This window comes from Oryctolagus cuniculus, chromosome 1 (assembly GCF_964237555.1).
Source record: "Oryctolagus cuniculus chromosome 1, mOryCun1.1, whole genome shotgun sequence".
Classification (NCBI taxonomy): domain Eukaryota; kingdom Metazoa; phylum Chordata; class Mammalia; order Lagomorpha; family Leporidae; genus Oryctolagus; species Oryctolagus cuniculus.
In genome coordinates this window covers 173630979-173703067 of record NC_091432.1, presented here as the reverse complement: position 1 = coordinate 173703067, position 72089 = coordinate 173630979, and the positions used below count along the sequence as shown (strand labels likewise).

The window sequence follows — 72089 nt, the reverse complement described above, 5'->3', positions numbered from 1 at the left end:
GTAACTCCCCACCACCAATTCCACACTTTTTTCTTTGTAAGGAAGTCATTATGCACACAACACACATGAGTAGATATGTGAGCAGAAATGTTCCCTTTCTTTAGGCAAATAATGTATATACATTATATAGAATTACTTTGTATGGAAAATGTATTTCTTCTCACCAAATCTATTAAGTTATTAAAAATTATTTAATCAATATGAAATCATGAGCACTTAATTTATCCTTTGCATTACTGATCCAATTCTACTTTGTTTTATTGCTCTATTTGCCCCAGCTATGTCAATGAGGAACTGTTTCCATTACTCATGTGCTCTTTGACATCCCTAATAATTGCATTCCTATTATTGCTTTTATTTTAACAATTTATTACTTTTTGGCACATCAAGAGTCTCTAGAATCCTATATTTCCACCTTGATGGGATTGAATTGGAATCCCCTGGTATGTTTCTAACTCTACCTTTTGAGGTAAATCAGCTTGAGCATGTCCCGAATTGCACATCACTTCCCTCTCTTATTCCCACTCTTATATTTAACAGCGATCACTTTTCAGTTAAGTTTCAGCACTTAAGAATAATTCTGTATTGATTACAGTATTCAACCAAAAGTATTAAGTGGAACAAACAAAAAAATACTAAGAGGGATAACATATTAAGTTGCTCATCAACAGTCAGCGTGAGGGCTGATCAAGTCACTGTTTCTCATAGTGTTCATTTCACTTTAACAGGTTTCCTTTTTGGTGCTCAGTTAGTTGTCACCTATCAGGGAGAACAAGTGGTATTTGTCCTTTTGGGATTGGCTTATTTCACTCAGCATAATGTTTTCCAGATTCCTAACAGGGCTCACTTTTCAGTTAAAATTTAAACACCTAAGAATAATTGTGTGTTAATTACAGAGTTCAACCAATGTTACTAGAACAAAAAAAATACTAAAATGGATAAAGTATTACATTGTACATAAACCGTCAGGACAAGAGCTGATCAATGCCATCTCACTAGTCCCAGTGATCAATTTCTGTTCACAATTGATCGTAATGATAGGACTCAGAACCAAAGGGATCACATAAACAAGACTAGGGTCTGCAAATACTAGCTGATAGAATCAAAAAGGGAGAGAATGATCCAACATGGGAAGTGAGATACACAGCAGACCCATAGAATGGCAGATGTCCTAAACAGCACTCTGGCCTCAGAATCAGCCCTTAAGGCATGCGGATCCGGCTGAAAAGCCCATGAGAGTATTTCAGGCATGGAAAGCCAAGACACTCTGGGGGAAAAAAAAAAAAAAAAAAAACCTAAATTAAAGATCTCTGTGAGTGAGATCCCAGTGGAAAGAATGGGTCATCAAAGAAGGAGGTACCTTTCTCTGAAGGGAGGAGAGAACTTCCACTTTGACCATGGCCTTGTCTAATTTTGATCATAGTCAGTGAACTCAGGGGGCTTCCATAGCCTTGGCAGCTCATGACAAGAGCCTAGGGTGATGACTGAGGCCATAAACAAGAGTGTCAATTTGTTAAGTCAACAACAGGAGTCACTGTGCACTTACTCCTCATGTAGGATCTTTGTCCTTAGTGTGCTGTTCATTGAGATTTAATGCTATAACTAGTATTCAAACAGTATTTTTCACTTAATGTTCTGTGTGGGAGCAAACTGTTGAAATCTTTACTTAATGTATGCTAAACTGATCGTCTGTATATAAAGAGAAACGAAAATGAATCTTGATGTGAATGGAAAGGGAGAGGGAGGGTTGCGGGTGGGAGGGACGTTATGGGGGGGAAGCCATTGTAATCCATAAGCTGTACTTTGGAAATTTATATTCATTAAATAAAAGTAAAAAAAAAAAAGAATCTTATGTTTCCTTTCCACTCTAAGAATTAGCTGTTATTCCCAGGAATCCTGGTTCCTTTTGTTGGACATTGATATTTGTACCTGAAATGTGGGTCCTGGGTGTGCACAATTTACCGATAAATATTTTCAAATCTAGGTATACTAGAAGTATTCAAAAATTCTTGAAATTTTGTATGGGTATTATGAAAAAACAGTTCATAAAAAGATTTTTGGTGATAACTTTATCTTTTAATTTCAGCTTTCAACAGTTTTTTAAAAGATTTGTTTATCTATTTGAAAGCCAGATTTGAGAGAGAGAGAGAGAGAGAGAGAGAGAGAGACAGAGATCGATTTTCCATATGTTGGATCACTCCTCAAATTCCCTCTCCAAATGGTTACAACTGCCACAGCTGGGAAGATCCAAAGCCAGGATCCAGGAGCTTCTTCCAGATCTCCCATGAGGGTACAGGGGCCCAAATAATTGGACCATCTTCCACTGCTTTGCAAGGCACATTAGCTGGGAGCTGGATCAGAAGTGGAGTAGCCAAGACTTCAATCAGCATCCATATGGGATCCCAGCATCACAGGTGGCAGCTTTACCTTCTATGCCACAGCACCAGCCCCTCAACAAATTTTTTGAGGTATGCTTATATATAGATTAACTTGAAAGTGAAAATTCAAACCATAGTTATATTAAATTACTAAATCTGGAAAAGTTTCCAGTCTACTTTATCAACTCCATTTCTATGTGATAAACTCTGAAATTCACCATTAACTTCTTCAGTTTGTTTCAATATATTTTTGTTCAAAGTAGCATTTTTAAAGTAAAGATATATCCAAGCATGGTAGTCTTTATTGGATATCTTGGTATAGCTGTTAATACTGAACACTAACTGCATACATATGAAGGTTAATTGATTCTTTGGAGCATTATTAGACAAGTGAACACTTGGGTTTTGCCCCTTATATTTTGTGCCTTGCTGATGAATTAACCTCCCCTATCTCAATTTTCTCTGCTATAAAGGTTTCTAGAATCTATATCATTGAAAGATATTGTGAAGATTAAACCAAATAGATATTCCAGTGCTATAATATCAAATAAATATTAACCAGTTCATATTCCTCAGTGATGGGTATTTTGACAGTGTTGATCACGAAAGATTCTTTGGATTTATAAAGGATTTTCCTAATCAAAACTATTGACTGTGATATCAAAAATATTTTTGGAATTTTCTAGAATCTAGAGTTATCCTTGAGAGTTAAAAGCAGGAGGAAGCAGATTAAAGAAAAAAAGGAAAAATTAGATTGAATGCTGATGTGCAGGCAAGTCAAGCCAGAGAAACTGAAAATTGACCAGTGAATGATTCACTCCTTCAAGGGACATCCACAGACAGTACAATGTGTGGTTCAGGCTATAATCTAAGCCCTGAGAAAGTGGTATTCCCTGAGGCTACAAATAGGGTTCTAGCTAGCCTACAAATGGTTTTTTTCTGTTAAGGTGAAGTTAGAATTTCACTGTTCTGTATTTTTTATCACAATTAATTCCAATACATGAACACATTTGTTATGCACTTAACATATGGAAGACGCTGTTTAAACTCCCTCTATTAGATAACCTAGCTCTCACAATAATTTCCGATGTAGGTGTCATTATCATCTCAATTTTCTCAGTAAGTGAACTGAATCACAGAGCAGGAATTCGACTTTCTTGAGGTCTCACAGCTAATAAATGAAACAGTCAAATTCAAATTCAGAAAGTTAACACTAGAATTCTTATCCACTGCCCTGTATCTAAGTTTAAGACAAATAAAAATGTTTTTTTACTAGCTTGCTGCTATCATCATTTTCCCCTAAGTCTTCACTGAGAATTGGCACTTTTCCAATACCTTTTTCTTGGCATAATGATTCTGTTCCAAATCCACAGGACATGAGTCATGCATGAAAGAAATCTGAACCAAAGTGGGCTGCATTTTTGTGCTTAGTTAGGTCATAGATAACTTTTTTCTTGATTATTGAATTTACAAATATCAATATATTAAAAGACATGTTTCTACTTAAATTATGTAGGATACGCCTTTATACACCCATGCCATATCACATCTAGTCTGCAAAGAACACATCACAGTTAATGTTGTGTACAAGTTTTATACCCAAGGTAATATTAGTAGGCTACTATAATAGTACTTGAGAGTGAAAATGTTCTGTAAGATAGAGAAAGAGCCAGAAAAATATGACCCAAAAAATACTTAATAAATCTATGAATTCATTTCATAAATCAATTTCAAATTTTTAGAAAGGAAAAATATTAGTCTAAAGCTTTTTACACAGGTTGTAAAATACATGTTTTGAGATACTCACTCATTTGATTCTTATTTAGTTTAGTGTCACAAAATGAAATCTTTGCTGGTTGATAGAATCACTCAGGTGAAAGTTGACTGAGAACATGCTTAAAATAGTAAGTCTAGGGCCGGCGCCGCAGCTCACTAGGTTAATCCTCCGCCTTGCGGCGCCTGCACACCGGGTTCTAGTCCCGGTCGGGGCGCCGGATTCTGTCCCGGTTGCCCCTCTTCCAGGCCAGCTCTCTGCTGTGGCTAGGGAAGTGCAGTGGAGGATGGCCCAAGTACTTGGGCTCTGCACCCCATGGGAGACCAGGATAAGTACCTGGATCCTGCTATCGGATCAGCGCGGTGCGGCCATTGGAGGGTGAACCAACGGCAAAAGGAAGACCTTTCAAGCCGGCGCCGTGGCTCAATAGGCTAATCCTCCAGCTTGCGGCGCCGGCACACCGGGTTCTAGTCCCGGTTGGGGCGCCGGATTCTGTCCCGGTTGCCCCTCTTCCAGGCCAGCTCTCTGCTATGGCCAGGGAGTGCAGTGGAGGATGGCCCAGGTGCTTGGGCCCTGCACCCCATGGGAGACCAGGAAAAGCACCTGGCTCCTGGCTCCTGCCAGGATCAGCGCGGTGCGCCGGCTGCAGCGGCGGCCATTGGAGGGTGAACCAACGGCAAAGGAAGACCTTTCTCTCTGTCTCTCTCTCTCACTGTCCACTCTGCCTGTCAAAAAAAAAAAAAAAAAAAAAAAAAAAAAAAAAAAGGAAGACCTTTCTCTCTGTCTCTCTCACTGTCCACTCTGCCTGTTAAAAAAAAAAAAAAAAAAAAAAGAAGTAAGTCTGGTCTCTAACTTCCTGTAAATATCATTAATCTACTTCACGTATGTACTCACATCAGATACTTTAGGCCAAAATGATCAGTATTTATTTGGTTATTTCCATTGATTTATAATCCAGAGCTTTACATTGTTTATATATAAACTTTAACTGAAATGAAAACTCATGCCAATATATAAGTATATATATTATCTGCTTTTATTTGTTTGTTTTGGTCTTGTTGATAATTCAAGTTTAATCACAATTAATTTATTGTATTACCCATGAGTCTTTTTGGCCTTCTTAGAAAATTATAGTAAAATGTTTTTGTAATCATTTAAATATATTAAAATATACCATTATGAGTTTTATGTATAAAATATAGAAATAAGTGATGTTTTCAAGCTTCATCTAAATGCAGGGAGCAGACATGAGAAATTATAGAGACATTTATAGAAATTAAATATAACAGAGTTTCTCATTTGGCATTTTTATTTCTAGTTCACATTTGTAATTACATTGCAGTACAAATGTAATTTTGAATCTTTCTTATTCTAGTCTCCTTTGCAGTACCATGATTTATCCAAGTACTGGTATTTTCAGTTTTAACGTGTTAAGTATAGGAAAGAATGTGAACTTGTTGATGCTCTTAAACTAAAAGAGGCAGTATGTTATAACTAAATACTAGCATAGAGAACTTCAGCAGAAGAGGAATCAAATTTCACCTCTGCTGTCTACTCATTGCATGATATTGAGTAAGGTACTTAACCCCTTTCAAACAAGGCTGCTCATCTGTAGAAGGGAGGTCAATTACACCTGTTTTATATGATGATTGTGAGGATGAAAGGCAATGAGATAATGGTTGATTTGACATAGTGTAGGTTGCTGCCTCTGCATGAAAACTGGGCTATAGTAAGCTACTCATCCCTTCAAAGGATATCATATATTCATAAGCAGATCTATAATTAAATAAATAAATACACGTCCTGGAAATGTAATGCCTTTAACAAGAATGTAACAAAAACCCTTTCCATATTCACAGAACATCAAGGCCATGGAAATTTGGAACTCAGTGAAATTTTAAGTCAAGCTAGCAGCATGTAGGAAAATCAGGCTTGAGCCCAGCTGTGTTTGTGTATATATATATAAATCACACATATGAGCATCTCTGCCTCTGTAGAACTTAATTAAGAGAGGAATGTGATTCACTTTGTCAGTTTCAGTTTCAAGGTGTTTTTTGCAGTTAGAAGTGTTAGATTCGTTTAAAAGTTGCATGTAGTCCTTGGAGGTGAAACAGAAAAGTAAAAATCTAGGTTAAGCCATTGTTACAGTTTGTATTATAGTTTGGGTGTTTTCCAAAGGCTCATGTGTTGGGGGCTTGGTCCCTAAAGTCTTATGTTACTGATTATTAGATTCATACTAATGATTAATGGATTATGGATGGATACTTGATCTGATTAGGGCATCTATTGGTGGGGCCACTGGGAGAGGTCTTTAGGTCCGAGAGCCCTTGGAAGGTAGTTTTTTCCAAGAGAGTTGATTATTTAAGCTTATTTCAGCCTAGTGCTTGCTTTACTTTAGGAAATTCACTTTGTTTCTCCACTCATGATCTCCCATTGGCACCCTCCATCAGATGCTGGACTAATGGGACTGCCCAGTCTCAACTGGGAGCCTCTAAATCATGAGCCAAAATAAGTCTTCTTCAGTCATAAGTAACTTGTCTCAGGTATTTACTTAAAGAAACAAAAAGCTATCAAATGCAGGCATTTTGAAAGAAATTTGTTACAGAATATAACATGCCTTTTCAACAACCACGTGGGAAAGGGGCCGAGATACTGAAATCTGAAATCAGATTCAGGGCAGTTTATTATTGGTTTAATCAGGAAATAATACTCATACTTAGTATGGAAAATATGAATGAAAGTGAAATTTAACTAACCAAAATAGTCTCATTTTATGTAGAATGTGTTTTATTGAAGGGGCAATGGGAACCAAAAGCTGACATGAGTCAGCAACACAATGCTTCACTTTCCTTTTCCATTCAGTAGCTCCTGTAGTATTTTTCCTTAATAGAGGTAGACTTTAAAATGGAAGCCCAAACCATATTCTAATATTTTCTCTGTATTTTTAACTTTGTTACTCAAACAATAATTAAATTAAAAAAGAGATAGCATTGGCTATCATCAACATTGTTTTATTTATTTATAGTTTATTTATTTTCCTTTGCTTTTCTAATGCAATTATTTTCTGAAAATAAAAATACTAAATGGGAAATTTAGTTAAGACCACAAGGATATGACACTAACAGAATATAATAAAACAACTGTAATAGTGGCACCAATATTCATTATTTTGAATGTCAGTGTGTTTTTTTTCAAATTGTTATCCTATGTTTTATTAATTTATTTATTTATCAGATAGGCAAACAGATTTGGAGAGGGGAAGTAAATTACTCATGGTCAGATCAGCAATGCACAAGTCAATTTCCATTTGTTGTCAGAATGTGAGCAATAGAAAAAAAATTAAGTTGCAGCCATACATAATTGTCATTAGCACTAGAGATTTTTAAACAGGGAAACAATGACCAAGGTGATGCTACTTGATACACTGAATGGCTTCTCTCCCTCTTGAAACAATTGTATTTGTTGTTTTGAAAGAAAGTTTTCTCAAAATGGGCTTCAAGAATTTGGGGAATGCCTTTAAGTTGGATGTAAAGCTACCTGTGTGTGAATATAAGAATATGTCTAGGATTTTGTGTGTGTGAATGCCTGTGTGTATGAACAGTTTGCCAGGTGCAGAAGGACCAATAACTATCATCTCATTTTCAAAAGCTCCCATGATACAAAGCAAGTTGAAGAGCTAGTGTTTGGAGGAGAGTAATGATTTATATCAGTAATCAAACATCTTTCTGCACATTATAACCCCTGGAAAGATTTCTAAAATGGCTGTCTATGGGCTCACCAATTTATTTTTATTTGGTCTTGGGTGTGGTCCGTGCATTGTCCTGCCTTGATCACTCTAGGTCATTCTAATGCATAATTAGTATGGAACTTTATTTAAATGAGGTCATATCCATTACTTCTATATTGATATATACAATAACGCACTCTTCCTTTCATTATTGTTAGAGAAGACAATATTAATTTTAGTTTCCAGTTAGTATCTTTTTAAAAACAGGTTTTCCATCTAAAATAAATTTAACTATAGTTCTCATGTCTGCATTTTATTTGTCTACAGTTACTGAGGAGTTCTAATGGCTTAACATTATTCTGAGATTATTGTTTTCAATATAAATAAGTTTTTGGAAATAGAAATTGGTATTATAATTTTATGGACTAAAACCTTCAGGGGGCAAAATATAAGCTACTTAAAGTAATTAGCATGACAATGCACTAAATGAGCAGCCTATCAAAAGAAGAAAATTGTACATATTAATTCAAATTCTGAGAAGAAATTAATATTAGCGTTGTTTTCCAGGGGAGGAGTCTTTTAGTGGAGAGATCTGTACCTAAAATCATCTCTGCAATGGCCTGGGAAAGCAATAGAAGATGGCCCAAATGTTTGGGCCCCTGCATCCACATGGGAGAGCTGGAAGAAGCTCCTGGCTCCTGGTTTCAGATCGGCCTAACTCCAGCCATTGCAGCCACCTGAGGAGTTGAACCAGCAGATGGAAAATCTTCCCCTCTGTGCCTCTGCCTCTGCCTCTCTGTAACTCTTCCTTTCAAATAAAGAAAAAAGAAAAAAAATAAGAGTAGGAATAGGAAAGGGAGGAGGAAGAGGGGTGGGAGTGTGGGTGGGAGGGAGCTTAGGGTTGCAAGCATCACTGTGTTCCTAAATCTGTATATATGAAATACATGAAATTTGTATAACTTAAAACCCAAGTAGAAATCTTGAAAAAATTCAGTCAATATTTAGAAGTATGTTCATAAATAAATATTTGTTAAAAAAAGAAAACCACAATGAACTGATAGGGAGCCTTGACTTTGCTGAGGTACTGAATAAATAAAAGGAATGAGGCCAGCGCTGTGGCTCACTTGGCTAATCCTCCGCCTGTGGCACTGGCACCCCGGATTCTAGTCCCGGTCAGGGCACCGGGTTATGTCCCGGTTGCTTGTGGCCCTGGAAGGCAGTGGAGGATGGCACAGGTTCTTGGGCCCTGCACCCGCATGGGAGACCAGGAGGAAGCACCTGGCTCCTTGCTTTGGATCAGCACAGCGCGCCGGCCGTGGCGGCCATTTGAGGGTTGAACCAACAGAAGAAAGACCTTTCTCTCTGTCTCTCTCTCTCTCACTGTCTAACTCTGCCTGCCAAAAAAATAAAATAAAATAAAATAAAAGGAATGAAAGCCTTAAATAAAATTCTTGCTAAATTTTTATAACTCCAATGTCCAAATAACCTTGATATCAAAAAATGAGAGAAATTTTAAGAGAAACTATTATTGAATCTTACTTAAAATCCTAGGCAAACTGTTGATAAAGTGTATTAAAATATATAAAAGAATCATATATAAAAAAAGACTAGCATTCTGCAGGATGAGTTTTGGGGCTTATAAATGGTTACAAGGAAAAGGGTGCTGATATGGTGCATTTGTAAGGAAAAGGATTGCAAGGAAAAGGGCACAGAACAGAGGAGACTGGATATAAACTCACAGTCCAAACAACGTATTTGCAGAGGTGGTTGACCGCCAGCATGCACACAGAACGAAGGTGGCTGGGCCGTCTATATCTTAGGGTGGGCTAAGAGGTGGGGGCGGGCACTGGATGGAGATGAGTTTCACCACACAGGTTTTTAAGTTTTTCTGAAGGCTTTCCAGTCTGGAAAGGAATGCAGGCGGTGGGGTGGGGAACAACACATGGTGTGAGACTGAACTGGTCTCTTGAAAGAAGGCCAGGATAAGGGGTAAAATGGCATTTTATTTACTTTCAGGCTAGAACCTAAAATGGTTGAGGTTTATGTGTAAGGCCACCACAAGACACACCAGAGGTGTATTGTCAGGTGGGGGAGGGAGAGGGCAAGAGAGAAAAACACCTGTGAGGGAAGCAGGTCCTGTTGTACTCTTGCAGGGAGTAGGGAAGTGGGAGCCGGGAATCATGTTAGGGTTGGGGTGGAGCTGACACTTGTGGTTGGGTCTTTTAGTCACCTGACACCCAGTGAGCCAGACTGGTCTTAGGACTGAAGCTTACTGTGCAAGATGAACAGGAGCCAGAGGCTACGATGGTGTCTGGGGCTTAGATGACGCCACAGATTAGACTGTGACATTTTAATAACATTATGTCCTTGTTCCATCAGAAATCACAGAAGAGCTGCAGGTCTCTTGATTCTGGTGCCATGTCTTGTCGCTAGATCAATGACAAAATATTCCTTCGCTGTTTCAGCCTTGTGGTCCTTGACATCCACAGGTGGTGAGAGTATATCTAGCCTGACCAGGTTCTCCCTCTCTGGGAAAAAAGTACAGAGATAAGGAACAATGCAGTGTACACCTTAGGACCTGGGGGGAGTGGAAGCTAGCAGAACAGCCTGAAGCTTCAGCTCCCTGGCTTTGCATTCAAGTAGTAAAAATTGTCTGCTTATGCTATTTTATAGCCAGTTACACCTACCTCCCCCTCCAATCCTAAATTTAATATTCTGACTCTATCTGTATTTTCACTAGACTAATTATGATTCCCAAACTCTGCCTTCTCAGAAAAAGCCTGTTGACTGCTATTTACTGTAAGTTTTAAAAGTACTTATATTTAGGATGAAAACTTGGTCTGATGGTTAAGACAATTGCCTCCCATTTCTCACTCTAGCTTCCTGCTAATGAAGACACTGGGAGGCAGTGGTGATGGCTTTAGAGTTTGAGCTGCTGACAACGCTGCAGGGGTTCAGTGCCAACCTGCATAGACCAGTGCATGGGTTCTCTCTCCCCATCCCTGCTCCCTGTCTCTTTCAAATAAATTTTTAAAACTCTATACAAAACTATACTATTAATTTACACAGTTATAAAACACAGAGAATGTCAAAGTGACGTGAACTTGTGTTGCCTTCATGGCATTCTTTGATGTCCAATTTAAGAACTGGGGTTTATATCAATATCCATAAAAGAATAGAACAAATAAAATAATAGAAGTCTGGATGAATTGGAGAAACAACTGAAACAACAGATTTGTTTTAAAAAAATGCATATTTGGGTTATATGCTTATACCAAATCTCTAAACTCTTCTTCCTTTGTTTCTATTTTGGTACAAGCAGATTCCCTACCCTTTCAACTCTCTTTTCCACTGCAGCCTCCCTGTGCTTAAATTCATCTTGTATATGTATGTACATCTCGAGTTATAGAAAGGGTACAATTAGAGTTCTTAAGATACCTTACATGGGACCCACAGAAGTCTTCCTGTATAATAACCAGAGTACTAAATGGCTTTCTTCCCAATGTGCAAGTGATATGGGACAAATCAGCGAGACAGATTAAGTTCATGAGCTAGAGACCCTGTCTCCATGTCATCTCACCTGCATCCACCCACATGTCAATCAGCCTACGTAACCACTCCCTCTTTTGGAAGTGAATAAGAGGTCTGAAGATCACAGGGCTGGAGTGTTCATGCTCTCCGGTTTGCTCCCTCTCTCTCCTGGTGGACCCCTGCAGACTGCTATGAAGATCCCCATGTGCTCTTTCTGGCCCATTCTCCCTTAATAAAGCCCTTATGTTCCTATCTATTCTTCTAAATAAAACTTAAATCTGACCATGTTACATGCTTGTTTGAGTCTGTGCTTAGAATTCTTCTTTAAGTAAAAGGCAAGAGCACAATATACTAATTTTTAGGCTAACCTAGCTCACAACACAAGGACTATAATGTTTGTCTCACTTGGAAGATAGTTTCTGCAAAACTTGTAAATGCATTTATTTATCTATTAGGTTCTGTTTATTGTTAGATTGGCCGTGTATTTTATACTCCTCATATATCAAATTTGTTACTTTTTAGAAGTCTTTTTTTTTGTGGGGTCAGATGTTTGTTATTTTAATGTGTTAATTTCCTTGGATATATCTATATAATTAATAGTTTCATCTTACATTTTACTTTCTAAGTAGTTTATTGTGTTTCAAATGTACAGCATGCTCATTATGTTAAGCATAAGCTTAAAATCTTTAAATGTATTTTCACTTTCCTTTTTTTAATTTTTAATTATATGGAGTCTAAACACAATTTATGACAATACAATTATACATACTTATGCTTTATTATAAATATGACAATAGTTCACAAATTTCATGAAATGCATATTATGAAAAAATGATGAATAGATTTCAAAATTTTTCCATCAAATAAATATATCTCCTAATTCCATTTTCCACAACCATTTTGAACTCCTTTATTTTGTGCAATTTTGCATATGAGTAAATATATAAAAAACTGCATAAATGCATTATATGTGTAAGTACACACATGAGGAGAAATGTAATCATAAAATGTGATCTTTTTCATTTCCCATTTGATACAGATTGATATATGGCATAGATATATAAATTTATGAACCTGTAATGTTCAAGAATAATAAAGAATTCACTCCTTTATAAAATTAGAACTCTTTTATTTGACTATAAGTAGTATTTTAGATAATATAATCAGTCTTCATTTTCTTATATCATGGTAACTATCATAACTAAACAAAAAATGTTTATACTTCCAGGTTTCCATGATCTGGTGCTGGGTTTAAATAAAAGTAATCCAAGAATGATTAACATCTATAAGGACAAATATTTGTTGCATCAGGTTTAATAGCAGTATTGATCTTCACATAGATCATTCTTGCCTCTGGGAGTCGCCAATTTAATGCTGACACATTGTACTATCTCTCAGTAATTCATGGGCGCAACGACATTTTGATTCATGGTCCTAGTCTTTGAATTTAAACATACTGTGATAAAAGCTGTCTGAATTCAAAACATAAATTAGTGAAGAATTAATCAGTTTGGCAAAGGTGTTAAACAGCACTCCAGTACCATGACACTTTCAAGACTTATCCAGCAGATGGTTTTGAGATGAAAGTTACTCCTGATGCAGGATTTGAGCATTGCTATCAGTATTTCAATTAATACAAACTCAAATGGGCAGGTTGATATTTCCACAACAAATGTGTTAGATCTCAGTGTAAGTGATAAGTCCATATTATAAAGCTTTACACACCTTTGGCCAACCTTGTATTTCTCAATGATTTGACTTTGCCCAAAACATGCTTTTCCTTCCTTTCCTGGGGCTTCTATCTGTCTGTGTACATAGGAACAGCCTGATAGCTTTCACTCTGGAGATTCCTGTTTAACTCTTCTCTCCATTGTGAAACAAACTTCACAGCAACAGTTGATTTGTGGAATACCCATCTAATTCTGTACAATGTCAAACCACCAGGTAAAATGTTCAGAAGTATAAGACACAAAGTGTTTTGAGTAGTGTAGTCTGATCACTTGGAAAATATTTGAAGTTTATTTCACAAGATTGGACTATAAACATGGAATTACCATCAGAAAGTAAACTCTTCTAAATTCAAAGCTCATTTAGTCCTTGATTGTATTTGATGAGCACTTGATTTGAAAACAGACCCACCAAAGCCTAAATATGATTAAATCATTGTTGATATATTTTGGGTGTAAGTTGGACAGTCAAATTTTCACCTATTAAATGTTCAGATTATTCATGATTAGAATTTAAAATTATGTAATTGCATCTCACCCTCCTAAACTGTACTTGAATGCAATGACATTGAAATCACTGACTGTATGAGTTATGGTTATGTTCAAGTTAGCAATTATTTTTAAAGTTACTGTCCTGTCTTTGTTGGTGTCACCTCAGGTCACCAATGTCATGTTCTTTGTTTCAATTTATTTGGATACAATTTCTGATTTAAGTTATGGTGCATTTGAGCTCCATTCCAACATAATAAAGACTGATGGTAAGAGTTATAGATCACAATTTAATTAACTATAAACTTAAAGATTGAGTTCATTACTAACAATTTAGGAATGTCTCCAATCTCTATCTTCCCAACCTACACATTCATTGTTTGTCCACAAATATACATATATTGTATAAATCACAGGAATACTAGAATTGATACTAATCTACTTGAAACTGTCTACTAACGCCCCTTTAATCTGTGATAAGATTCAATTACGGAAGGATAACTAGCCTATTTCTGATGCCTTACAAGTAGTGCGGTATATGAACAGGGATGTAGAAGGAAAACATCACCCATGTTCTTCCCATGTATGTGTTTTTTTAAGCTTGGTAGACAACGTTTATTTATCTTGACCAGGATAAGTCAGTAAACTAAAAGTGGACTCGTCACGGGACAACACGCAGGAAGACTTCGTCACCACGGGCTATGTCTGCCGGAGCAAAGAATGGGCGCAGAGGCCCTTGGGGAGAGATTTTGGTGAACGTGAAGGGAGAGGCTCCGTCGGCCACGTTACAAAAGGAAATTATCCCAATATCCAAGTCCACGAAAATCCCCACTCGGTTTAACCTGGGCTCCAGAAAGAGACGAGTCAAAGGCACGGTGCTGGCACAGAAGAGGTCATCGTCTCTCAAACTCAAGGTCCAGAAGCCGTGTTCTGAAGACAGCTCTACCGGCCCCTTGCGATTAGCTGACTCTCTACAGACCCCCACGTCCCATTTTTCTGCTGCTTCCCACGTCCACCTCCCAGTAATGGCGTCCAGAAGTGAATCCCAGGGAGTCCAGGACGCACAACGAGTAGTCGAATCTCTCAGGACACTCTCTCCGAGTCCGTGGGGAGAGTCCACAGTGAACGGTTTTCCGGTCCTCCGAAAAGACCAGGCAGTTGTTGGCCGTGTCCTCATCCCAGGTCACATCCACTTGGAACTTGAGCGTCCTTGGGTTCATATACAGAATGGCACTCCTATGGGGCTCCAGCTCCTTGATGGCGTCCACCAGCTCCCTCAGCTGGAAAGCAGGCTTTGATGTCCTGCTCCTGAGAGACCACAGAGCAGCCAGGGCACAGGAGACCCTCCCCGTCGGGCTCCCTTTGCAGTGAGTCGGCGCATCGCAGGCAGCAGGTGTAACCACACATCAGATACACGGGTTTTTGGAGGTGAGCGGAGCTGAAAGGACATCTACATGCCTCTTTAAAGCGGTCCGCCGTGGCTACTGCCTGTCGGGTGCTGGTGTCAGCAAGGTGAACGGTCAGAAGTGCTGGTGTGGATGCGGGGAGATGGGAACCCTCGTGTGCTGGCCCCGCTCAGCTCTCTCTGCCTCCAGCGCATCCCCAACAGCTCTTGCTGCGTGTTGGATGCAGAATAGGTCTAATATAGTTTCAATATTTTTCTCTGTTTCTTGTGGAGTTTTTTTTTTCTATTTCTCTTAAGTTCTACTACTACTATCACTGCTTTCTTTACTAATACTCTATTTCCAAATCATTTATTGTCTTAGAATTGAAACTTTTCAACTCAACTAATTTTTTTATCAAAATCCTCATGATATAATTAATTATTAAATTTCCCTACACTAAGTGGGGACAATATCAATCCCTTTTTTTCTGCCAATTGATTTATTTTTGCTCCAAAACACTGTTGTCTTTATAGCAGAGCACAATAGTCACTCAAATACAGAAGAAAGATATGTATTTGGGCAGAGGTCCCTTCTCAAGAATTCAAGCTTTTAAATAAGCTTCCATTTGTGTTCTTTCTTTTTTTTTTTTCAATTTTCCTCTTTCTGTATTTGAAAGCCTATAATTTTTTTAATAATTCTCCATGTTTTTATTCAGGTCCAATGACTAGAGCAGTGTGGCATTACTCAGAGAAGGCATAGATACACTACTTCAATGATTCAGATTCTTTGTCACTGCTTGGAAGAAACACAATGATTTACATTTCTCTGGATAACTAAAATAGGCACACACACACACACACACACACAAACACATGATCTTCCAGGTCTTTGTGTTTGACTTTCCTTTTTGCACTAAAAACCAAATTAGGGACTGACTCACCTGCTTATGGGTTCTTGAGCTTTTCAAATTTTCCCCTGCAACCTCTTGTTTTAGTTTAACCTACTGGATGTCTTCTCATTCGTTCCCTTGTTGTCTCTGAATAAATAAGATGTTATAATTCTATTATCTTCCATTCTTCACTTTGAAAATTTATTTATTTATTTTTATTATTTAAAAGACACAGAGTGGGGAGAGGTTGGTGGTGTAGAGCAAGAGAGAGTCCCTATTGCCTGGTTCACTCCCCAAGCACCTGCCACAGCTCAGTGTGGGTCTGGAGGAAGCCAAGAGCCTGGAACTCAATCCAGCTCTCCCATTTGTGTGGCAGAGACCAAAGTACTTGAAGTGGATCTGGGACTCAAACTCAAGCATCCCAATTGACAATGGCTGTGCAAAACGCCCTGTTAATTCAGTAATGTTCTGATCTTGCTCTTTGCCTGGTAAATTAAGCTTTGGGCTGGATGTACCACATATTTCTTACCTAAATAGAAATGTGTGGCTTTATCCCGAGGTGTGTGTTTTCCTCTCAAGGATTCCCTGTTCTTAGTAAATGCAAATTCTCTTTCAACCTCATGCCTTGTTTTTGATCCTCTCTCTTCATTGCATCTTATGTGTTTCTGGACAATTAACATTTATCTTTTAGCATCTGTATTCTAGGAGACTTCTGGTTATTTTTTTCCATTTTTGACTTACTTATTGGATTCGCTGTTGCTCATGATGAATTGATATAAGTTTTGTAATTACTATGTACCCCTCTACATGGTATAATGCTAGAAAATGTTGGCCAGTCTACTTGCTTAGTTAAAAGTGGCCTTAAAAGAGAATTTTGAACCTACAAAAATCAAGACTCCTGATTCTCAGTCATTTATTTTTCTATCTATGTATTGTCTTTATTTTTCAACTTGATTGAGGTATGTTTTTATGTCTCCTGGATAAAGAGTTTGCATTGTGGGACCAGCGGTGTGGTGTAGTGGGTTAAGTATCTGCTTGAAGTGCTGGCATCCCACATGGGCACCGGTTTGAGTTCCGACTACTCCACTTCTGATCCAGCTCCCTGCTGGTGGCCTGGAAAAGCAGTATAAGTGCTTGGGCCCCTGCAACCGCATGGGAGACTAAGAAGAAGCTACTGGGTACTGGCTTTGGATTGGCCCAGCTCCAGCCATTGTGGCCATTTGGGGAATGAACCACCTGGTGGAAGACCTATCTTTATGCTTTTCCCTCTCTCTCAAGTAAATAAATAAATGTTTTTAAAATGAGAATTTGTATTGTATTTTATGATGGGTCAAAATGTAACATAAGGAACTCCCAGGTTACTTACTTTTCCAATGCTGTTAATATCTAATATTCATATCAGCAGTTAATGAGTATTCAATTGATTCTGTATACTCACCAGTACTAAACTTTGTCAATTTTTTTAATTTTAAGCATTCTAAATGGAGTATTGTACTGTTTGTTGTGGTTTTCATTTGCATATCCCTGATGAGAAACTGTCACACACACATTTCATACACTTTTCAGTTCTTCTGAGAAGTGTCCAAATCTTCCCTTATTGTGGCATTTATCTTCTTAATATGAATACCAGCTGTAGATTTTTCCAAAATATCTTATTAGGCCGAGAAAGAACCACTATATAATTAACACACCATAGGTGCTTAATAAAACTAGATGTTGAACTTAGTTTAATTATTTTTCTGCTTCTGTTGCAAAACTCATATATTTTCCCCATTATTGTATTAATATGGCAAAATGCCTACATTTGGTTTCTTATCTTAAACTTTGCATTCCTAAAATGAAAGATATTTACCATTGAATTAAAAGGAAATATTTTGTTACAAAAGTTTATGCCCATGTCATGAAGAATATTTTCTTAGAATTACAACATACTATTAAAACAGCTTAAAAACTAAATCCTCATCTACTTACTGAAAGAACTTATATATAATTATTGCTTCTCTTTATTTGAAATGTCTTTATATTGACTTTATTCTGGTTTATTTATGCATTTACTTATTTATGTTTATTTTAAAGACAGAGAGACAGACACACAGAGATCTAACTTCTGGATTATTTCCCAAATGCTCACAACAGGTCCAGGGCCAGTATCAAGCCAAGAGCCCAGGACCTAATCTGAATCTGTAAAGTGGATGGCAGGAACCCAAGTTACTTTACGTCTGTTACCTTACAGATGCATTACAGGAAGTTAAATTGGAAGCAGAGGAGCTACTCATATGGAATGCGGCTGTCTCAAGAGTTTTCTTAACCACTGTGCCTAATATCCATTCCATCTTTATTTTTGAAAGACATTTTGCTGAAATGGAATTCTGGTTTGATTTTTTGTTTCTTTCAGTTCTTTAAAGATATTGGACTATTATATTAGTGTCTCCATGAATTCTCCTGAGAAATCCACTGTCAGCCAAATAATGTTTTCCTCAAAAAACTGCAATATGTTGGTCTGTTCTAGATGAATTGAAGTTTTATTCTTTACCTTTATTTTTAATTATTTGATTGCAGTATGTCAGGACATAGTTTTCATCATATTTATCCAAAGTGGTGTTCATTGAATTTCTTAAAACTATTTTGTCTCAACAAAGAAGTTGTTGGATCACTTGTCTTCTGTCATTTTGGAACTTCACGTGTATTTTAGAATTTAATTCCACTTATGTCTGTGCATTCCTGACCACTTTTATCCTATCATTTTCCTCTCTGTTCTTCAGATTAAATAATTTTAGTGCATCTTCAAGGCCATGGTCGGTTTCTATTTGTTTCCTTTAAAATATTTTCTATTTCTTTTCTGAGATTATATATCTCTCAATCATTGCAGTTCTTATTTTCATTCCTTGGGCCCAGTGATACTATCTACAAAAGTCCTTGAGCTCTGATAGCTGAGTTATCTCAACATTGCACTCTGCTTCTTTTCTCTTCAAGGGGTCGAATTTTCCTGGTTCTTTATATGTCAAATATTTTTAATTTTATCTAGACCTGCTTCTTTATCTGTCAAATAATTTTTAATTTTATCTGGATAAAATTTCTAATTTTATCTGTATTGTAATGGATGTGGATTTTATTAGAGTTTTCCAAAGTATGTTTTGTTTTATTTTGTTTCTTCCAGCATAGTGGCCTTTGTTTAAAAAAATGCAGAACGTGTCTCGTTTACACTGGGAGGAAGATGAACTCTCTTATATTTTTACCTTATCTTGTAGTGTTTATTATACAAGGCCTGCCAGCTCCTTGGCTGAAATTAACTACAGAAACCTGGGGCCTCTACTTTGGAGCACTTTCTTTGAGATTGTTTCCTCAGTTTCTTGTGAGTATGACCCTTGAGGCTTTCTTTTTTTCAAAGCCAGAAAGATTGAAAGTTTTCTCATAGAGGTTTAGCTGTTCTGAGTTGAGAAGGGACCATTGCTTTTCCTCTGGCTAAAATTGCAAAAGCAAGAGAGTCACTCTGCTCCAATCCCATTTGCTGTGTTTGGACTTCCCTCAAAGTTTGTGTGCATATTTCAATCTGCAGAACATTCGAGTAGCTGCTTTTTGTGTTTGGTGCAGGTTGTGAAGGGGTGATTGACTGGAGGGCTGGTGTTAGAATCGTACTTCCCAAACTGGAAGCTGACCTCTAGTTCTTACATATTTATTTGAATAATATATGCCTGCTCTTACAGAGCATAAGCTCTCAGAGAAAAATAAGTCTATTTTTGTTTGCAGTGTTATTACCAGATTCTAGAAAAAGTCATTGTTTGTAACAGGCTCATAATAAATATTTCTATGATTAGTAAGTGATGAAATGCTCTTTGCATAGTATAGTAGAAAAGCAATAGCATTAGAATCAGAATTCAAAGGTTTTAGTACTAGTGTTGTTAGTATAAAGAATTTGGAGCTACTTTTTTTTTTTTTTGTTTTCTCATGTATAATTAAGTGTCTCTGAATGTATCTCTTAGAGGTTCTTCTTTAATAATAGGCTATGGATACATACTTCTTGGCAATTCCAATTTAGTGCTCCCCCAAAATTTTGATTTTACTTCTCTACTATAACAATTATCACATTACATTATACAATTTTCTTTATCTGTTTTCCCTTTTATTTTTGAGCACAATAAGGGCAAGGATAGTATCTTTTTTCACCTTTATTATCTGAGCACCAGGCACACAGTTTGCCCCAAGCACATTTCACAGAGGATACATGATTGAATGGCCAAGCAAATTTTTGGTGATTTTTCTTCTAAGTACGACATCAGGTAGTGCTGATAAAACTACTCAAGATGATGAATATGGCATTCTTGGCAGTTATATTTCCTGTGACCATATAGATTAGACACAAATACTACTCCTGAGACTTGCAGCTTTGCATAGTTACTATATCACGACTGTCAACTTCCCAAAAGACATACTGACCTTTCTTAATCAGTGCATCATTTGGAATATGTGGCAAAGGAGCTTCTTGACAACTTTTAAGCCTGAAAACCATAGTCTGCATGCAAAGATCCTCTTGTGCAGACAGGCCATGATTTCCATCTTCTTCATGCTTGTCATTAGTCTTTCTTTGCTGACCCTGCACATCTTTAACATGCAATCATTAGCAGTTTCTGGATTACTGTCGTAAGAATTTATGATGATCTTCATAGCCTGCTGAGTTACAAAAGTTTCCCACAGGACCGGAGGCACATTATGACACCAACTTGTGTTTCTAGCATATGTCCCAAGTTCAATTTAATATACCAGTGGCTACTTTAAAACAGGTATTTCTTCTACTTAAGAAATAGATACTCCTTTCAATTATTTTTTTTCCAGCAAAAAAGTAAAGAAAATTAATAATCAGGAGAAAAAGAAAAAGAGAAGATAAAAAGAAAAGATAAAATAAAATTGACATGAATTTAAATAGGCAACTGCCCCTTCATATGTTTAATTAGACCAGGGGTGGGGGATATCACACCTGCAGTGGATAAAAGTCTCATGAAATCATTTGGTCTGACCTTGCCAAGGCAAACATACAAGGGTTCAAAATTTAATAAATTTAATAAATCTAAATTTTTGATAATTTTGGATACCACAAAAGATGTTATAAATATCCAGAAATATTTTATTTATAGTATACTATTATTTGTGATTTTATGAAACATTCCATTTATCCTCAAGGCAAATTAATTTCCTTTATCACTATTTCTAAGGCTTTCTTTCTGTCATTTTGTTTATATAATTTTATTATTTGAAAGGAAAGGGACAGAGACGGAGAGAGAGAGATTTTCCATTTCTTGGTTTGAACAAATATCCAAAAGAGTTGGCAATGGGCCAGGATGATACCAGGTACCAGGAACTCCATTGAGATTTTCCAGGTGGGTAGCAAGGCCCCACGTCCTTGGGATACCACTTGCTGTCTCCCAAGGTCTGCACTAACAAGCAGCTAGAGTCAGGAGTGGAGCTGGGATTCAGACCGAGGCAGTCCAACATGGGATACAGGTGTTCCAAGCAGCATCACAACTGCTGCATCAGACATCCATCTCTCTTTTTTAAACTTGTTTGTGTTGGCCCCTCTTTTTAGTGGAAGATTTCCCTAGATTCCTGTGGATCCTTAGCTTTCATTTCTTATCCAGAGTGAGTTGATGGCACTGTCAGAACCGGTCACTTGGTGGTGTTTACATGACAATAGTACATTTTTAATGAAATATTTTTGACTGTTAGTATCAGAAATTATTTTCCTTAGATTTATTTATTTTGTCAAAATTAAACTTTCTTAACTTTGGCAGGGTATACAGTTGGAGTGGATATTATATACTTGGCTTCTGACTTTCTGGGAATTAGGGAGGAAAATATATATCAGGATTGTATATTTTTAATATAGCTCTTCGGTTAATCCCTACCCTTCCGGTTTTCTATAATGTCTAGTAGCTCCAAGTCTTAAGCCAGTTTTCAGCAGTATATAAATGCATTAGAATGTGACATTTGAAGGTCCAAGTACTTTTAAAATAGATTTTCAGTCAATATACTTTTTGTCTTGCTGCATTAACCTTGTTTGTCAGATGTCTCCAAATACTGAGATCTTCAGGTGTTCTGCAGGATGGATTATTTCACTGCTCAGTAAATTCCTCTGTACAAACCAAGTTGACCACTTTATCGCCTGGACTAAATCAATTGTCACTTGTATATCGGTTGGTTTCCCAAAGGCAGATTCCTGAGGAATTTTAGAAAGTGATTTGTTAGGAAGTGTTCCCAGGGAAAAACAGTAGGTAGCTGAAGCAGTGGAATTAAGTGAAAGAGGTAAAGAAGGCAGGATGTTGTATTAAGTAAACTCCTGCAGAGAATTATTTTGGTTCAACCCTACTTCAGAGCTCTGGGGACCCAGTGTTGGTTCAATCATAAGCAAGGAAGCTGGTGTATTTATATCTGTCAATCACTGGATAAGGCCTGTCTGCTGCTCACTGGCATATAAAATGGTCCCAGCAGCCTTGAACAGCTCTCTTACAATGATGCTAATATTGATTAACTAGAGCCGCAGTGCATTAAAGTAGTAAAGGATGGGAGGAACATGAGTTAATTACTAACAACAACTAGAACCACATCTCTATCTGTATTTTTCCTTAAAATTTATTTAAATTGATGTTATCTTTTCTTCTTTCAGTAACTTTAGGTTTTTACATTTTGTTTTACTTTGCTTTTATCTATGATGCCAACTGACACATTTAATTAGATTTTTCTAGGGGAAGCCCTGAGGTTCTTTTAGAAATATTTCTACTTTTCTAGGAAAAGAAAGTATGTTGCACTGGAAATAAATAGAAAACAATATGGGTTATTTTAAGAAACATAAAATATATTTGCTGATATATATATATATATATATATATCCACGTCATATTAAGCAAATAGAATTGTAATTTGTTTCCTCACATCACAAGTTGGTCAGAAGTATTGAAGAAGAACACCAAAAGTGTAAAGAAAATGCAAAATAATTTTAATTAACAGAATTGCAAATATGCCAAGTGAAGCTATTCAAATATTTATGAAGTTATATATTAAATATTTTAATGAAAAGGCAGTTATAGTTTAATAGTACCCACTATACCAAGAGCATTTTTTCAATAAATAGTGCTGGGAAAATCAGATATCCATTTCCAAAAGAATGAAACAAGAACCCTACTTCTCACCATGTTCCAAAGCACCTCAAAATGAATTAAAGCCGGCGCCGTGGCTCACTAGGCTAATCCTTCGCCTTGCGGCGCCGGCACACCAGGTTTTAGTGCCGGTCGGGGCACCGGATTCTGTTCCAGTTGCCCCTCTTCCAGGCCAGCTCTCTGCTGTGGCCAGGGAGTGCAGTGGAGGATGGCCAAGTACTTGGGCCCTGCACCCCATGGGAGACCAGGATAAATACCTGGCTCCTGCCATAGGATCAGCGCGGTACGCCAGCCGCGGCGCACTGGCCATGGCGGCCATTGGAGGGTGAACCAATGGCAAAAAGAAAGACCTTTCTCTCTGTCTCTCTCTCTCACTGTCCACTCTGCCTGTCAAAAAAAAAAAAAAGAATTAAAGACCCAAGATTAGGATCTAGAACTTTGAATTTATTAGGAGAGGAAATGCTTTAGGACTTTGGAAGGGACAGTAATTTTTTGGATAAAATCCTAAAAGCATGGCCATCAGAAGTAAATATAGACTAATGGATTTAATCAAACTAAAGTGCTGCTAGATAGCAAGGCAATAATCATCACAGTAAACAGACAACCTATGAATGTGAGAAAATATTTGAAAACTTTTCATATGATAAGTTAATAGTTAGAATACATAAGTAACTGAAAGAATTCAATAGCAAAAAAGAAAATCAATAAAAATGGGCAGTAGACCTATACTTGATGTTAGCCAAAAGGCCAAGATACAGTGGACTATAAATCTAAACAGACATTTCTCAAAAGAAGACATGCAAATAGCCAGTAGGTAGATACAAAAACTTACTCAACATCTCTCATCAGAGAATGCAAATCAAAATCACAGATATTTTGGCTGTTATCACAGACATGAAATATAGTATGTGTTGGCAAAGGTGTAGAGAAAAAAGGGCCCTTGTTCATCATTGGTAAGAGTTTAAATTAGGATATCCATTGTGGAAAACAGTATGAAGACACAACAAAAACATGTTCACTCTACAATGTTTATTGCAGCACTATTCACAATAGCCTAGAGCTAGAAACAATCTAAATGTCCATCCACTAACGAATAGATAAAAAAGAGACATATATACATAATGGAATACTACTCAGTCATAAAAAGATGAAATATTATGTGCAACAACACAGACAGAACTGAAAGTCATTATGTTAGGTGAAATAAACCAAGCATGGAAAGACAAATATCACATGACCTCACTCATATGTGGTGTCTAAAAAAGATGATCTCATTGAATTAAAAATATAGGCCGGTGCCGCGGCTCACTAGGCTAATCCTCCGCCTAGCGGCGCCGGCACACCGGGTTCTAGTCCCGGTCGGGGCGCCGGATTCTGTCCCGGTTGCCCCTCTTCCAGGCCAGCCCTCTGCTATGGCCCGGGAGTGCAGTGGAGGATGGCCCAGGTGCTTGGGCCCTGCACCCCATGGGAGACCAGGAAAGCACCTGGCTCCTGGCTCCTGCCATCGGATCAGCGCGGTGCGCTGGTCGCAGCACGCCGGCCGCGGCGGCCATTGGAGGGTGAACCAACGGCAAAGGAAGACCTTTCTCTCTGTCTCTCTCTCTCACTGTCCACTCTGCCTGTCAAAAAAAAAAATAAAATAAAATAAAATAAATAAAAATAAAAATATAATGGTAGTTACCAGAGGCTGAGGAGTGAAGAGGGTAGAGAGAAGGGGAAAGGTTCATTAAATTATAAGTAGATAGAATTAAGTTGGGATTTATTGAACAGTAGAGTAACTGTAGATAATTTAATATACCATATATTTCTCCATTTAAAAATTAGCAGATAGTATTTTGCATATTTTTAATATAAAGAATTGTTAAATGTTTGAAAAGATATTTATCCTGATTGAACATTAGTCAGTATGTACATATATCAAAACATTACGATACTACATAAATTGGTGTAATTTTCTTTGCCTGTTAAATTTTCAATTAAATTTTAAAAAGTTTTTAAATTATAAAATATTTGAAAACTAAAATGTGAAACCACAAAATAATTGTTGCCTTCTAATTCATAATCTTAAAAATATTACCATAAGGGCGTACATTGGGGTACAGTGAATTAAGCCACTGCTTTGATGCTGGCATCTCATATTGGTGTGCTGATTCAAGTCCCACCTGCTCTACTTCCAATCCATTTGCATGCTGATTCTGCTGGGAAAGCAGCAGGTGATGGTCTAAGAACTTGGGCCCTGGCCACTCACATAGGAGGCCCAGATGCAGTTCTGGACTCCAACTCCTGGCTTGATTCAGTCCTGGCTCTTAAGCCATTTGGGGAGTAAACCAGGTGAATTAAAGTGTCTGGCTGCCATGTCCATGCATTTCTAAGCTGAATTTCTACTTCTTAAAGAACCTATGATTTCAGTTAGCAATAGTTTTTTTTCTACATGCTAATATACTTTTTTTCTAACTACATAGGCAGGTAAGTGTGAGGATAAACACAGAAATGGAAATAGGTATCTAGGTCCTCCTGGAGGCCATGCCCAGAGGTTAGCTGCCAGTGTGGTCTTTTGGGATTGAAATTTGGGATGAACTAAGAGAAAAAACTGGGACTACATGAGACAAGATAGCAGGTGAATCATTTTTAAATAGAATGTTTTGGGAAGAGACAGGTCTAAGAGTGATGAAGAAAAGGACAAAAGGCAGAATAATTTGAATTAACAGAATTAGAAATGCATCAGTATTACTTTTCATGGATATATCACTCTAGTATGGGGCTTTTCAGAAATAAACTGCTATGTAGTTTTATGAGATTCTCCATTTCTCCATCGTTGGCTTATGAGATTTCTGCCATAGGAGAGTCAAACCCTGGCATAGAAACAGTATAGGAATATGATGCAAAGGAAAAGAGATTTCACCTTGGAGGAATCTCCTTAGACTGGATGCTAAACAGCTCAACACTATTGCCCAACCAAGTTGCTAGCTTGGTTGCTAGGCTATGCTTGATAGACATCTGAGACCTGTTCATTAATAAGGAGAGAGGTGCAACGCTGTGGTACAGTAAGTTAATTCTCTGCCTGCGGCATCAGCATCCCATATGGGTGCCAGTTCTAGTCCTGGCTATCCACTTCCAATCCATCTCTCTGCTATGGCCTGGGAAAGCAGTAGAAGATGGCCCAAGTCCTTGGGTCCCTGTAACCACGTGGGAGACCTGGAAGAAGGTCCTGGTTCCTGGCTTCGGATCAGCAAAGCTCCAGCCATTGCAGCCATTTGGGAAGTGAACCGGCAGATGGAAGACCACTCTCTCTGTCTCTGCCCCTCTCTGTCTACTGTAACTCTACCTCTCAAGTAAATAAATATTAAAAAAAAAAGAACAGAGAGGTTACAGTGATAAAACTACCTGTTGTGATGTCCACATCCCCTACCTGGAATTCCTGCGCAACTCCATTCAAGATTCCAGCATTTCTGCTCCTGTGTACTACAAAAGGCAGCAAGGAGTGGTTGAAGTATCTGTGACCACTGATATTGGAGACCTGGATTAACTTCCCAGATCATGGTTTTGGCCTGACCCAGCCTTGGCTATTGTGACCATCTAGGGATTGAACCAATGACTGGGAGTTGACACTCAGCCTCTCTGTCTTTCAAAAACATATAATATAAGTAACAAATTTAAAAAGAATGAAAAGGAAATGAACATCGTTAACTGTGTCATTTTATAAATCACTTGTGGAAATAGACCTTGACATAACAAGTATGCCTTCTCGTATTATATTTTTTGATGATCACAGTATACTCGCACTTTTATTCATTTTTCTTTTTCTATGTTTGCAATCTCAATTCTTCTGATTTACAACAATGATTGCCTAAGAACACTATCATCCTGAAGTGGTGCTGCTTAACCCTATTGTGATGTTCTTTTCTTAGTCCCTAAGACATTATTCAAGTACTCAGTATAAAAGGTGAACAGAGGATCAACCCAGAAAAAGACAAGAAAAAACATGAATGCATTGTCAGCTTAGCGTAAGTGAAAAAAAAACATGCTTGTGAGGAATAAATAGCCATTCATCCCTTGACAAAAAGAATCTAAATGAACATGTTTCTTTCTTTTCTAAGATGAAACGCCAGTTTATGAGTTACCTAATCCTTTAATCCAGATTGAAATCCTTTAATCCTGCCAAGAATAGCCCAAAATGGGAGCCAAGAAAGGCATTTCAAATAGATTCATAATTGTACCAATGAAAATCTGCTCCTTGTATAAGCCAATCATGTCCTCTCTTGCTTTTTAGACCTTCACTATTTAAGATGAATAAATAAACATATGAAGCAAACAGCTTCAAAACTGACAGCAATTGAAACACCTAAGAAAGTATTTTTTGTGTGCTACAATGTCAATTGTATAACCCAAAGTATTATATATTTACCCTTTATTTATGGGTATCTTCAGATTTTCACAGGGTATATTGCTAGAAAAAATTATAACTATTGACAGTAATGATAACGACAATTAAGGTTAAGAAACAGATCTGACAAATTTAATTGTTTCCCAGAAGATATCCATTAGAAAATAACTTGCTGGACAATAAAATTGAGTCTAAAACAGCAGCTGCTCTGAAAAGTGTCTCACAACTTTTGTGAATTTCATCATTCATAATTGTACCAGTTTTTTCATCTTTGACAAAGAGTTCAAGGAATAGATAGTTATCTGCTTGATAGATAAGGTTAAATTATACGTTTTTTTTATGTGAGTAGAAGAAATTGCTGTAGTAAATGCTAGTTACCAAGAGGGAGCTTCATAAATATATGTTGAATGATTAATTATTTCTTCCTGATCATATTCTTTTTTAAAGATTATTGTTTGATTTTTATTTTATGTATTTATTTATTTATTTATTTATTTATTTTGACAGGCAGAGTTAGACAGTGAGAGAGAGAGACAGAGAGAAAGGTCTTCCTTCCGTTGGTTCACCCCTCAAAGGGCCGCTATGGCCAACACTGTACTGATCCGAAGCCAGGAGCCAGGTGCTTCCTCCTGGTCTCCCATGTGGGTGCAGGGCCCAAGCACTTGGGCCATCTCCACTGCCTTCCCGGGCCACAGCAGAGAGCTGGACTGGAAGAGGAGCAACCAGGACAGAATCCGCCACCCTGACCCGGACTAGATCCTGGGGTGCCGGCGCTGTAAGCGGAGGATTAGCCTCGTGAGCCGCAGCGCCAGCCCTGATCATATTCAATCATAGAGCTAGTTGGTTTATTTCTATGATTCTAGATTTTTTTTTTTGCAGTCATCCTAGAAAAAAAGTTCATCTTCAGTCTTTGAATTGCCAATTCACCCTAAAGTTTTATTTTGCAATGCTTTTCCCTTTAAAAAAATTGATACTTTAGAAAAGATAACTGAACAATGCAGCTTACAAAATTACCTTGGTATTCATTTTACTTAAAGTCAAGGTTTTCAGCACCCATCAGATTTAGAGATAATACACCTCTGGTAGTGATACTCCCTGCTAGTGTCAGGGAGCCTTAAGAATTAAGTCACAACAATATATTCAAAAACATCTATTGTGAACTTCATGTCATTCATTGTTCTCTTTAAAAAAAATACTTCTAATGAGTCACATACTCCAGATATCCAGTAAACACCAGAAAGAACAAACAAAAGGAGAAAAATAAAGACCTATGAAGGCATACCATATTAAAATTGTTTAACAACAAACAAAAACAGAAGATCTTGAAAGAAACCAGAGTTTTGAGGTGGGCTTTACCTTTAGAGAATATAGGATAGGAATCACAGATTGTTGAAATGAAAAAAATCTAGAACTAACTGATGCTGAATATTAATTGCTTTTTTGCTTATGTTTTGCGCTGCTTGCTCAATGACTTAATGCAGGATGCCCAGCATAAGAAAAGGGGGAGGGGTAATTGTACCTCCAAGGCAGGCCTCACAAACTCCAGGAAGACGGGAAGGCCCAATTCTTAGAAAAACAAAACTTAGTAAATACTTCCTGAAATTAATGGTCTCCCACTTCCTTGTGTGACCACTTCCTTGTGTAACCACTTCCTTGTGTGATGCATAGTCCCCAGACTGCTGAGATACACCAATAAAATGCTCAAATTTAGGTAATTGCCATATAAAAATAAAAAACTAGCATATGTGTGTGATGACAGATGTACTTGTTTACTCAAGCATATAAAATCGCTGAGAAAGAAAGAGGCGGGGCTTCTCACCCCTGCACTGTGCTATACTGTATGTGTCAGTGGGAGCCCCAACTAGCTGGCAATAAAATAAAACAATAAAACCTCTTGCCTTTGCATCTGTAACTGTCTTTTGTGGACTAATTGGGAAAATTCTTGGACCCATAACTCAACAAGATGACTTCTACTCAGAAATCATGCATGTAGCAAGAGACTGACATGAAATATTTAAAACTATTGAAAGACAAAGTCACCAACATAGAATTCAGTGAGAAGAAAAATCATCCTTCAAAAAGGAAAGAGAAACAAAGACTTAATCTACAAACAAAGCCTGAGGAAATTTGTTATCATTAGATCAATCTATGAGAAATGTAAAAGAAATATTTCAGGCATAAAGAAAATTGGTAAATTCATAATGAAAGGAAGAGAGTTGGAAAAAGAATGAATATAAAATGAAATCATTTCCTTTTCTTACTCTATATTGGTAAAAGAAAATCCAGCTTGATATTTAGATCTAATACAGTTCCAGTAAAATCTCAGCGTGATATTATGTGGAAGTCAACAAACCAATTCTATAATTTATATGGAAAGGCAAAAGATTCAGAATAGAAGAACAAAGTTGGAGGGCTTATATTATCTAATATCAATGCTTAGTATGAAACTACAGTGCTCAAGATAGTATAGGACTGATGAAGATATGGATATACAGATCAATGGAACAGAGTAGAAAACTGCGACATAGAACCAGATAAACATTCACAAAGAGTTTTTGACAAAGATAAAGGAAATTTAAAGAAGCAAGAATGGTCTGCAAATGGTGCTGATACAATTGGTGCATTCTTGTGTGTATGCACACCCCCACACAAACACACACAAATGAAACCTATACACAGATCTTGTGTTTTCCCCTCAAACATCTCAAAGTTTATCATTAGCTAATATAAGTTCCAAAAATGTAAACCTTCCTGGCTATATCTGTGTGTGTGTGTGTGTGTGTGTGTGTGTGTGAAAACCTATGTCCTTAAACTTGAGGGTAAATTTTTTTAAAGATTTTATTTATTTACTTGAGAGACAGTTACACTCAGAGAAACAGCAACAGACAGAGAGAGGAAGAAAGAGAGAGTGAGAGAGAGCGTGCACTCTTCCATCTGCTGATTCATTCCGCAGATGGCTGCAATGGCTGGGTCTGGGCCAAGATGAAGCCAGGAGCCAGGAACTCCAACAAGGTTTCCCATGTGAGTGCAGTGGCCAAGTACTTGGGCCATCTCCCATTGCTCTCCAAGGCATATTAGCAGGGAGATGAATCAGAAGTAGAGCAGCTGAGACTTGAACTGGCTCCCATATGGGATGCCACTGATCCACAATGCTGGCTCTGAGGGTAAATTTTAAGACCTAAAACCAAACATACTTTTTATGAAAGAAAAATAGATGAATAGGATTATCAGTTTAATTAAATATTTTAAAAAGAGACTTCTAATTTGTGAAACACACTAGCTAGAGAATCTAAAGGTCAGCCATAGACTAGGGAAAAATATTTGTAAAACATTTATCTGACACAGGTCCTGTATACAAAATACACAAAGAACTTTTAAATATCAGTGATAAGATAAACACATAATCCAGTAAAAAGATGCCTTAGAAGACAAGACAACTAAATGAAATGTGGTATCCCAGGTAACAACAACAACAACAAAAAGACATCAAGTAAAAGAAAATCAAAAACATCAAATAATGTATGGAATTTAGTTAAAAATAATGTATTGATATTGATTAACTATGACAAACATAGGTATACCTCACTAATAAAGGGTTTGAAAATAAGGAATTCTGGGTGTGGTTCATGAGAACATATTTGTTTATTGATTTTGATTTATTTAAAAGACACACCCAAAGAGAGAAAGAGAGAGAGAGAGAGAATCTTCAAAATCCTCTAGTTCACATCCCAAATGCCTGCAACAGTCAGGGCTGGACCAGATTGAAGTCAGTAGCCAAGAACTCCGTCCAGGTAGTCACAGAGATCCAAGTACTTGGACCATCACCTGCAGCCTCCCAGCTTGCACATCAGTAGGATACTGGCTAGGAGGTAGGGTGGGACTTTTTCTGGGCTTTTTTTTCTATATTTAACATAAAAATAGCAAAAGCAATCATCAAAGAAGAAAATAAGTATTCAAATATTTCATAAAGAAGACAAACATTACTTTGTTGAAAAGTGGTTCTTTTTTTTAACTTTTATTTAATGAATATAGATTTCCAAAGTACAGCTTATGGATTACATTGGCTTCCCCCCCCCAATGACTTCCCTCCAACCTGCAACCCTTCCCTTTCCCGCTCCCTCTCCCCTTCCATTTACATCAAGATTCATTTTCAATTTTCTATATATACTTCTAGAAGATCAGTTTAGTATACATTAAGTAAAGATTTCAACAGTTTGCACCCACGTAGAAACACAAAGTGAAAAATACTGTTTGAGTACTCATTATAGCATCAAATCTCAATGTAAGCACATTAAGGACAGAGATCCTACATGAGGAGTAAGTGCACAGTAACTCCTGTTGTTGACTTTACAAATTGACACTCCTGTTTATGGCATCAGTAATCTCCCTATGCTCCAGTCATGAGTTTCCAAGGCTATGGAAGCCCCCTGAGTTCACCGACTCTTATCTTATTTAGACATGGTCATAGTCAAAGTGGAAGTTCTCTCCTCCCTTCAGAGAAAGGTACCTCGAAAAGTGGTTCTTAACAATGGAATAAGAGCAAAAGAGAATATATAGATAAATATAAAAGATTATTTTTAAATCACTTTTTTTTACAGAAGATCAATTTAGCATATATTAAGTAAAGATTTCCACATTTGCTCCCACACAGAAACACAAAGTGTAAAATACTATTTGAGTACTAGTTATAGCATTAATTAAACATCTAAGAGTAATTGTGTATTAATTACAGAGTTCAACCAATAGTTTTAAGTAGAATATAAAATGCATTTGTATTGTTGTGGCTTCCCCCCCCAACCTCCCTCCCTCCCGTGGCCCTCCCCTCACCCACTCCCTCTCCCATCCCGCCCTTCATCAGGTTTCATTTTCAATTACCTTCATATACTGAAGATCAACTTAGAATATACTAAGCAGGGATTTCAACAGGCTGCACTCACAGAACCGAACCAGGTATAGGGTATTGTTCAACTAGTAGTGTTGTTTTTGAGTTTCATAGTTAAACACATTAAGGACAGAGATCCTACGTGGGGAGCATGAACCCAGTGACTCCCGTTGTTGATTTAACAATTGGCACTCTTATTTATGATGTCAGCAATCACCCGAGACTCTTGCTATGAGCTGTCTAGGCTATGGAAGCCCTTTGAGTTCACCAACTCTGAATTTGTTTAGTCAAGGCCGTATCACAGTGGAGGTTCCTTTCTCCCTTCAGAGAAAGGCGCCTCTCTCCTTGATGGCCTGATCCTTCTGCTGGGGTCTTGTTCATCAGGATCTTTCATTTAGACTGTTTTTTGCCACCATGTCATGGCTTTCCATGCCTGTGAGACTCTCATGGACCTTTTAGTCACTTTAAAATATAAAACAAAATAAAGCATTGTGGCACAGTGAGTTAAGTTGCCTCTTGGGACACCCATATCCCATATCAGAGTCCTGGGTACTCTGCTTCTGATCCAGCTCCCAGTTAATCCATCTAAGAAGGCAGCTGATCATGGCCCAAATACTCAGGTAAAGGCATAGACATCAGAGACCTAAATAGAGCTCCTTGCTCCTGATTTAGCTTGGTCTAACACTGGTTGTTGCAAACATTTGTGGAATGAACTAGCAGATGCCAGATCTCTCCCTCTCTCTTTCATTTTCCTTTTCAAATAAATAAATAAATCTTAAAGAAACAAAATATAATACAGTTTAGTGCTATGTCCAGTGATTAAAAAAGCCCTTCTGATAACTGCATTCCATATCATAGTGCCTGGGTTCAAGTATTGGATCTGCTTCTGATTCCCACTGTCTACTAATGAGCACCATGGGAAGCAGAAGGTGATGGCTCAACCACATGTGTTTCTGTCAATCTACATGTGAGGCCTAGATTGGGCACTGAGCTCCTGGCTTCAGCCTGGCCCAGGCCCTGATGTTATGGAAATTCAGGGAATTAACTAACTAGAAGATTCTCTTGCTCTTTTCTCTCTCTCCCTCTCTCCCTCTCTCTCCCTCTCTCTCTCCCTCTTCCTCTGTGTATGTGTGTCTGAATTTCAAATAAATTATAAATTTATTTTAAATGTGTATACAAATATTTAACATAATACTACTAAGCAATTTTAAAAATGTTTTATGATATTTAGAAAAAAAAATTGGAAGTAAATTGTATGATAGCAACACAAAGAAGTCAGCAGAGTCAAAATGGAAAGATGCTTAAATAAGTCTGTAACTCACCATTATCAAATATAATATTACTTAAAGATAGATCATGATCAGATTAAAATATATTATATAATGAAAAAATGGATATACCAATAACCAAAGAAATTTACAAAATATAATGATGAAAATAATAATTTGTTTATGAAGGTGGATAATAATAGTAGAAAATGAACACAGAGATATTAGGATAATAGAAAAAAAGTGAAATGGTAGACTTTAATCCAACCATCTTAATAGTCACATTCAAGTTAAATAGTAAATACATCCATGAAAAGCTCAAGATTGTCCGATTAGAAAAAACTATATGCTTGGCTATATACTGAATGCAAGAAATTCAATTCACATTATAGGTCTGAAACAAAGTACAGAAAGATGCATACTATGCCAAGGTAATCAAAAGGCAACTGAAGTAATGATATTAATACCAGATGAACTAGATTTCAGAGCAAAAAAACCTAACACGGATAAAGACTGTAATTTTATAAGATCATCAAAAGGGCATAAGGCTCCTGAATTTTTGTGAACTCAGTAACAGTACTTATAGATGCAAAAAGAAAAAAACTGATGGAACTGCAAAAAGAAACAGAAAACGAACAATGACCATAGAGCTGGAGATATCAACACCCCATTCTTAACAAATGGTTGAAAATGTTGACACAAAATCAGTAACAGCATAGAAGTCTTGAACATCTTGTCAACTAATTTAACTTGTAAAATATTTTGAAATATGCCACTCAACATAGAATTATTATTCCTCACAAGGCCAGCAGAACTTTTACCAGGATGCACTACATTCCCAGTGGTAAAATGATTCTCAGTAAATGTATACTTTCTGACTGCCAGATAATGAAATTAAAAATGAATAATGAGATATTTTCTTTTTCTTTTTTTTTTTTTAGTAAATTTTTATGCTTTCTTAACGATTTATTTATTTATTTGAAAGGCAGAGATACAGAGAGGCAGGGGCAGAGAAAGAGAGAGCAAGGTCTTCCATCCACTGATTAATTCCCCAAATGGACACAGCGTCTGGAATTGGGTCTATCAGAAGCCAGGAGCTTGGAGCTTCTTCTGGGTCTTTCACACAGGTACAGGGACCGAAGCTCTTGGGCCATCTTCTACTGCTTTGCCAGGCCATAGCAAAGAGCTAGATCGAAAGTGGAGCAACCAGGTCTCAAACTGGTACCCATAGGTGATGCTGGCACTACTGGCAGCAGTTTTACCAGCTATGGCACTACGCCACCCCCAAGATATTTTCAAAATTTTAAGATAGAAGGAAACAAAATGCATTTCTAAGCAACACATGGTCAAAGAAGAAAACAAATTAGGAAGTCTTTTGCTAGATGAAATTAAATACACATGTCAAAACTTGTGGAATGTAAATGCAATAGGGCTTAGAAAGATATCTGCAAAGTCTATCAGAAAAGCAGAAAAATCTCAAACTAATTCCTTAATTTTCCAACAAATGATAAATGAAAGAAACAAGGAGGAAAACAAAGCTAAAGTATGAAGGAGAAAGAAAATAAAGGTAAAAGCACAAGAAACAACATAGAAAATAAAAACAATGTATAAAATCAAGAAAAAAAAAACAATCTGTGAAAATCAATACATTTAATCCATTTCTAGTCTAATTAATGACACAAAAAAGGAGATGACAGATTTACAAATATCAAGATTTCAGGGATAATATTTCTATAAATCAGAAAAATAATAATGAAAATATCTAGATAACTTTTCAAAGGTTTTCAAATATATCTACAGTACTCTTGTAATGTGCATTTACAGGAAGAGGGTTCATTTCTCTCCTTAACTGGGGCGTGACTTAATGATTTGTTTCTAGTAAATTGTATATTGTAGCAAAGACTATGTGGGAGTTTAGATGTTAGATGATGAAAGATTGTGGCTTCCTCCTCTCTCATACTGTCTTGGATTCCTTGCTCTGGGGAAAGTGTTCATGTGGTAAGGACATTTAAGCCCTTAAGCAGCTTATGAAGAGACTCATGTGGCGGGAAAGTAAGACCTGCCAACATTCATCAAGGAACTATCTTCTTCCAATAACTTTGAGAGTGATCCATCTTGAAATTGGATACTCCAACACATCAACCTTCTGATGAGTACAACCACATGAGAGACACTGAGCCAAAACCATCCAGCTAACCCAAACCAGAATTTCAGATCCAGAGAGATTTGAGAAAATAAATGTTTCATGTTTTAAGCATTGTATATCCAGAAAATGTGTTTTATACAACAATAGATAAGTAATAAAAATTTAGGCTAATCAATTTGGCAAATTAGAGTAAATGATAAATTCATGAAAGGTACAATATAATGAATCTCACTGACAATGGAAAACGTGACCTGAATATTTTTATTTGTATTTTTAACAGAATTTTGTATTTACACGAAATGTAGAAAGATTATTCACCCACTACTTCACTCCCTAATTAGCAACAAGAGCCAGAGCTGGGCCTGGCTGAAGCGAAGAGCCAGAAACTCCATCTCCACTGGGTAGCAAGGACTACAGCACTTTAGCCATCTGCTGCTGCTTCCTAGGTCTAAACCAGGAAGCAAGGCAGGAAGTAGCAGTGCCAGGACATGAGCCATGTACTCTGCATGGAAGGCCAGCATCTAAAGATGCAATTTAACCCACTGTAGCCTGATACTCAGGCACTATAACCTGGATATTTTTAAACCTAATAGAAAAATTGAATTTATAGTTTAAAATGGGCTCACGAAGAAAATTATAGGCATGAAGTCTTTAGTGTTGATTCTGCAAAGATTGAACAATATACAAAAAGAAATTATACATAATAATATTGCTTATATATGCACATATTATAATATTAAATGGCAAAATGGCTTTATTATGGGAAGGCAAGATTATGTCTGTATTTACAAATCAATCACATTGGCTGGCGCCTCGGCTCACTTGGCTAATCCTCCGCCTGCAGCGCCGGCACTCCAGTTGGGGTGCAGGATTCTGTCCCGGTTGCTCCTCTTCCAGTCCAGCTTTCTGCTGTGGCCCGGGAAGGCAGTGGAGGATGGCCCAAGTCCTTGGGCCCTGTACCCGCATGGGGGACCAGGAGGAAGCACCTGGCTCCTGGCTTTGGATCAGAGCAGCGTGCCGGCCTCAGCGGCCATTTGAGGGGTGAACCAATGGAAAAGGAGGACCTTTCTCTCTGTCTCTCTCTCTCACTAACTCTGCCTATCAAAAAAAATCAATCACATTAATTTACCATTAAAGTATAAATAAAAATCATATGAGTATTCAAATAGAGGAAGAAAAACATATTTGGTCAAATTCAACACCCATCATGATAGAAACTCTCAAGAAACTAGAAATAGAAAATAACTTCCTCAATCTGCAAAAGGGCATCTGCCAAAAATTTAAAGTTATTGTCATATTGAATGGTGAAAAACCAAGTGTTTCTTCATTTAAAAAATCAAAATAATGACTATGATGCCAATGTCAGGGGTACTATTTACTCCTGAAGATCCAGGGCAGTAGAGCAAGGAAAAGAAAATAATGCTATATAGAAAGAAAAGGAGGAAACAAAACTGTCTCTACTTTCCTTATCATGATTGTCTATAAATAAAAACTCAAGGAATCTACAAAAATACTATACTAATAATGAGTTTAACTAGATTAATGCCTATCAACTCAAAATTCAGGAATCACTGCTTATTAGTATACTAATGAAATGAAAGAATCACTGTTATTAAGACCACATTTCTAGGCCGGCGCCGCGGCTCACTAGGCTAATCCTCCGCCTAGCGGTGCCGGCACACCGGGTTCTAGTCCCGGTAGGGGCGCTGGATTCTGTCCCGGTTGCCCCTCTTCCAGGCCAGCCCTCTGCTGTGGCCAGGGAGTGCAGTGGAGGATGGCCCAGGTGCTTGGGCCCTGCCCCCCATGGGAGACCAGGAAAAGCACCTGGCTCCTGGCTCCTGCCATAGGATCAGCGCGGCGCGCTGGCCGCGGCGGCCATTGGAGGGTGAACCAACGGCAAAAGGAAGACATTTCTCTCTGTCTCTCTCTCACTGTCCACTCTGCCTGTCAAAAAAAAAAAAAAAAAAAAAACACATTTCTTCCCAAAGTGATAAATTCAACAAAATTCCATTAATTATGACTATGATTTTTTTACTTAATATTAAACTATAATACATTCAATAATAAAATGTACATGGAAAGACAGAGTCAAGAATAAATTAAAATTGGTATTGTGAGTTGAATTGCTATAAACATGGGAGAGTGCAGTAGCTCTTTCATATGTTTATTTCATTTCCTTTAATTATTTTCCTAGGAGTGATATAACTGGTTCTTATTGTAGATCTACTTTTAGTTTTCTGAGGAATCTCCATATTGTTTTCAATAATGGTTGTATCAATTAGCATTCCTAACAACAATGTACTAAGGTAGCCTTTTCTTCACAACCTCTTCTGTATTTGCTATATTTTTTTATTTTTAGAGAATAGCCATTCTAAATGGAGTGAGCTGATAGCTCATTGAGGCTTTTATTTGCATTTCCCAGAAGGCTAGTGATCCTGTGCATTTTTTCGTGTGTCTGTTGGTCACTGGTATTTCATCCTTTGAAAAATGTGTTTCTATCCTTTTGCCCACTTCTTAACTGAAGTGCTTGTTTTATTGTTGAGAATCAATCTAGATTTCTATCAACCAATGATTGGATAAAGAGAATGTGGCATACATACATGATGGAATATTACTCAGCCATAAAAAATGATGAAAACCTTACATTTGCAATAAAATGGATGAAACTAAGGATCATTATGCCAAATTAAATAAGTCATACACAGAAAGACAAACATCAAACGTTTTCTGTTATTTGTGGAGGCTAATGTTTAGAGAGTATAAAAATGATGTGTATGTTGCTATAAATATTGCATCACTGAATCATACTATATGCATGACAATATGGTCTTCTTTCCCCATTATATAATTATCATGAATCTTCACTTTGTGATATTAATATCTGTTTTCAAGAAAATAGTGTATGTGTGTATATATATAATGTCTATAAATGTGAATGTGGAAAACTTAAATTTTAAAGCTAAAACACAATAAACATCAAAAAATAAAATTTAATTATCAGGCCTTGATGCCAAAACTTACTATAATCTTAAGACTTGCACAATAATATATAACTCACAATAGATTATAGAAATAAATATATATATAAAACTATATAAATGCAAAATATGTCTTCTCACAAAACTATAGATGAGGGGTCAGTGTTAGGTACAGCATGTTAGGTCACCACTTAGGATGCCAGTGTGCCAATTCTGGAGTGCCAGTTCTACTCCCAGCAGCTCTGCTTCCTATCCTTCTTACTGCTAATGCAACTAGGAAGGCAATGGGAAACGGCCATGGATTTTTATAACCACTACACTTGTTCCTTCTCCCTCTTCTTCACTGGCTAGCCTTCCAATGTTCAACTTTCAAATTCAAATTTCATGAAGTGCTCTGTTCTCTGTCATGTTTTAGATTATAAAACTCCACCTAGAAAGTTTGTTAAAACATTAAAAATTTTTAAAAAGTAAAATTTAAATATCCAATTATCACTTAAAGTCAGTTCATGTCCAAATCCCTATCTTAGCATTCTGAATCATGCATTTATTTGCATCTGTAGACATTTACATTTGTATTTCTTAATATATATCTCACATTCTGATTTTTTGAAAATGAATTCGTGATTACTCCTTAATCCCAAGCAACCTCCTCAATCCAATATACCATTGCTAGTTGAGGAGCACCAGTGCCCAACAAGAGATTGCCTCAGCAAGGAACTTGTTCATAGTAAATAATATGATATCAATTACTTCCTTTCTTCTTTCACCAACTTTCCATTTTAATACCTATGCCATTGATCACTTTTCATTCTCTATTTCCACTCACACTACTGTTATTCTGATACTGTTTTTCACTTGTAATAGAGCAATAGATGCTGAGTTAGTTCTTTCTTCATCTGGGCCTTGTTTCAGACTTCCTACTGATAGTGACAGAGACACTGTGTCAAATACAAACCTAATCACAAGTTCTCTCATTTATAAAAGATTACAGTGCTTCCCAAAGATTTCAGAATAGCATTCAATTAGCTGAGCATTATTTAAAAGTCTTCCTACCTCATATTTTGTACCACTTGACCCCTCAACATTTTCTTCAGTTATGAATAATTACTTGCAGTTTCTCTACTTATATGATACCATTTAACACCAATCTGACCGTTAATGCCATTTGGAATATACTCTCTTCACAAATCTAAGTCCCAGTATGTGCCCAAATAGCACCTCTCATACTTAAAGACTGAATTTTTATCTGTTCAGAGATATCTTTCTTGATTCCCAATGCTTTCCCTTACATAATATAAAATTGTGAGTTGACTTCTTTTGAGTCTTGATCCTATTGTCCTCCATACCTGAATGTATCATATCATAGATTATAATGAAACAACATTTTTAATTGACTTTTGACTCTATATACTAGATGAAGAGCTGTTCAGGATGGAAACTATAGTTAAATCATCCTTGTAATTTTCATGGCAGAGCAACTCTAATATTTCTAAATTTCCTAATAAATATCTTTTAATTAAATTAATCAATTTGTTAAGCAGATATTTTAAAAGTAAAACATTAATATGACATATAGTATACTATATATCCTATTTCTATTTAAAGACCTATGCACAAATGTTCATCTCAGTAATTTATTAGAAATAAAACAAAAATGGAGCCATATATGATAAATTTCACTGTTAAATGTAGTTTTGCAAGCTTGTAATCCTAACATGTCACTCTCCAAAGAGCTTAACTATATCTTCAAAGCATTGCCAAGGACCAGAAAATAACATTTAATGCAGTGTTGGCAAATGTCTGTTATTTTCCTTAGTTTGTTGGTCGTGTCTTTTTAAAATTAGTTTTCATGGAAATTATACATATTTATATAAAAATTCAGAAGGCTTCAGTTCATTCATTTCACCCAGATTTTGACTTTCCCTTAGAGATTTCAAAACACTCCACTGGAAAGCTATTCATGAAGAAAAGTAGTGTGCTGCCAGTTTAAATGAATCTCTGGCTTCATACCAGTTGAAAGAATCCTCTGAGAAGATGATTTTGAAGCAGGCATATGAAAAATATAAAGCCTGTAGGTTTTAAACTATAGTTTATTCTGCAGCTATTGAGGTTGTTAATCACCATAGTTATGGATGTGATGAACATACTCACTAGAACTACGGATTCTTATTCCAAAACAAAAAAAACCATTAGTACATAAAAGTAGACAAATTAAAGTGCCCTGGTTCTGACAAACCTCAACAATTACCATGTTTTATATCCTTAATTCTGAAATTAATACTATAAGCAACTGTATCCTCCAAATACTTTGCCTGTAGTTAAACATACTAAGAATTCAGATCTTATGGGTAATTCTATACAGTTTTGATGACATGGAGCTGTTAATTTCTACAAAATGATATCTCAATATTTTTAGTTTTTACATATTATTGGCTCTTCATTATTCCATTGTTACATAATAATTTTTGTTTTATTCCCCCTAAAAGGAATTATATTTTTCTATGAGTTATTGATGTCCAAGAACAAAGTTTCAACAAATCATGTTTTAGAGAACTAACTGGATTTTGTTAGTGGTTCACAATCTGGTCATTATCCCATCTATGAAATAGAAAGGTGCCCTATGGGGAATAATAGAACAATCAGTTTATGTGAGGTCCTTAAGCAATGCCAATGTTAGTCCAATATCAGGTTACATTCTCTGTATGGGATAAAGCAGAAGAGACTTCCTTATCATGCCAATTCAAATGGTCTGAGCCAGTTTTGCTTGTTTGCTGTAAATAATCCATTGTGTTTGCTTATTCTTCTAAAAACTGTCTTTTGGGGGACATGGCTAACATCCTTCTTGGTTTCTCAGAAGGTCAGGTTTACAAAAGTCAACAGCAACAGTTTTGGTTTGATAACACAGAACCTTAGGATGTGTGACACAATTTTGCGTGGATCTGATTTGACCTAGTGCAGGACCTGGTGTTAGACTTTTGCAAAGGCTTACAGACTACTAGTTTACAATGGAGTACAATTCCACATCGCAGGAATAAGGGCAAAACGGAGAGAGGCAGGGAAGGAGAAAAGTAAGTTCAAGTATCAATTAACTGGTGCCAAGTCTGACCAGTTCCCAAATCTTGCATGTCCACCTTCTGAAAGGACAAACATGTGACCTTTCTCAGGATAGATCACTGTGTTTGTGAGCTGGGATGTAGGAAGTGACCAGAGAGCCAAGAAGCAGGAGACAAATGTGATTGAGATGACCTGGTTAGCACTCGCGATGTGCTTGATACACAGAGTTTTACCCAGGTTCATGCTTCCAGAACTGCTTCACCAAAAATTAACAGTCTACTTCTCTTTTTATGTTACTATGGTCAAGTTTATTGATATTTACACACTCAATGGTCATTTCCAAAATTTCATGGAATGTAAAATGTGACATGGCTTTTGTGATATTTTGTCCTCTCTGTGGATGATGTAGTGCATTCCCTGACAGAGTGGGCATCAGCATTACTGTAGGTGCCAGAAATAGATGAAATGATTAGAACCGCTATACCACAGTTCAGTTATGTAGTTCAAGAACTGAGTTTTCTCATGTACCCATCTTGGAAGAAGTGGTGAAATTGTCCACTGTTTCCCTTTGCTTCTCATTCTATCAGTGAAACATGAGTAAGCATTGCTTCAGGATCTCCACTCTCCAGGGTAAAACAACCTCATTTGGCCTTCACATAAAAATAGGAGTGTGGCAGGCCTGTTTCATTGCATGTGATCCTGAGGCTTGGCAGTTCAGATAGAAGAAGGCACTTAGTTGCTTATACTCAGGCCGGATGTGTGGACATTTCTGCTTTCAAAACTTGAGATTAAATGTGCTTGGCTCAGATTCTGATCTATTTATCATGTGCTCAGTATACACTGAGAAGTAGGAGGTTGTTAAAAGTACAGAAAATCCCTTCATGTACAAAACATGAGAAGGACAGATATTTGGTTCCTGGGGTCTTGTCTCTGGAGGCATGTAGGCGTAATATTTCTTTGAAAATATCATACCAGTTTTATCTCTCCTGGGGGTATATCCTCTGCTTTACCTTCACACATGTTACTTAACTCTAGCTGTCTTTCTGTCACAATCTACGAATTATTTTGTCAGTCTTTCTCTTGAGCTTGGCTGAATTTTAAGATCAATGAACTTACTTGTGAATTTGACAGGGCTATCAGTTGTTGTAGCAATTAATTAAGCCTTACAAATTATCTTAACCCACGACTAGCAGCCTCTATCTTGCTTAATCGCCACTCAATCACACAGTTAAATTTGCCTAAAATTAACGTCGTGGTCCACAAGGAGACAATTTCAACCATCCTGTCCAGCTGCTAATTCTCTGAGCACCTCCTTAGGCGTAGCTTTGAAAAAATATTAAAGCTTCAACATAGGAATCTTACTTTTCTGAAATCATTTGAAAAATGTTCTTTTCTCCTTCAAAGCCTAATTTTGGAGTCAAGCAAAAAATGTTTATGACAAAGCATTTTTCCATCTTTGTGATATTTAACATTTCAGGAGAGAAAGCAACTGGAGAACAGGCTATAGGAGGAGAGCTTCAAAAAGTGTACATGTGCAAACACATACTTTCACATTTTCATTTATTGGTTCATTGACTGTGTCTCAAGAAAGGTATAGTCAAGAAAAAGAAACTGGTTACATGAACAACTTTGCAGCTGATCTTCACACTTAAAATATCATTCACCATAACAAGCCGACTTGGAAACTAACAATCTATCCACCTGTAAAAACATATTTATATCTATTCTATGCTAGGAAGTGTTCTTCACTGTGCTTGTGTGGCAAAAGAATAGCATTAGGGTTTCTTGAGGCACTCTTTATGCCTGGATTTTTAGTTCAAGCTGTAAAAACCATGTAATATATGATCTGACTTTAAAATAGCTATTTTAAAATGACCCATTTCTTTTTTAAGAGCACATAAAGGTACATGTTAATCTGTTTCCAGCAGGAGAGCTAACTCCTTGTTCTTGTGCTCATGTGAAGGAGTGGGTTGTCATGAGAGACAGAGGAATCATCTGTTACAGGAAAATATCATCTTCCTTATAGAGATGGAGACTAACATTTCAGAGGTTGGAGCTGATGAAGAGAACCCACTTGATAAGTACCTAATAGATCCCTGTCACAATACTAGCTACTCCATATAAATGTGTTCTAATCTTATGATTAGCTATTAATATTCTGTTGATTTTTTCCTTTTTCTGATGAGCCAGATGAGGGTCAGAAAAGTTACAAAAATTAGCATGATCTCACAACTGATAAGTGGAGTAATCTCTTCATCAGCATTGCCCCTTCTTCTTCTTCTTCTTTTTTTTTTTTTTTGTCTAGTACCAATAAGTCTTGATTTATTCATTATATTTTCCAAGGGAATGGAGAAGGGATGAGTAGATCAGCATATGTGTTACAAAGCAATTAGGAAATGGTAATGAAGTACCCAGTACAGCAAAAATCAACCTTCAAATAAATACACCCCAGTGACAGAGTCATCAAAGGCCAAGGGGCTCAGTCTCCTGCGGTCCAGGAGTGAGGGGAAGAGGTCAGGGAAAGAGCAGACACAAGTTCTCCTTCTCTCCCTCCCTCCATAAATTCAAGATTTCACACACAGCAGTAAACATGGAGTTAAATTCATCCATCTCCTATCAAACAATCTTGTGGCCACTCTGACCTTTCTTGCACCTGCATAAAAGTTTCTGAGTGACTTGCATGTACATTGATAGTCTCCTTCTTGGCCCGCAAACCCCACTTCATACACAGAAGGTTCGCCAGTAGCATTTCTTCTTTAGGATACGAATTCCATAGGTTTAGTTTTGATCCATCCAAATATATCAGTGTCTTAAGTCTTTGGCATGAATCACATCAAGATGTGGTCTTGACTCTGGAGGTTGGGAACAAGGGATGGCAGTTTCCTATTTTCTTCAGGATTTTTGCATAAATCCTTTAGATTTGTGGAAATACCCCAAGAGTTAAACATTTACATGTGCAGATTTCCTTTTTATTGATGGAGGAATGGAGAAGACGATAGGTTAGGAGTCAAATTTTAAAGATAGGAGATCCAAAATAGGATAGGGGAATGAAAACACAAAGAATAGATGGTTTAAGAGCCCCACTTCAAGAAGGCTCCGCCAAACTTATGATTCAGATCCTTTTGCCTGGTGCAGAATCTTCTATCAAAGATGCTTTGACTATTTTTCACTCAATAAAAAAAGAAGTTTATAAACAATAACAGCACAAAAGAACATGGAGAAAGGCCAATGCCTCATATTCACACAAACTAGACCTCCAGTGATCATCAACTCAGAGACTCAGTGAAGTCCTACAAAGCCCAAATACAATTACTAAAGGGGGGCAACATTTGAGGGAGACAGGGACCCAAGACCAGGCATACATCACCCAGTGGGTTCTATTGCATTTATCCCATTAAAACAGTGAGTTAGGTTTGTGGTGATCTTTCATAGAAAGTTTAGCACCAGGCAAAAGGATCTGAAACATATTTTGGGGGAGCCTTCTTCTTCAAGTGGGGATCTTAAGCCATTTTTCTTTTGTGTTTCCCTTTGCCTATCCCCTATCAGCATGCAAATGAAACCCCCATTTTGTCCTTTAGTTACCACAACTCTAGTAATCAATACTGTCACAGGGCAGGACATTGGCCCCAGATACCACAGAGGCCCTCGCTTATGGGACTCTCTGGAAGTCAAGAATTTAGAAAGGTTAAGGAATTTTAGACTTTGCTTCATATTTCTATCTTTGGACAGCACAGAATGGGTACATATATGTTGGCCTTCAAACTTGTCCTTATCAGCTCACATTTTTCACGCACATTTGTGCATGCACACACACACACCCTGTTGTGCCTAGTGGTAGTGGGTCTAGCTTAATCTGCTGAGGATGGATCTGTTATGTGAAGCAAAAGACCCATGCCCTAGATCAGGCAAGCCTAACCATGCATTCCTCACCAGGCTCAGCTCTCTTAACTTCTCTGCACCACCTTCCTGTTTAATTTTCAATCTTTGAGGAGGAGGAGATCAAGTCATGGGGCAACCCAATTAACACTTTGTCTCCTATGAAATATTTTCAAGAGGACACTATGGTAAAAAGCCAGCTCTAATTGGCAAAATGAGGTAGTACAATAGGCTGTGCGCTCCAAATAGCTGCTCTCCATGGTGATGAAAACAACAAAAAGTATTCCTGCTGTGCAGACCTGGAGCTGCTGCAGACTTATCCCGGAGATTACTCATGTACCTGGGAACGCAGTGCAGGAATGAGGGCCTTATATTAAAATAAACCAAAATGCAAAAAAGAATATTTATTTATTTAGAAAAACAATTCAAAATGCACAAGATATCTCATTTGCACACAGTTAGTGCAGTTGGCATCCTGGAGAAAGTAGAACCAAAGGTGTAGTTATCCAAGGGAGCAAGTAAATAAGTCACATTGGCCCAGAACAGGGTCTAGTGAGCTTAGGAGCTGCTCCCCTAACCATCATTTTTTCTCATCACGGCAACCCATTGCTTGGGACAGTACCCAGCACTCTGTCCCAGGATTGAGTAATGGGGAAACAAGATGTGGAAAACCCTATCTTACTCCTTAGAGAGTCCCTCCCACAGAAAGATGTGGTTTCTGGGTTGGATCCAAGAATCTGGTCCCACAGCCAACCTTCTCACACTGGCTAGGGAAATATCATTCCATATCCGTCCTTGAAATGAAAACTTCCCCATCCAGGCTACTTTCTAAAGCTGGAGATTTTGCACGTGGGGCCTCAGATAAAGCATGCAGGCTACAGGGTGATATCCCCCCAAACGCCTTATTGGCATTTGGATGCAGCATGGTTGGAAATCGTTTGTCTCACTCCTTCCTCCCAGCAAGAGGGAAAAAGGGGTGATGCTCTGAACCCCAGCCTGGGATACATGGCATTTCCAGCTACTGCAACCCACCCTGTCCCCATTTTCTCCACTCTGTGGTTGATGCCTGCTGCTTGAAACTTTCTGATAGCAAAAGAACAGCTCTCACCCACTGGGGCTCAATTCTGGGCTTCAGGGAGCAGGTCAGGGCTGTGGATCTCTTGTTCATCTTTCCAGAAGCAGGCTGGTTTTCCCTGGGGGATGGGGCCCTGTTGGGTCTTGCGGGGAATAAGACCAGCGTATGGCTAATGCTCTGGCAGAAGTGGCACTTCTTGGACTGGAGTGGCAGCCTGCACTCCTCGGCATGATGGTCTAGACCTCCACCTGTAGCACCTGTCTCCTTTAGGGCTGTGCTTCTGCATGTTCTTCCCCTTTTGGCCGTCTCTCACTCCTGATACAGAACACTGCACCCGGCCTAGTGACACTGACGCTGATGAATTCCAGGCCCTTGGCAGATTTCTTGAAGGTGAACTCCACTGCTTCACCCTCCTTCAGGTTCCAGAAGCCTTCTGTGTGCAGCGTACTCTGGTGCACAAAGACATCCATTGGGGGTTTGAGTACGATCCCTGCACAGACGGTCATGGACAGGAAGCCCAGCCACATGCACACGCTGAACCACTTACAGACTCCTCTGCCCCCCAGGGACGCGTGCCCTGTGCTTCCTAGGGAGCCTTCTTCACCACCTTGGTGCAGCCACCTGCAAACTGCAAACTATGTAAACCAAATCATAGCTAGCCTGGAAATCTGCTGGTATAGTTTCAGTGAATTTGTTGGACTTGTGATATGGGGATGATGGCAAAACAAGAAATGAGTGATATTGATCTCATCAAGTGAATCTTATTAAATTAATTCATGATTAAAACTGTTTCCTATATCCACCTTTATGTATAAATAATTTATTAGTTACAGTTTTACAATCTTTTGATAATCAATAATCAAGTTCCTATGCTTTTAAAAATAAAGAGATGTGAGTTTTACTTCTCTTTGTTTTAATAACCCTTTCTAGCTCTGAAGAAATTTAAGGTTTTCATTCATGTATTTTTAACCAAAAACTTTTTGTTTAATGTATTTTATAATGTCAGTAAATAACATCTATTCCTAATATTTCTTTATTTGTAATATATTTTAGCTGAGTTAGAAGTTTGTGAGTAAGGATAAAGGCTTCTGTGTGTACCCTGTTTTCCTATAATGTTAGCTCCTGATTCCTCCTAGGAGAATTAAGAAAGAATGAACTCCATTTTCCCAGATCAATTCTATGGCATTGGTATTAAACAATCTGTATCTTCTTTTTAAATCCAATTTTCCCCAAGAATTCTATATTATAATGAATTTTAAAATGCTTATTCATAATTACATCTTAGTAAATCAATAATGATGTGATAAAGTACATGGCAAGAGTTTATCTGTGTTTGCTTGGGTCCACCCACATGAACATTTCATAAAACAAACACTTGTACAGAGATATATGATTTGAGGACAGTAGGCCATAGATAGTGATTCTGAGAACAGTATGGTACAGTATACCCTTCTCAAATTGTTCTCCATCCAGCACTACAGATATGCCATGAACTTTGTCGAGATACCATTTCCAATCATATCTCAGTGGAACCTGAAGAGCTCGACTAACGGAAACCTTGATCCAGGTAACTTGATGTTTTGTATGTTAACATTTGGCTCACTTTCTAGCTCATGTCTGACTTTAGCAAAAGAGAATCAAATCTACAGCTATAATTGTTATAAACAGGGAGAGTGGAATAAATCTCTGGCTAGTAATATTTTTAAGTTAATAAACATTATTTAGAAAGACATTGCTGGGGCTGGCCATGTGGTGCAGCAGGTTAACATCCTGGCCTGAAGTGCCCACATCCCATATTGGCACCAGTTCAAGTCCCGGCTGCTCCACTTCCGATCCAGCTCTCTGCTATAGCCTGGGAAAGCAGTAGAAGATGGCCCAAGTCCTTGGACTCCTGCACCCATCTGGGAGACCTGGAAGAAGCTCCTGTCTCCTGGCTTTGGATCGCCACAGCTCTGGCCATTGATGCCAATTGGTGAGTGAATCATCAGATGGAAGACCTCTCTCTCTCTGTAACTCTTTTTTTGTTTGTTTGTTTGTTTGTTTTTGTTTTTGTTTTACAGGCAGAGTGGATAGTGAGAGAGAGAGACAGAAAGAAAGGTCTTCCTTTTGCTGTTGGTTCACCTTCCAATGGCCACCACGGCTGGCGTGCTGCGGCCAGCGCACCGCACTAATCCGAAGCCAGAAGCCAGGTGCTTCTCCTGGTCTCCCATGGGGTGCAGGGCCCAAGCACTTGGGCCATCCTCCACTGCCTTCCCGGGCCACAGCAGAGAGCTGGCCTGGAAGAGGGGCAACCGGGACAGAATTCGGCGCCCCGACCGGGACTAGAACCCGGTGTGCCGGCGCCACTAGGTGGAGGATTAGCCTATTGAGCCGCGGCGCCGGCCTCTCTGTAACTCTTTGAATAAATAAATAAATCTTTAAAAATACATTGCTTTCAATTACATAACAGCTATTGAAAATAAGCTCCATCCATTCAAAGTAAAACACACTGTATATACTTGAAGTAATATTTTAGATAAGATGTAACAATAATATTTTTGAGATTGAGCAATATTAAGTACGTGACCTTAATGTTTATTTTATTGCTGAAGATTTTTTTCAAGGAACATAGCTTAAATATCCCAGGTCACAGTTTGGATTTAATAAGATTAAAAGGTGTTTATTATGCATTCCTCAACATGCAAGCATATACACGAACAATCACATACACACACATATTTTTCTTTACACAGAACTATTGTTCAACCTGCATTTTGTAATATATTGTGGATCATGTTTAAAGATAGCCCATTCTGCTTTGTTATACAGCCTTCTTTTTTAAAACTCGTTTCTGTTTAACAACCATTGCCCATCAGGGAAATCTTCCTTATGGTTAATTTAAATCACTTGTGCTCTGTAACCGGTTTACAGTTTTGTCCTCAGTTCTCCTTCTGGTGAGAAGATAGCTACTAAATCCCCCCATTCACCTTCTGGTGCTCTTTTCTCTTCACACATAACTTACCCCTATGAAGTTCTCACAGGCATTTAGACTCAAGCATTTACAAAATGCAGTTAGAAGTTAAAAAATTAAAAAGAAAATAAGGTCCTTGAAAAGGGCTTGGGGGAAGAGATATTTTATATGTCAGATTTTGTCATTCAGGAGCAAAAATAAAAGTTTAGCCTCTATAGATTTTTGTAATTTTCTAATTATGTTGGAAGTTTGGATAAAACCCCCAGTCCTTTTTTTTAATAAGCCTTAAATTCATTGATATGTTTCTATTCTATGGGTTCTTTGAATTTCATGTATTTAGGAACATGATGTATTCATTTTAGTGATCATAACATCAATTTAAACCCAACATTTTGATCCATTATTTTCGTAAACCAAAAAAAAATTTTTACCATGCTAGAATATAAAATATGTTGGGTATTTCTTAATGAAGGTGATCAATTAGCTTATTTGTAAGTTTTTATTTAATAACTAATTTTAAGTCAACAGTTATATTTTAAGGGATATTTCTATATCTGTATATTAATATTTATTTATTTATTTGAAATTCAGATTCACAGAGAGTGAGGGAGAGGCATAGAGGGAAAGATCTTCCACCTACTGGCTCACTTCTCAAATTACTACAACTGCTAAGGCTGAGCCAGGCCAAAGACAGGAGCCAGGAAATTCACTTAGGTCTTCTATGTGGGTGCCAGGAGCCCAAGCACTGGATCATTAACAGGGAGCTGGATCAGAAGTGGAGTAGTGCATATGGGATGCCGGTGTTACAGGTAGAAGTTTTACCTACTGTGCTACAACATTGCCCTATTTCTGTTTATAAATATTAGCTCTCAAGAAGTTAGCTTGTTATGGTAAGTAATTTCTATTAATTTTGCAAATTTTCTGGAAGCTACAATAATTATAAATAGTAAAATAAATTCCTTAAAAAATTTCAGAGTTGATACTAATATCATTTTAATAATACAATCATGAATTATAAAGCATTTGAAAAAAATTGAATGCAATTACAGCAATTGCACTCTGACCATCCATCCAACTAAACTGTACAAGCAATCTCAATTTCTATCATAATTTGTGTTCATGTTTAAGCAAATTTTAGGGTAAAGTTTAAAATTCAAAATGTTAATTAAAGAGGGAAGGACCTTGGAATCACCACTGTCAAAAACATGAGAAAGAAGCAGAATTTGATCAATAGCTTCAGCCGTCCCCATGGGAAACTTCAGCGCTAACAAGGCCCATCAAGGACTTTCTGTGCTGCACTGATGTAGCTGGGCCTTTATATTTCCTCTTGGTCAGTCATTAGATATAAGCTTGCCCTGGTAGAGCACACCTTTGGATGTGGTGAATCTCAACAGATTAAGGGAACCCTGAAGGTGTTTACAGTGGAAAGGTGTCTCTTGACAGCTCTCCTAGACACTATGATAAGTCTTTAAGGAAAATCTAAATGGTATACAGGCAAGCCCACCACTATTTATTTAGTTATGTGCCACACATTGCTATAACTACTTTATATATACTAACTCATTTAAAAGCACAAGCGTGTGACAAAATTACTCCCATGTTACCCATTTTCAAGATAAAGAGAATGAAAATGATGGAATTCCAAAGACTTGCCCAAAGTCACACCTGGTGGATGGTAGAGCTAGTCAGTTGAAGCATTCTGGTACAGAATCTGTTGTGCTTCTTTGCCGCCCAGAGTCACTGGTTGAGTGGTTCCTAAGGATCTCTTCATTACCCAATTCCTCATTTTTAATTCATTTTTCTTGCCCTTTTTTCTTTCAGAATGACCTGCCATGGTTTAATTTGGTTTATTTCTTGAAACTATCTCCTAGGGTAATTCATATGTCATGATGCTGGTTTTTCCCAACTGCTTTTCTGACATGTTTTCTGGTGGTTGCTCTTCATCTTGTTGCTCCTTAAGTGTTGATATCCTTTCAGTGTTGGCTACTCAGTTTTCTTAACTACTTATACTAAATACTACACCTAGAATGTATTCCATCCACTCTGATGCTGCTATCAATTCTTACTATATCACAAGATGCTCAGGTGTCAGGTCACGTTGTTCACTTTAGGAATGAATGTGGTGGGACAACAGGAAGGAAGCAACCTTTCTCCATGCAAGAACTAATGAAAACAGAAAATGTAATCAGCACGTTCAGTCCTCAGCCTCTCAAATTTTCCCAAATAAGATAAGAAAATGCAATGATGTCACTTCCAACCACTTTCTTTTCACATCATAGTGAAATGAAAGATGTCAAGAAAAAAAAAACAATATAAATTAAGAAGGAAGAAATAAAACTGCTTTCATTTACAGATGATTTGATCTTATGTGCAGAAAGTAAAAAAAATCAACTGAAAAATCCCTATGCGGCTAATGAACAGTTATTGCAAGATTTTACTATACATGGTTACTTTATAAATGGCAATTACTTTCCTATATATATGCAATGAACAAATAGAATTTGCTATGAAAAACAACACTGATTATATTAATGCCCCCAAAGTGAAATACTTAGGTATAAATCTAACAAATTACATACAAGATCTATGTGATGGCTAATTTTGGTTGTCAACTTCAGTGAATGAAATGTTGCTAAGATAGTTGGTGAAGCTTTATTTCTTCTCAGTGCTACAGTAGACACTGAGTCCATCTATCAAACTGAGAGTTACACCATCAGCTTTCTTGCTTCTAAGACCTTTGAAGTTGGACTGAGCCATTGTACTGGCTTCTCTGCTTCTCCAGGTTGCAAATAGCCTATCATGGGACTTCCCAGACTCCATAATCAACTGAGTCACTGCCCTACTAAATCTTTTCTCATATAGTCTTCTATATTCTCTACAAGTTCTGTCTCCCTGAAATATTTGTGTATCCTGACTAAATATATGTGAGAAAAATTATAAAACTATCATGACTTAAATAAAAGGACTAAATAAATGAAGATGCTCAATATTGTCAAGATATCAATTCTTTCCAAAATAATCTGTAGAATCAATGCAATCACAAGCAAAATACCAGCAAGTTATTTGTTAGAATTTCAACAAACTTACTTTAATATTTATATGTAGAAGTAAAATATGCTGAGTACTCAATACAATACTGTGAGATAAGAACAAAGTCAGAAGACATACAATACCAACTTCAAAATCGATTATAAAGCTACAGTCACTACAGATAATGTAGTATTGGTTACAGAATAGATGAAAAATTAATCAACAAAATAGGAAGCCAAGAAATAGACTGGTAAAAGTATACTCAACTAAACTTTGAAAAAGGAGCGAAGCAACAAAATGAAGCAAAGATAGGATTTGCAAGAAATTATGTCATAACAATTGGAAATCCACATACAAAAAAGAAAAAAAATGAATTTAGACACCGACCTTACATGCAACAGAAGGATTAACCAAAAATGAATCATGGATGTAAAGTGAATAACTCAAACTATTGGAAGATAAAATAAGAGAAAACCTGGATTACCATGGACATGGTAATGACATATCATCAATTCAATGAGAAGATATGCAAATTATAAATATGTATGCACCCAATATCTGAACACCCGTGTACACAAATATTGACAGATCTGAAGTGAGGCATGGCAAACAATATATTAAGATAATACATCAATACCCTCTTTTCCATAATTTATGAAACATCCAGATAGAAACTCAACAGACATGGTGGACTTGAACAACACCATTGATCGAACAGATCCAACAGCACTTTTCATAAAACAGAAGAATACATATATTTCTCAAGTGCACATGGAACTTCTCCAGGATAGATTGTGTGTTAGCTTACAAAACAAGTTTTAATCAACTTAAAGAAGGTTGAAATTATAATAAGTATGTTCTTCAACTAGAATGGAATAAAATTGCAATCACTAACAGCATGAAAATGATAAAATTCACCAATATATGGAAAACAACACATTTTGAACCACTAAGTAGTAGGTTAAATTAAAGGGCATCTGAAGTGTTCTTATTTCATATAAATATGTTCTAGGTTAATTCTTCAGGATTTTTAGTATTCTGTTTATTGTATCATCTGTGATAATGATATGGAAAATATAAGGGTGTATATGAATTTAGTGTCTATTCTAGTTTGACATGTTTGTTTTTCAAAGTTTAGATGACCCTCTTAAATCAATAAATGTAGAATGAAAATTTTAATACTCCTCAATTATTAATGTGAACAAATATTCCTATAATATATAAAACATTTGAAGAGATACTCCATCTGTTTGACACCATATCTCTGACAAATATGCTCATTAAAGTTAGATATTGTTTTTTTAAGCATCGCCAAGACACAGAAATAATAACTGTAAAATAAAGAAAAATCTGAAATTTACTATGCTTAGATTGTCTGAGGAAAAATGCCAAACCTGATCCCTCCATATCACCAGGAAATGTAATGTGCTCATTGCTTTAAAAAGCAGAGATCTGTCAACAGAGTGAGAGTGTGATGAATAGAGCAAAGCAGTTTTCAAAATAATGGAAATCTATATATAAAATGTATTATTATAGTTATGTAATATTAGATAATAAAACCATAATGCAATTATAATAAATGTTATTATACATCAAAGTAATATTATATTTTGTACTGAAAATACTAAATTTTGCTTCTCTGATGTCTCAGTAAAAAAGACATGAATTCATTTCTTCTGACTAAAACACTGGCAAGAAAAGTTTTTGAGACCAAAAGATGATTTAACTCCTAAACTATACCAAGTGGTTCTGAATCACCTGGAAAACTCACTGATGCCTCAAAGGAAACATTTTTCAGTCCATGATTTATCCCCTTTGCCCTCATTACTTTAGGATTCTGTGGTAGAATTTCCTGTGTTATCAAAATTTCAATTCCTTGGAAGTGGTGACTTGTCAGTTTGAAAGCAGAAATATATTGTTATAGCAATTCATTGCTCCCATGTACAATATTGTAGCCCAACGCAAGTTAATATGTTCAATCTTTCATTTATTTCTATTTTTAACAAATACTTACTTAGTTTCCCTATTTATTCAGCAACTTTCTAGACACTGACATACAAAGATGAATAAGATGAAGACATGGCATGAATAGGGATATGCTTTAGAAAGCTGTTAGTGTATTTAGGGGACTATGTCAGATGTGCTAAGAGTAAGACGAGTTGATGTTAGGGTCAAACATTGAAGGACCTCTTACAACATGATAAGGAATTTAGAATGCACCTCTTATGAAGGCTTAATTAAGGTTTTTAAGTGATAGATAACATAATGAGGTCAGTATTTAGAAATATACTCAGAAATTGATTAGACAAGGAGAAGGCTGGAGAAAGAAAGCGTAAACCCATAATGTGCCAGAATCTGGGATTAAATGTTAATAGTGCAAGATCTCATCATTCAATGAATGTAGGATTGTGAGGATGACATACTTATAGAAATACAAATTTTACAAACCTTTTCTAAAGGAATAAACGCTAAAAGGAGAGCACTTCATGCCTGATTGCGAGTGCCAGGGTCTGGTGAGCAGTGTGGTTTCATGGACGGTTCAGGAAAGATGCCCAAAACTGATTTGTGAACTGGAGCTTGATTTGAATTAACATATTTCCTGGGAGACCTAATAACATATTTTAAAATAACTAGGTATGAGAGAGATTAGTGCACCTGAAAATCTGAAACAGGTAGATATTACTGAATCACAGGAGAGTTGTAGGATTTTATGGTAGAAAAGCCAATGGAGACTAGTCCAGAAAATGTTGCTATTCTAGTGAGTTTTTAAACTAGGGAGTGAGGTTTGTCAGATTTTATGAAGAAAATAGACATGTTAGAATAATATCTCTGCTGACTGTAGTGGCCAGAGATAAGAGCCAGCATACAGTAAGGAAATGATTGTTAGAGATGAGAGGAACTAGAACTAAATGTACTAAAAAAAGAGAAAGAATAGATAAATTCAAAACATATTTACAGGGTAGAACATTCCATAAATATTTGCCTTAATTGCCTATCCTTTGGACATAAGATTCCAAGTGAGAGATCATTTCTGATATGGACAAAATGTAGGAATTAGCAGTCACTTATTTTGAAAGCAAGGGGGAGCACAGGGATAGTAAGATTTTTGATAACTTTAGATGCACTGAATTTGAGGTGCCAATGTAATATAACCAGGAGGCACAATATATTAAAAATTATGAAGTAGGGCAAGAAATTGGATTTGATATGTAAATCTTGGATTAAAGTCCAAGTCATTGACCTATCCCACTTTATAGCCTTGTTCCTATCCTAGCTTTAATCAATGATAATTAATGCACACTGAACATAAGGACAGAGTCTGAACAATGGAAGAAATCTGGACATAAATAAGGAGCCCACTCACCGAAAGCAGTTAGAGTTAGCTTGATTTAGAGTCGAGCTGCTATATGTCCAGAGGCCTGACGGTGACTGAAATGCTAGTTTGTTTTCCGGTATCATTTTTCCACTAGGTCACTGTGTTCAATAATCTTGCTAGATCCCTTTAACAGCTAATGTAATATATAAAAATCTGATGGAAGTATTGGTAATCTAAAGCCAGCTTTCTAGCTTGCAAAAATACTAATACTAGGATTTTTCTGAAGTCAAAAGTGATCACATTATATTCAGTCTCACATATGAGGGTACTATGAAAATCAATGGCAAAATTGAAATTAAAAGAGAATTTTTTAGTTCAAAAAATTGAGACTCTGGGGGAGTGTCTGTCACTAGTTCTTTTTTATTTTTTAATTTATTTTTATTTATTTTTTTGACAGGCAGAGTGGACAGTGAGAGAGAGAGACAGAGAGAAACGTCTTCCTTTGCCGTTGGTTCACCCTCCAATGGCTACCGCGGCCGGCGCACCGCGCTGATCCGATGGCAGGAGCCAGGTACTTATCCTGGTCTCAACAAGGGAAGATGGCAGAATAGGAAGGGAGCACACTGATAGTCCGGGGAGAGATAGTTTAATAAAAGTAGAGATACTGCAGGTTCAAGGAAGAGTAGGGGAAGAAACAGCAGAACTCTTCTGGAACGAGTGATTCACAGTGGACCTGCGTGGAGAGCGTGGGAGCCCACAGTTCGGGACACCAGCGGCAGACTCAACACACCAGTGCTGGAACACGAGGTGAGCTGAACCTCAATAGCCTGAGACACCGGCAGGAAAGTGGAAAGAGGAGACTAGAGGGAACGACCCCGGGGGGAAAAGTTCACCAGGCTAACTAGAAGAGAGAGAGAGAGGAAAAAAAAAAAAAGTGACTGATACGGACACGGGTTTCTCTCTCTCTGCTCACCTCTCAAAGGCGAGCAAGACAAAGAGCAGGCGCCATCTTGGACATACGTCATAAGCAGAGCGACCTCAGGTCTGCACCACCCCTGAGCCTAGCAGAAAAACCTGACTCTGGGCGGGGTGAATTAACAGGAGATTAGGACCTAGTAAATTTGTGGTGCTACTGAACTGAGACTGTGAAAAAAGAGATGGTGGGAGAGAGAACTCACGGAATTCACGTGAGTACTCTCCAGAGATGCTGCAATTCCGTAACTTTGGCAACCTAGTGGGAGACTGAAGGAGAATTTGAGCCCACTCTGAGGGCAGAACAGATTCCCTGTGTGGTCCTTGGGAAAGAGCTTCCAATCTCTGGCTCCTGTGGGTATATCATTTGCCTTCTAACTACCTCCAACTTCATTCAGCTGTGCAGAATTACTTCCCTTTTGAATCAAAAAAAGAAAGAGAGAGAGAGAGAGATCTACCATGCCTAACCTGGGAGTGTCACCTTTGGCACACCAAACAGAGCTCTCAGGCCACACCCATCTCAAGCCTCTAAGGCTCCATCAAAAGCAGACAGTCCACTTAATCTAGAGTCATAGTATAACAAGAAAAAGCACCACAGTGAAGAAACCAAATATCTCCAATACGCCAAATAACAAATGCAACAACCGAGGTAATAAAAACAAGGAAATCACTGTGACGCCCCCAAATGAAAAAGACTCCCCAATTCAAGATTATGAAGATGATGAGATAGAAGAAATGCAAGCAGCAGATCTCAAAAAATTGATAAGAACATTAAGTTCTCAAAAACAAATTATTGAACTACAGAAATCCTTAATGGACAGGATAGAAAATCTCTCTCATGAAAATGAAATATTAAGGAGGAATCAAAATGAAATGAAACAACTAGTACAACAGGAAACTGTGATAGTGATGAGAAATCATAATGAAGTGAAGAATTCAATAGATCAAATGAAAAACACATTAGAGAGCCTTAAAAACAGAATGGGTGAAGCAGAAGAGAGAATATCGGACTTAGAAGACAGAGAACAGGAAAGGATACAGTCAGACCAAAGAAAAGAAGAGGAAATTAGAAATCTAAAACATATTGTCGGGAATCTTCAGGACACTATTAAACAAAACAACATTAGGGTTCTAGGAGTTCCTGAAGGCATGGAGAGGGAGAAAGAATTAGAAGGCCTTTTTAGTGAGATATTAGCAGAAAATTTCCCAGGTTTGGAAAAGGACAGAGAAATCCTAGTACAGGAAGCTTATAGAACCCCTAATAAACACGAACAAAAGAGATCCTCACCACGACACGTGGTAATTAAACTTACCACAGTGAAACATAAAGAAAAGATCCTAAAATGTGCAAGAGAGAAACGTCAGATTACTCTCAGAGGATCTCCAATCAGACTCACAGCTGACTTCTCATCAGAAACCCTACAAGCTAGGAGGGAATGGCAAGATATAGCCCAGGTACTAAGAGAGAACAACTGCCAGCCCAGAATATTATATCCTGCAAAGCTATCATTTGTGAATGAACGTGAAATAAAGACTTTTCATAGCAAACAGAAATTGAAAGAATTTGTCGCCACTCGTCCAGCCCTGAAAAAGATGCTTAAAGATGTGTTGCACACAGAAACATGGTCATCAATATGAAAGAAGGTAAAGGAAGGAAACCTCACAGCAAAAGATCACAGGGAATTCAAAGCATATATTAGAACTTATCTTTGGCAAATGGCAGGGCAAAGTTACCACTTATCAATAGTCACATTGAACGTTAATGGCCTGAACTGTCCAGTTAAAAGACACAGATTGATTGATTGGGTTAAGGAACAAAACCCATCTATTTGCTGCTTAAAAGAAACACATCTTTCCAACAAAGATCCATACAGACTGAAAGTGAAAGGCTGGAAAAAGATACACCATGCCAACAGAAATGAAAAAAGAGCGGGCATAGCCATCTTAATATCGGACAACATAAACTTTACCACAAAAACTGTTAGGAGAGACAAAGAGGGGCACTATATAATGATTAAGGGATCAATTCAACAGGAAGATATAACAATTATCAATGTATATGCACCTAATTACAGGGCACCGGTTTATCTAAAAGATTTGTTAAGGGACTTAAAAGGAGACTTAGACCCCAATACAATAGTACTGGGGGACTTCAATACTCCACTCTCAGAAATAGACAGATCATCAGGACAGAAGATCAACAAGGATACAGTCGATTTAAATGACACTATAGCTCAAATGGATCTAACAAATATCTACAGAACTTTCAATCCTACAGCTAAAGATTTTACATTCTTCTCAGCAGTACATGGAACCTTCTCTAGGATTGACCACATACTAGGCCATAAAGCAAGTCTCAGCAAATTCAAAAGAATTAGAATCATACCATGCAGCTTCTCAGACCATAAAGGAATGAAGTTGGAAATTAGCAACTCAGGAATCCCTAGAGCATACGCAAACACATGGAGATTGAACAACATGCTCCTGAATGAACAATGGGTCATAGAAGAAATTAAAAGAGAAATCAAAAATTTTCTGGAAGTAAATGAGGAAAACAACACAACATACCAAAACTTATGGGACGCAGCAAAAGCAGTGTTAAGAGGAAAGTTTAAATCAATAGGTGCCTACATCAAGAAATTGGAAAGGCACCAAATAGATGAGATTTCAATTCACCTCAAAGATCTAGAAAACTTACAGCAAACCAGACCCAAATCTAGTAGGAGAAGAGAAATAATTAAAATCAGAGAAGAAATCAACAGGATTGAATCCAAAAAAAACATTCCAAAAAATCAGCCAAACGAGGAACTGGTTTTTTGAAAAAATAAACAAAATTGACACCCCATTGGCCCAACTAACTAAAAAAAAGAAGAGAAAAGACCCAAATCAATAAAATCAGAGATGAAAAAGGAAACGTAACAACAGACACCACAGAAATAAAAAGAATCATCAGAAATTACTACAAGGACTTGTATGCCAGCAAACAGGGAAACCTATCAGAAATGGATAGATTCCTGGACACATGCAACCTACCTAAATTGAACCAGGAAGACATCGAAAACCTAAACAGACCCATAACTGAGACAGAAATTGAAACAGTAATAAAGGCCCTCCCAACAAAGAAAAGCCCAGGACCAGATGGATTCACTGCTGAATTCTACCAGATATTTGAAGAAGAAATGACTCCAATTCTTCTCAAACTATTCAGAATAATCAAAAAGAGGGAGTCCTCCCAAATTCTTTCTATGAAGCCAGCATCACCTTATTCCTAAGCTGGAAAAAGATGCAGCATTGAAAGAGAATTACAGACCAATATCCCTGATGAACATAGATGCAAAAATCCTCAATAAAATTCTCGCCAATAGAATGCAACAACACATCAGAAAGATCATCCACCCAGACCAAGTGGGATTTATCCCTGGTATGCAGGGATGGTTTAATGTGTGCAAGACAATCAATGTGATACACCACATTAACAGACTGCAGAAGAAAAACCATATGATTATCTCAATAGACGCCGAGAAAGCATTTGATAAAATACAACACCCATTCATGATGAAAACTCTAAGCAAACTGCGTTTGGAAGGAACATTCCTCAATACAATCAAAGCAATCTATGAAAAACCCACAGCCAACATCCTATTGAATGGGGAAAAGTTGGAAGCATTTCCACTGAGATCTGGTACCAGACAGGGATGCCCACTCTCACCACTGCTATTCAATATAGTTCTGGAAGTTCTAGCAAGAGCTATTAGGCAAGAAAAAGAAATTAAAGGGATACAAATTGGGAAGGAAGAACTCAAACTATCCCTCTTTGCAGATATATGATTCTTTATTTAGGGGACCCAAAGAACTCTATTAAGAGACTATTGGAACTCATAGAAGATTTTGGCAAAGTAGCAGGGTATAAAATCAATGCACAAAAATCAAGAGCCTTTGTATACACAGGCAATGCCATGGCTGAGGAAGAACTTCTAAGATCAATCCCATTCACAGTAGCTACAAAAACAATCAAATACCTTGGAATAAACTTAACCAAGGACGTTCAAGGTCTCTACGATGAAAACTACAGGGCAGTTGTAATCAAAACAGCATAGTACTGGTACAGAAACAGATGGATAGACCAATGGAACAGAACAGAAACACCAGCAATCAATCCAAATATCTACAGCCAACTAATATTTGATCAAGGATCCAAAACCAATCCCTGGAGTAAGGACAGTCTATTCAATAAATGGTGCTGGGAAAATAGGGTTTCCACGTGCAGAATCATGAAGCAAGACCCCTACCTTTCACCTTACACAAAAATTCACTCAACATGGATTAAAGACTTCGATCTATGACCTGACATCATCAAATTATTAGAGAGCATTGGAAAACCACTGCAAGATGTAGGTACCGGCAATGATTTCTTGGAAAACACCCCAGAAGCACAGGCAGTCAAAGCCAAAATTAACATTTCGGATTACATCAAATTGAGAAGTTTCTGTACTGCAAAAGAAACAGTCAGGAAAGTGAAGAGACAACCGACAGAATGGGAAAATATATTTGCAAACTATGCAACTGATAAAGGGTTGATAACCAGAATCTACAAAGAAATCAAGAAACTCCCCAACATCAAAACAAACAACCCACTTAAGAGATGGGCCAAGGACTTTAACAGACATTTTTCAAAAGAGGAAATCCAAATGGCCAACAGGCACATGAAAAAATGTTCAAGATCACTAGCAATCAGGGAATGCAAATCAAAACCACAATGAGGTTCCACCTCACCCCAGTTAGAATGGCTCACACTCAGAAATCTACCAACAACAGATGCTGGCGAGGATGTGGGGGAAAAGGGACACTAACCCACTGTTGGTGGGAATGCAAACTGGTCAAGCCACTATGGAAGTCAGTTTGGAGATTCTTCAGAAACTTGAATATAACCCTACCATTCAACCCAGCCATCCCACTCCTCGGAATTTACCCAAAGGAAATGAAATTGGCAAACAAACAAGCTGTCTGCACCTTAATGTTTATTGAAGCTCAATTCGCAATAGCTAAGACCTGGAACCAACCCAAAGGCCCATCAACAGTAGACTGGATAAAGAAATTATGGGACATGTACTCTAAAGAATACTATACAGCAGTCAAAAACAACGAAACCCAGTCATTTGCAACAAGATGGAGGAATTTGGAAAACATCATGCTGAGTGAATTAAGCCAGTCCCAAAGGGACAAATATCGTATGTTCTCCCTGATCGGTGACAAAAAACTGAGCACCAAAAAGGAAACTTGTTGAAATGAAATGGACACTATGAGAAATGGTGACTTGATCAGCCCTTGCCCTGACAGTTGATGAACAACTTAATACTTTATCCCTTTTAGTATTTTTTTGTTCTACTTTATACTATTGGTTGAACTCTTTAATTAATATACAATTATTCTTAAGTGTTGAAACTTAACTGAAAAGTGATCCTTGTTAAATATAAATGCCTAGGTTGATTACTGATGCCATAAACAAGAGTGTCAATTTGTTAAGTCAACAACAGGAGTCACTGTGCACTTACTCCTCATGTAGGATCTCTGTCCTTAATGTGCTGTACATTGTGATTTAATGCTATAACTAGTACTCAAACAGTATTTTTCACTTTGTGTTTCTATGTGGGTGCAAACTGTTGAAATCTTTACTTAATATAAACTAAACTGATCTTCTGTATATAAAGAGAATTGAAAATGAATCTTGATGTAAATGGAAGGGGAGAGGGAGTGGGAAAGGGGAGGGTTGTGGGTGGGAGGGAAGTTATTGGGGGGGAAGCCATTTTAATCCATATTCTGTACTTTGGAAATTTATGTTCATTAAATAAAAGTTAAAAAAATATAAGAGTGGGAATAAGAGAGGGATGAGATGTGCAATTCAGGATATGCTCAAGCTGACTTGTTCCAAATGGTAAAATTAGAAACATGCCAGGGGATTCCAATTCAATCCCATCAAGGTGGCATGTACCAATGCCATCTCACTAGTCCAAGTGATCAATTTCTGTTCACAATTGATGATAATGATTGGACTAAGAGTCAAAGGGATCACATAAACAAGACTAGTGTCTGCAAATACTAACTGATAGAATTAAAAAGGGAGAGAATGATCCAACATGGGAAGTGAGATACACAGCAGACCCATAGAAGGGCAGATGTCCTAAACAGCACTCTGGCCTCAGAATCAGCCCTTAAGGCATTCAGATCCAGCTAAAAAGCCCATGAGAGTATTTCAGGCATGGAAAGCCAAGACACTCTGGCAAAAAAAAAAAAAAAAAAAAAAAATGAATTGACCTAAATGAAAGATCTCTGTGAGTGAGATCCCAGCAGAAAGAATGGGCCATCAAAGAAGGAGGTACCTTTCTCTGAAGGGAGGAGAGAACTTCCACTTTGACTATGACCCTGTTGGAATAGGATCGAAGTCAGCGAACTCAAAAGGCTTCCTTAACCTTGCAACTCATGACAAGAGCCTAGGGTGATTACTGACGCCATAAACAAGAGTGTCAATTTGTTAAGTCAACAACAGGAGTCACTGGGCACTTACTCCTCATGTAGGATCTCTGTCCTTAATGTGTTGTTCAATGTGAATTAATGCTATAACTAGTACTCAAACACTATTTTACACTTTATGTTCTGTGTAGGTGCAAACTATTGAAATCTGTAGTTAATATATACTAAATCGATCTTCTGTATACAAAAATAACTGAAAATGAATCTTGATGTGAATGGAGGGGAGAGGGAGCAGGAGAAGGGAGGGTGCGGGTGGGAGGGAAGTTATTGGGGGGGGGAAGCCATTGTAATCCACAAGCTGTACTTTGGAAATTTATATTCATTTAATAAAAGTTTTAAAAAAAGGAAAAAAATAAATAAAATATAAAATGAAAAAAAAAAGAGAATCGAAACCAAGCAGAATGTTTAAATTTCTATGCCTGTATTGGTATCAAGAAGGACGAATTTGTCAGTGATGGTAGATACCTGGCGTTTCCCCTACCTGCCTCTAACTCTTGGAGCAGCTGGATGCTTCATCTCCTACTTGACCTTCTGCCATTCTTACTTTCCCTACATAGTTGTGAAAATCCTTTCTCAACAAATAAAAGGAATTCTGAAAGGTTTATTTTCCAAATTCTTTTTTTTTTTTTTTTTTTTTTTTTTTTTTTTAACTTTTATTTAATGAATATACGTTTCCAAAGTACGAATAATGGATTACTATGGCTTCCCCCCCATACCGTCCCTCCCACCCACAACCCTCCCCTTTCCCACTCCCTCTCCCCTTCCATTCACATCAAGATTCATTTTCGATTATCTTAATATACAGAAGATCAGCTTAGTATACATTAAGTAAGGATTTCAACAGTTTGCTCCCACACAGAAACATAAAGTGAAAAATAATAGATGATTTTTTTTAATGATGATGAAATCAGATCAGACCTATTGTCATGTTTAATCCCAGTGAGAGTCAAGTTGGGAGTTGATAGTTTCTTTTCTTTTCTTTTTTTTTTTTTTTCTTTTTTTTTTACAGAGGATCAGTTTAGTATGCATTAAGTAAAGATTTCAACAGTTTGCACCCCCATAGAAACACAAAGTGAAATATATTATTTGAGTACTCATTATAGCATTAAATCTCAATGCACAGCACATTAAGGACAGAGATCCTACATGAGGAGTAAGTGCACAGTGACTCCTGTTGTTGACTTTACCAATTGACACTCCTGTCTATGGCATCAGTAATCTCCCTATGCTCCAGTCATGAGTTTCCAAGGCTATGGAAGCCCCTTGAGTTCTCCGACTCTTATCTTGTTTAGACAAGGTTATAGTCAAAGTGGAGGTTCTCTCCTCCCTTCAGAGAAAGGTACCTCCTTCTTTGAAGACCTGTTCTTTCCACTGAGATCTCACTCACAGAGATCTTTTGCCAGAGTGTCTTGGCTTTCCATGCCTGAAATACTCTCATGGGCTTTTCAGCCAGATCCGAGTGCCTTTAGGGCTGATTCTGAGGCCAGAGTGCTATTTAGGGCATCTGCCATTCTATGAGTCTGCTGAGTATCTCACTTCCCATGTTGGATCACTCTCCCCTTTATTTATTCTATCGGTTAGTGTTAGCAGGTACTAGACTTGCTTAAACATAAGAGTAGGAATAAGAGAGGGAAGAGATATATAATTTGGGACATGCTCAAGCTGACTTGCCCCAAATGGTAGAGTTAGAAACATACCAGGGGATTCCAATTTAATCCCATCAAGGTGGCATGTACCAATGCCATCTCACTAGTCCAAGTGATCAATTTCAGTTCGCAATTGATCATAATGAAAGGACTAAGAGTCAAAGGGAGCACATATTTTCCAAATTCTAAACATTTGAAGGAAGATATGTCTTAGAGGTTGCTTTGTAGTACAGTTTTAAAGAGTTGATGAAAGGCAATTTTTTTCTTACAGTTTTATGTTTTATTTCCAATATAATGTAATCACAGTAAATTTTAAGGAAGCATATCTACAGTTTTTTTTTTTTTAAACTAGAATTTGAGAAAGTAGAATGATAACTTCACATGATGACCATCTCCTGCTGACATCTTTAATAATAGTTTACAATACCTTCTCATTTGGTTGGGAGGGATTTTCCGAAGAAAGCACTTATTCTACTCCACAATTACCTTCTTCAACTTATCACGTTGATTCAGTAGGTAATATTTGAAAGGCCCTTTTTCTTCAACTACACTCTCAATAATGATTACAGAATGTGAGCTAGTTCAGCTTTTCTATCAATATTTTATCCTTTAGTACCGTGAAAACAATTCCCACTTTACCAAGCACACTCAGGGTCTGCTATGTTTTGAACTAAAGTACTTCTAAGTATCAAGCAAATAGGTATACAAGAGCACACAGTCATCAAATACTACTACAGACTACCTAACACAGAACATAGCATACAAACTAACATTTACAGAAATGGGCATAAGAATAGATACTTGATAACTACTTCCAAAATATATTGAATTTCTATTGTTCTCTAACATATTTTCCTCTCTCATTCTAAATATATAGTTTGGGAACTTGGACCACAAAGGAAACTGGTCCTAGTTTGAGATTGTATTGTGTAGACTGGGGTATTATTAGAATCTAAATTAATGTCTTTATACATACTGCTCTTCACAGTAACAAACCTCTTTCTGTTATGGTATCACATTTGATATTTTAAACAACATATTCAAGAATGTGCTTTCCAAACTGCACATCTCCAACTCTAAATATTTCAGTAGTAGGGGTATGGGTGAGTTGGGGGAAGGACAGGGGATAGGAGAGAAGGGAAATAAATGTAGGCCCAGAGGTCTCTGTTTAGATGTCTGGTAGGATTCTCTAGTGATCCTGTTGTGCATTCTAATCAAGCAGTAAACCAATCCCCCACATAGCAGTTCTCAAAACATGGTACTCCCATCAGCCTCACCTTGCCAGATGAGATCTACTGGAAAAGCAAATTCCCAGGCCCCGCTCAGCTCTACTAAATAGAAATCTAGTGGCTGTGCAATAATTGGGGTTTAGCACACCCTTTGGGAGGCTCTGATGCATACTGAAGTTTGTGAACCACTGGTCCACAGAACTTAGTGGGAATAGGAGCACCTGTGTTAATGTATAATGTAGGTTTCTTCAGCCTACCAAAATAATGTCTCATAAAGGAGAGAAAACTTTTGCAATGGAATATTTTCGAAATTCTACCAGGGATTGTAAAGCATAGCAAAGTGTAAGAACCACTAATATAATTTCTAAAGCCTAGTTGAGTGAGGTAAATTTTCTGCACTTTCTGGCTCCTGTACCATTCAGTCTTTTCTCCTGACATTACCAAATCCTCCCTTTGCTCCCTACATTTTAAACTTCTGGTATAATCCCACTAATTCCACAACACTGTCTAACACACAGGACCTCTAAGCCACTATGTCTTTGCACAGCTGCTCCTTTGGGGAAACCCTTCTCTTCTTTCTGGTTCTGAATTAAATTCTATCTTCATTTTAAAGCAACCACATTTCACAAAGATTTAACCTACATTCCTTTATGCATGCTCTTATGTTACTTATCTTGATCTTTTTTACATTTGTTATCCAACTCTCTTGGATTTATTACATACATATCTTTCTCCTCAACTAGTCTGGGTCACTTAAACACTTGGGCTTGCTATACTACTATTGCCCTAATAAACTCAAGGCTCCCTGATTACTGTTGTAAATGGAAATAATATTAATATAGGTTCAAGTACTGTTCTAAGATATTCACTTACATTATTTGTTTTTAAATATGTTTAAAATAATAATAATTTTATAATGTGCATACTATGATAAAGCATGATTCATGGGCAAGGATTTGGAAGTAACAAAACTTGCCCGGAATCACACTCACACAATGGGACTCAAACCCAGGCAATCTATTTCCAAAGCCAAGCTCGTTACCATTACAACAAAGCCCTAAATACTTAAGTCCTAACTCCCCTGCTCAGAATCCCTCCAGAAAGTCCTTAAGGGGTATCCAAAGTCTATTCATGTTCTTCTCCTCTGACCTCATGCTTTCTGTTCGAGGGAAATAATGTTCCACTGTGATTGCACCTGGGCCTCTGTGAAGATAATACTTCCCCATCATTCAGATCATCCCCTTCAGTATCACTGCCTTTGTTATTCCCATAAATTCATTTCACAGGTTTGTTTAATCTGGAGTCTCAGCTATTTCAGGAAATAGAAAATACAGCTTCTAGTGACATAAACTTTCTGCAAGGGGCCTCAAAACCATTAAGAATGCAGCCATGAGCACTCTCCGCTTCCTAAAAAAAATTAGAGAGACAAAAACAAGTAACATTAAATTTGCCATCTTCACCATTTTGAGTGTAAAGTTAGATAGTAGAAGTATATTCATTGCTGTGTAACATATCTCTAGACATTTTCACATTGCAAAACTAAAACCCTGAATTTTTTTTATGCTAAACCCATGTTTGGCACCCACATTGCTACTTTCTGTTTCTATGAGTTTTACTCCTAAAATACAATTTTTGAGGAAAACCACAGTGTTTACATTATATACTCAAGTTTCATCCATGTTATACTATGTGGCAGGATTTCCTTCTTTTTTCAAGTCTGCATAGTATTAATGTATTTTTCATTTTCTTTATTCATTCATCTGTTGATGGACATTTGGGTTCACTCATCCTTGCTTTTAACAGTCCTCATGAAACTTCTCCCTATTTCTTCAAATTCATTCTTCTTTGTTCAAAAATCTGGGCCATAATTTAACAGTTGTGAAGTATGTGGTCAACTGTTCTCCAGCAGAGTGTCAAACCTACATATCAAGAGATGATAGCATTTCAACAATTAATAGTGGGAAAACTGGATGTTCATACACAAAAGAATGAAATTGGAACTATACTTTATATCATATACAAAAGTAAACTTGAAGAAAATTAAACATTTAACTTTAAGACCTGAAACTCTAAAACTCTTAGAAAAAAATTTTATCATGTTAGTCTAGGTGATAACTTGTTGGATAAGCCAAAAACACAGGCAATAAAAGCAAAAAAAAAAAAAAATCTGTGAACTATTGAATCTGTTCTCCTTGTATTAACATCACATTAACATGAGAAATATACGGTAAAAATTGAAAAGGAGAAAAAGTGAGAGAGAGGGAAATTTAAAAAACTTCTCTGTGATCATCTTTAATCATGTTTTCTGGTATATGTTAACAAATGTCTTTAAAGTTTTTTTTAAGGTTTGAAAAATGAGGACTATTTGTACATTAAATGTTTAGAAGTCTTTGTATGTAAAACTGCTTGAGTTTTGTATCAGATTATCTGTGATACTACAAACAACATGCCCTCAGCTCACTTGATGATGTGTTAATCCATCCTTTCCAACAGTACACATCTGAAAAAGCGTGGAAATTCTCTTATCCCATGCACAGGCCCAGAGAAGAACATGAAGGAGTTGTTCTTCAAACAGTGGAGAAGAGAATGGAGGGTTAAGTACTTTAGTCTTCTTATCCATAAATATTATTCAGAAATATATTCTATAGAGTGACTTAAAATATACCCTGTGGGGCTAAGTTTCAGTTGTCTATATCAGTAATTAGCTTAATAGCACATATTTTATTGTCTTACCCCAACCTTCTCGTTATCAAACCCATCTTCCTCACTTCTCCATCCAAGGGTCATCTCCCACACAAAAACCACATCAAAATACTTATCTAAGGCTTTGCTTTTAGGGCCTAAAAACTAGTATTGACCACTATAGGAGAGGTCTTAGAAGGTGACTCTCAGAACGCAATTTAGAACGCGATCACTCACTGATCAGATGGCCATTAGGACTCCAATTTTAGTGTTAATAATGAGTACTGTTAGCTCTTGACATGCTGTAGAATAATAATTCCTCATCTATCCCTATGCTGTGGATTAGAAGACATGAACGTATAGGAAAAATTGACTTCTGTAGTAGCTCTCTAACATTTGAAGGAAATGGGAATATAGCAAATACAGACTGCCAATTGTTTAGATTTGCTAATGGTTGTAAAGTCTTTTATAAAGCACCAACAGGTACAGGTTAACCAATTGCCCATTATGTGTATGCCGTGAAGATACAAAGTTCTCCAGGACCGTATTAAGAGACACCCTCATCTCCTGTAACTGCACTGAAGACTGTGATGATAATCATGACAGTGATTTAATTAGGTGGTAAAATAGTAAAGGAGACCGGATATACTGCCTTGATAGGATTTCTAATAAAAAGTGAAAGGGTTTGGCACTGTGATGCAATCCATTATGTCACCTCTTGAGACACCTGTATCCCATATGGCAGTGCCTAGGAACCTGTATCCCATATGGCAGTGCCTAGGATCCTGTCTTCCCCAGCATCTGTGTCAGCCCCAACTTCCAGCTAATGCACCTGGGAGGCGTCAGATAATGGCCCAAGTACTTGGGTTCCTACAAGTCATGTCAAAGTACAGTATGGAGGTCCTGTCTCCTGGTTCAGCTGGCCACAGCTCCAGCTCTTTTGGGCATTTGAGGAGTGAACCTGATGATGAAATACCTCAATCTTTTTCTATCTTTTCCTCTCTGTCTCTCTGCCTTTTAAATAAATAAATGTAGCATAAAAGTAAATAAAATCGGTGCTGTGGCGCAGTGGGTTAAAGCCCTTGCCTGAAGCACCAGCATCCCATATGGGCACCACTTCTAGTCCCAGCTGCTCTCTTCTCATCCATCTCTCTGCTATTGCCTGGGAAAGCAGTAGAAGATGGCCCAAGTCCTTGGGCCCTGCATCCACGTGGGAGACCTGGAAGAAGCTCCTGGCTTCAGATTGGCACAGTTCCAGCTGTTGCGGCCAACTGGGGAGTGAACCAGCAGATGGAGGACCTCTCTCTCTGTCTACCTCTCTCTCTCTAACTCTGTCTTTCAAATAAATACAATAAATGTTTTTAAAAAAGAAAATAAAATCACATCTTGAAAGTGAAGAATATAAACCCCGAGAATAGCGATTGGGATATTTGAATAGAATCTTCTGAATGATATTCTGTACACCAGCAGAAGTAATGGTCTCTCTCTTCCTAGAGGAATGTTGTCTCTCTTTGACTGGAGACCATGCAAAGTATTCATCTATTGTGATGTTTTCAGAAGATGATAATTTTCTCCCCAATATATTCTGCACCCAATTTTCCCTCATTGCCTCTGGTCAATAACTAATGTCAGATTTCTGCATTGCTTGAAAAGTAAATAATTACAAAACCAGATGCAGCAATGTTCTAATAAGGGATAGCAGCATAAGTGAAGCATAGGTAAACTTGAAATTTGAGAGCTTGAGCTGGAGGATATAGATAAAATACAAACCTAGATGGAGAAGAATTATCAACTTGAGCTAAATCTGTGTCTCAGAATTTAATATCCTGCCAAATAAATCTGGATTCAACCCTAAAATTCTTCTGGGATATTTTCTAAAGTTTGGAGATGATAAATGCTTATAGTAAGTAGATAAATATGTTGGACTGCACTTGCAGAGTATTAAGGAATTAATCAGAACTCACAGACAATTACATGTTTATTATGTGGGACCAGATAAACTACTACCTGACTGTGTGCTGAGAAGACACTAGAAACCTTCACTATTCTAAGGGAAATATTTAGAGGACATCAGGCTTTCTGAGAAGTTCTGTGATGGCTGCTCTTGAAGTTCAACATCCAAAAAAAAAAAAAAAAAGTGTGCATGGATCCTTTGGTCAATGGAAATTCAACATTCTGGTCGATTGAAAGGCAGATAGCAAAGGTTACGAATCAGAAACAAGGTGTTTTTAATTATCATCATAGACTGCAATAATAAATTAGTAACTGTTTGCATTTGATCTGCCAGAATATATAGAACTTAGCATAAACCATGGTGTTCATAGGATAACATTAGATGCACAATCAACAAATATACTTTTCTACTTGGATAGCCAAAAAGAAAAAAATCAAGACCAAAGATTTATGTCTATTGCCACAATAAAAAAGCATCAACCCTTGACAAGCTGTGAAAAGTGAGATTCACAATCCATTGGTTGATAAGTAGGCTAAGACCCTATAAAGTAGGTTTTGCGGCTGGTGCCACGGCTCACTAGGCTAATCCTCCGCCTGCGGCGCCGGCACACTGGGTTCTAGTCCTGGTCGGAGCATCAGATTTTGTCCCGGTTGCCCCGGTTGCCCCTCTTCCAGTCCAGCTCTCTGCTGTGGCCCGGGAGGGCAGTGGAGGTGGTCCAGGTCCTTGGGCCCTGCACCGGCATGGGGGACCAGGAGGAGGCACCTGGCTCCTGGCTTCGGATTGGTGCAGCGTGCAGGCCGCAACCCGCCAGCTGTAGCGGCCACTTGTGGGATGAACCAATGGAAAAAGGAAGACCTTTCTGTCTCTCTTTCTCTCTCACTAACTCTGCCTGTCAAAAAAAGAAAAAAAAGTAGGTTTTGCATGATCACCAAAATACACGATTTAAAGTAAACATTCTTTGACTTTTTCCACTAAAGGGGCTGTAGTCATTTATTAGAACAAAAAAAAAAAAAAAAAAAAAAAAAAAGGAATAGTGAATGCCTAGGTCTTTTGAAGGCTTCTAGATTCAGAGTC

The 72089-nt window shown here is 37.4% G+C and overlaps 1 pseudogene; it reads right to left on the bottom strand.

Moving 5' to 3' along the window:
• Positions 1-14213: 14213 nt before the first annotated feature.
• Positions 14214-47178, bottom strand: LOC108178081 (ret finger protein-like 4A-like protein 1; annotated as a pseudogene).
• Positions 47179-72089: the final 24911 nt, after the last annotated feature.